A 72089-nucleotide genomic window follows, 5' to 3' on the forward strand; every position below is an offset into this window, starting at 1 on the left:
GATTGTATCCATGAATTTACAGCTCTGACAGGGAACTCAAAAACTTTGGATAGTCAAAACAGCAACTTTATTTATTAAGCATCTTAATAGTTACAAAAATGTTCTAAACCCCATTGCAGGAGTGTTTAACGGTCCATACATTAAGATGTTTGATTCCTGAGAAAAGAGACATGCTGTCAAAGCTTTTCAACTTGAACTCATCAAGACAGTCACAAGAATACCATATCTAAAGGGAACAACAATTTATACTGCACAAGAAGAGGGTGCTGATTGGTTGGCAAGTGGACCTTGATTGGTGACTATTTTTTCAGCAATACATGGTTGATTTCCAAAACTTCTGTGCTTTATCTCCAATTTAATCCTGAAAGCATGGCTAATTCCCATACGATACAAATAGGAAATGTGCATATTTTATAAATATAAATGAATGGCTCTAATGTGACCTTGTGTGATATCCTTATGGTTATAAAACAGCAGATCCTCTGGCTCAGTCTGTGCTGTGCCTTGCTAGATGTTCTAGTAATAGAATATAAACATGACTTGTTTGTGCATTTCATGCTTGCTAAATCACACACATTTATGTCAGTTAAATATCTTGCAGCTGATAGTCTCCCAGGAATATTTATTCTAACAATCTTAGGAGCTCATGTCTCCTGTCTCCCAGTTTTGCTTCTACTGGCTCTGCATCCAGGGCAGTTGTTCCTTCCTTGCATACTTCTTGCTTGTATTTCTCCTTATTTTCTTGACTATACATTTTCTTAATTTGTTTCCCATTGCTTTAAGCCTCTTCAATCCCAAGTATTCAGACTTTGTTCCCAAAATTAGTGAGGATGTAATATGTACCATGCAAGATGATTCAAAATACTACAATATTTCAGGAGGTGGGGGGAAGGTACTGAGCATAATGCAATATTTGCAATTGTTTAACATCAGAAAATGAGGTTTGGAGCTCCTAAGTTGAGGAGTAATTCCTTCCTAAGGTTTTCCACCATTAACCATTAAAATAGTTTCTAAGGGGTAATCTTTTTCTCTGGGGCTAGGGATGATCAAACTGGTTCAGCTCTGACCCAGGTACTATCAGGCCCACACACTTGAAGCACGATTTCTGGCTACTCCTCACTCTCTCAGCACAGCTCCTGGGTCTCTCCCTGCCCTTCAATGCTACCCATGTCATTGCTGCTTCTTACATGTCATTCCTGCTGTATCAAGTGATTAAACATAACTCCACTCTGCAGGAATTGTTTCCTGCAGTGTGTCATGGCATTCAGTCACTTAAAGCACATCAGCAAGCAGGCAAGAAGTGGTCATTGTATTGAAGGGACAAAAGTTGTGATGGCAGCAGGGAAGTACCAGAATGATATTGGGGCATGCAGTACCTGTATGAAACTGGAGGGTAGGGCAAGTGCCAGCATGAAATTGGGGGGATGGTGAAAGAGTGGCAGTGTGAAGTGTTAAGGTTTAGAATGAGTGTCAGTGTGAAATTGGAGGAGGGAGGATGCCAGCTTGAACTGGGGACAGAGGGTGAAGAAAAGTGCCAATGCATTAAAAGCAGATAAGGAGCTTAGGTCAGAATAACTGGATGTTGGTTACGGTGCTGATGGGTGTTGCAGTTACAGCATTTTACAGGCAGGCTATAGGTTCCATGATAAGCAGCTCAGATGCTGATGAAGCCAAAGTGTTTGGACTCCTGTCTCGTGGAAACACACAAGAACAAACTCTGGCTCTACCCCCACTGTGGGTATATCAATGAGTATTAATGAAAATACACTGAGCCATGGCAAACACCCTTTAACAATTTCCCATTCCTTTAGTAATTCTGTAATTGTCTATGAAATGCTGGAAATTGTACATGCATTTTCATTGTTCCATTGACTTCCCCAGGCTACACTTTAGTACATTCAGTTACTGTTACCAATCTCCTTCTGTCTGATAGAAACCAACCACACAGTCAATAACACTAATCTCCTCAGTCTGATATAAACTAACCTCACACTCACTGACACCAATCTCCTCTCATCTGATACAAACCAACCCCACATTCACTGACACCAATCTCCTATTTTTAATATAGGCAAATCCCAGTCACTGGGATGAATCTTCCCCTGTCTGATATAAATCCACAGTCACTCATATAAATCTCTTCCCATCTGATATAAAATTACTGTACAGGCATTGACATCAATCTGCTCCTGTCTGATATAAATCAATCCGACAGGTCCATAAAGATTAAACATGATCCTTTACTTGTATTGGACTTGCGGTCGGAAATGGGATAAAAAGAGGGGGTAAAAAGGTGATAAACAATGAATAAATGAATAAAAATGAAAATAAGTGGATTAAAAAAATGAATTTTGAAAAAAGGATAAAAAAGGTGTGAAGATGGAGGATACAGTTCATGGTCTGAAGTTGTTGAACTCAATGTTAAGTGCAGAAGGCTGTGAAGTGTCTGGTTGGAAGATGGGGTGCTGTTTCTCCAGTTTGCATTGGGCTTCACTGGAAGCAGGCCAAAGACAGACATGTGGGCATGAAAGCAGGATGGTGTGTTGATTTGCAGGCCACTGGAAGGTCTGGGTCATGTCTGCGGAAAGACCGAAGGTGTTCCACAAAGTGGAAGCAGTGAATGCAGTCGACCAAATTGAAGGAGATGCAAGGGAAGCGCTGCTTCACTCAAAAGGAGTGTTTGGGCCCTTGGACGATGAGGAGGGCGGAGGTAAAGGGGCAAGTGTTGCACCTGCTGCGATTGCATGGGAAGGCATGGTGGGAAGGTGATGAGGTGTTGGGTATGATGGAGGAGTGGACCAAGTGGTCCCGGAGGGACCAATCCCTATGGAATGCTGATGTGGGGGTGAGGGGACAATGTGTTTGGTCGTGGCATCATGCTGGAGTTGGTGGAAATAGAGGAGGATGATCCTTTGAATGCGGAGGCTGGTGGGGTAAAAAGTGAGGACAAGGGGGACCCTTTGTCTAAATGAACATGGTTCAGTCCTGGGTATGATTAACAGTAGCAGTGAGAGAAGAATCAAACCCCTGTAGTCTCATGTGAACCCGATGGTGTGTCTGCAAGTTAGAAAATCGATTAAATCCCTTCTCACACACGGAGCAGATAAATGGCCTCTCCTCAGTGTGAACTCGCTGGTGTGTCAGAAGCTCGGATGAACGAATGAATCCCTTCCTACACACAGAGCAGGTGAATGGATGCTCCCCAGTGTGAATGCGCTGGTGTGTTAACAAGTGCGATAAGTGAGTGAATCTCTTCCCACAAACAGAGCAGGTGAATGGCCTCTCCCCAGTGTGAACACGTTGGTGTGCGATCAGGTGCGGTGACTGCCTGAAGCCCTTCCCACAGTGAGTACAGCTGAAGGGTCTCTCATCAGTGTGAACTCGCTGATGTGTCTGGAGGATGGAAGACTGAGCAAATCCCTTCCCACACACGGAGCAGGTGAACGGCTTCTCCCCAGTGTGGCTGCGTCGATGATTTCTCAGCTCAGATGGGTAATTGAAGCCCTTGCCACACATGGAACAGGTGAACGGCCACTCCCCAGTATGGTGGCGTTGATGCATTTCTAGTTTAGATGGGTAATTGAATCCCTTTCCACAGTTCCCACATTTCCACGGTTTATCCATGGTGTGGGTGTTCTTGTGTCTCTCCAGGTTGGACGATTAGTTAAAGCGTGGTCCACACACAGAGAACACATGTATGGTTTCTCCCTGCTGTGAATAGTGCAATATTTTTTTCAGGTAATGTAACTGGTTAAAGCCCTTTCCACAGTTAGTGCACTGGAAAATCTCACTCGAGTGTGCGCGTTGCAATGCTTTTCCAGTCACATTGATGTTTGAAATCTTTTCCCACAGATAGAACAGGCAAACGTTTTGCCTTCCATATTCAAAAGCTGATGACATTTAGGTCCTGATGAATTTAATGATGCTGTCAGATCTTGACATAATGTTTGGTTTGACTTTCTCATCTGCAAATGCTCCTCCTCTAATATTCTGCAAAAGTCATTCACAAAAGTTATCACTGTCACGACAGAATGAAAATTCAAAGTAGACAATTATAGTTTCCATGCTTTCTTTACTTTCTTCACTTGTTCGCCCAAAGCTGGAAATTCCCATCCCACACACTCTCCCTCTTCTGGTGCTGAAATCTAACACCAATGCAGTATCTAAAACATTTTTTTCCTTTGGTCAACTTTTCTCCATCCCCTGAATTTGCTGAATTTAGATGTGTTCAGTTCTACCCTCACTGGTTCTCCTTCATCTCTTCCCCTGAAGATGCTAACTTTGACTGGGTTCTGGTCTCCACTCACTGGTTTCCCTTCCCCTCACTCTCCCTACTCGCTTGAAGATGCCTACTTTGGATGGGTACAGTTCTACAATTAACTATTTGTCTGCAAAATGAGACTCATGTTCTTAACCAACTTATGTGACGCTCAGCAGTTAGAGTCAACAGGCTATTCCACTGTCCTCACCTGATGTCTCACACGTGCACTTTCCAGCAGGGTAACTGGATCTTCCTCCCAATGGCTCAATCAGTAAAGGCACTGACAGGTTTAACTGAATAACAGGAGGGACCCAGATTTAAACCTGCCTCCTTAAGTGCAATTAGGGGTGGGAAACAAGTGCCGGCATTGCCAACAATTCCCCCCATCCCATGAAAAGTAAACCTACTCTTTTAATACCCCTGTAAAAGCTGATTACAAAAAACACCACAGTAAGTATGAATACAGGAACAGGAAGAGGCCATTCAGCCGTTTCAGACTATTGGACCATTTAATTTGATCCTGGCTAATTTGTTTAATTGCAATTTCATAGCATTTAAATGATCCCTTAATATAGTAAAATGTTTTAAGATGGTTCGCAAGATCGACATCAAATAGAAACTGACACCAAGCAGTCTTCCACCTTTCAGAATGGAATCTTTTGAAAATTTGAAGGATACTGAATTTCATGTCATGAAGAAAGAGAAAATGCCGATTGGACAGCCGTACGGAGCGCCGGATGGCTCATTTCTAAGTGTTTTTGTCGCCAAAACAATGGCGAGGAAAACAACCCAGAGTGCTCCCCGCAGTAGAATACAGCCTATCTCATTCAGAAGGACCGCAGTGCGCAGGCCCCGCCGTCGGAGTCAGCCTGTCTGCGCAGAGCATGCGCACTACTGCTCAAGGAAGCTGGGCAGTGACGAGTGCAGAGTCAGGGACTTCGAGTGCGGGTTTCAGGCCCATACCAGAAACGCCAGATTTGGCGAAAGCCCGGGGATGCAGGCGTTGTTACTATTTAACCTATTATGCACAGCTACCGTTAACCCGATTGTGCAGCACCTCCCAATCCAGTTCGCCGCTTCCTGGTTTCGTCTCCTGGTTCTACCGATCCGACTCGAAACAAAGGACCCGTCCAGAATGCCCGCGTCTTTACCTGCTGAGCATGCGCACTGTGAACCTGGGCACTGAGCGAGTTGAATAGAGTGGTTTCTAGGGCGCAGGGAATTGTGGGACCTTTAGCCGCCATTAGTGAGTGACGATCGGTAAGTACTTTATTACTACCTGAGGGAAAGTTTGCCACATAAAGCGTTTCTCGCTCCATTGATGTTACCTGATGCGCTGAGTATTTCCAGCGTTTTCTCTCTTTATTTCATAGATACTGTACTCTGCAGTCCCGAAGGCTCTGTTGCCTGCCCGATTGCAGAGTTCAGGTCATCACCTTGGGATTGGAGAGGAACTTGGAGTGGGAGGGGAAGGATCCAGTTGTCGTGGGCCACATTGGTACCAACGACAGGTAGGACTAAGAAAGAGGTTCTGCTGAGGGAGTAGTAGAGAACTAGCTGAGACTGGTTTCTCTGTGACTGGGTCAGTTTATCTTTGTCTTAGGAGCAGATTAAGCCAGCCAACTTAGTATGACTTAGAACAGAGTCCTGGAAATTGGGTGATTAAAGGAGTTGGGAGAGGAAGGGAAAAAGGTGCTCCTTTGCATTTATTTTTGTTGTTTGATAACAGGAGAGGAGCGGTGACCTTAAAGAGTGAGGGGTACAAGGTCAGAGACCAAAGTGGAACCTGGAGCCAGCACATGAGGAGTGGTGGCCTTGGTAAGTAGGGCCTGGTGAGTATTTCTTCTGTCCATCCTTTGAAGTAAAAATGGGCTTTTAGTAGGTGTTTAAATATAAGAAGTCAGATCCTTCATATATATTGGGTGGCAGAGCTGGCTCGATGTGCTGAATGACCTACACCTGCTCCTATTTTCTATGTCTCTATAAGTATCAGCAGCTAGGAGCTAAATTAAAAAGCAGAACCAGAATATTAATAATCTGTGCATTACTGCCTGAGCCCTGAGCAGATGAGTGTAGGGTAAATAAGATCAGGGCTTTCAGTGGGTTTCTCAGAGATTGGAGGGGAGAAATGGGTTTGAATTCATGGAGCACTGGCACCAGTAATGGGGAAAGAAATAGCTATATCTGAATTGTGCTGGTTCCAGTTGTCCTGGCAAGTTGTATAACTATTGCTGGTAGGGGGCTTTAAACTAAATACTGGGGGTGATGGTTCATCTGAGGGGAGGTTTGGAAATCTAAAGAGAAATGGCAATGCAGGAGTGCAGGGTACCGATGCAGGTGATGGTAACCAGAGTGTGACAGGAAGGGACAGTGTACAAATTAAAAAGTGCACTAGAAAATATGGTCAGAGTAGGGGAAAAATGGCTTTAAACTAGTAGATGAGAGGAGCTTTTAGATGAAGGGAGATAGAGAGATCCAAAGGTAAAAGTTGAAACAGTTGAATAGTACGTTGGTTTGGGCAAAGACAAGCTGAGTGGGACAATAAGGGATAGAGAGCTTAATGATATTCGTGCATCAGAGAGTAAAGTCCATGCAGGAATCTTTGTTAAAAAATGAATTCACTTTATCTGAAAGCGCAGAAGATCCACAATAATATAGATGAATTAGTGTCACAAATAGAGATAAATGGTTTAAATCTAATTGCCATTACAGAGTCATGGTTACTAGGTGACCAAGATTGGGAACTAATTATCCCATGGTATATAACATTTTGAAAAGACAGGCAGAATGGAAACAGTGAAGGGTAGACCTGATAACAAAGGATTTTACAAGGACACCAGTGAGAAAGGATCATGACTCAGAGAATCAGGAAGTGGAATCAGTATGGGTCCAGATTAGGAATAGCAGGGGCCCAGAAAACGCTGGCAGGAGTAGTTTATGGTCTGCTTGCCGTAGTTATACAATTGGATAGAGCATTAATCAATAAATTATTGGACCTTGTAACAAAGGCATTGAAATAATTGTGCAGGACCTTAATCTTCATGTTGATTGGACCAATCAAATTGGCAAAGGTGGTCTGGAAGATTAGTTTGTAGAATGCTTTTGTGACAGTTTCCTGGAGCGGCAAGTTGTGCAACCAATTATGGATAAATCTATTTTAGGCTGAGTATTGAGTAATGAGGCAGGATTGTTTATTATTGTCAAAATAAAAGATCCATTGGTAAATAGTGATCATAATACAGTTGAATTCCACATTCAATTTGAAAATGACAGACTCCAATTACAAACCAGAATCTTAAACTTAAATAAAGACTTAAACATAGGTATGGGGGAGAGCTGGCTATGGTCGATTGGGAAAATAGACTTAAAGGGATGACAGTTAATTAAAGTTGGAAACATTTAAGGAAAGAATTAACAAAATTCAACAAAAATACATTGTGTTGAAAACAACAGCTACAACAGGGAGAAAGATCCATCTGGTTAAGGACAGCATTGGATTAAAAGAAGAGACTTATTATGTTGAAAAGCATGGTAATGAGTCTGAAGATTGGGACTGATTTAGAAACTGAAAATGCCATTAGCAAGTCAATAAAAAGAGAAAAATAGTATATGAGACTAAACTAGCCAAGAATGTACAAACTGAGCTTAAAGCTGTTACAAGTATATGAAAAGGAAGAAAATAGCTAAGGTAAATGTTAGTCCCTTAGAAGCAGAGACAGGAAAAATTATCATGCAGGATAAGGAAATAGCGAGGCATTACACAAATATTTTGTACCTGTCCTCACAGGTGAAGACAAAAGTTACTTGCCAGAAATAGAGGGCTAATAAGAGTGAAGAAATTAAGATAATTAATACCAGCAGAGAATAAGTATTGAAGAAACTCAAGGGATCAAAATCCAACAAATCCCTAGGACCTGATGGCCTGCATCCTATGGGTCTAAAAGAGATAGCTGCAGAAATAGTGGTTGCACTGGCTATTTGACATTCCAAAATTCCTTAGATTCTGCAATGGTTCCAGCAATTAGCAAATGTAACACTGCTATTCAAGGAAAGAGGTGGGGGGAGAAATCAGGAAAGTTCAGACCAGTCAGCCTCACATAAGCCATTGGGAAAATGCTGGAATCTCTTATTAAGGAAGTCTTAACAAGACACAGTCCTAACAATAGACAGCACCTTCCAAACCCCTGACCACTACCATCTAGAAGGACAAGGGCAGCAGATACCTGGGAACACCACCACTGTTAACTTCCAATAGTTGTTTAGAAATGGAGACCGAAACCAAGACAGACTCCTTCTGACAGAGTTTTATTGCTTGTCATAAAACTCTCCACAGGTGGAACTAGTCTCAGCCGTTCTCCCTGTTATATAACCAAAAGGGTACTTAGTTAAACAATCTAATAATTAGCTATTGAACTTCTTTAACTGTTTCCTTCCCTAACAGATTCCCCTCTTCTTAAAAAGAAAGTAACCATTAAGTTTATTAATCACAAAATAGGTAATAACAAACATCAATGTATATTTTTTCATTCAATAAATTGACCTTATTTCCCTCCTTCAAAAAAAACACACGTATAGATAGGTTCACACAAAAGCAGTATTTTTCTTTAAAAAAAAAGTCCCTCTTTGAGGATCTCTAGTAACTTCTTGGAGCTTGCTCCTTTTTTTGGTGAAGCAGTAATAATTGGTAGCTGCTTTCAATCCGTTTGATCTTGGTAATATCCTTATTCTCGAGCATCTGTTTTAAGCTTGCACTGTCTATCAGTAATCTCTTCTCTTTGACTCACTTCGTAGAATGAACGTTTTCCCAGAATGACTTATTATCCATAAGACATTCGATAGGTACCGTTCCTGAATACCCTTTTCCATTTAAAATTTCTGCCAGTGTCTTTGATCTAAAGAATGCATAACTACCACCTCAATAATGGGGAGAGTCTCCACTACTAACGTACTTTTTACAACTCTGTACCTTTTTTGATTCCCATGCCAAAGGGCAGCATTTGCCTTTTCCTCCATGAGAAATATTATAAATCCTCCCGCACTCTAAATCCATTACATAGATTTGCCTAAGATGCATCAATGAACACAAGTTCATCACCCAAAGATGGGAATTTCAAAACATAGTGCTCCATTTTAAATTTTGTCAATGTTTTGTTTACCCGAATGATTTCTTCAACCTTGGGACTGTTCATTTTAGTGCTCCATTCCAAAACGTCAAAACTGACGTCTGGCCTTGTTTGTTTGCCTAGCCAATGGAGTTGCCCAATTAGACTTCTGAGTTCCTTTTTTTTTCTGTTTCAGAAGCTGCTGTATCTTCCTGGGAGGCCGTACCACGACTAATTGCAATGGGATTGATATTCTCTAAATGGGATTGCGAATGTAAACAGATGTGTGATCTGCTCTGCCTGTTAAGGACATAAGAAATAGGAGCAGCAATAGGCCATTTGGCCCCTCAAGCCAAATGCCTGCCATTCAGTAAGATCATGGCTGATCTGCCCCAGGCCTCGAAACCTCTTTTGTGCCTGCTCCTCTTAACCCTCAACTCCCCGATATTTCAAAAACCTGTCTACCTCCTCTTTAAATGCTTTCAGTGACCTAGCCTCCACAACTCCCTGGGGTAGAGAATTCCAGGCATTCACTACCATCTGAGAGAAGAAATTCCTTTGCATCTCAATTTTAAATGAGTGCCCCCTTATTCTGTAACTATGTCCTTGAGTTTGAGATTCCCCCTGTAGTGGAAACATCTTCTCAACATCTAGCCTGTCAAGCCCCCTTGGAATCCTGTACATTTCATATAAGATCACCCTTCATTCTTCTCAACTGTAATGAATAAAGACCAAACCTGTTAGGCCGTTCATGTTAAGTCAACTATTTCATCCCAGGAATCAGCCTAGTGAATCTCTTTTGAACTGCCAAAATATAGTTTCTTAATACAGGGACCAAAACTGTATACAGTACTCCAGATGTGGCCTCACTATACAGTTGTAACAAGACACCCCTATTTTTAAGCTCCAACCCCCTAACAATACAGACCAAAATTCCATTTGCCTTCTTAATTACTTGCTACACCTGCATGCTAACCTTTTGTGTTTCATGCACAAGACCACCCAGATCCTTCTGAGCTGCACTTTTTTGGAGTCTATCTCCATTTAAATAATAGCCTGCATTTTGATTTTTCCTACCAAAGTGCATGACCTCACAATTTCCTACATTAAACTCCATCTGCCAATTTTTGCCCACTCATTCGAACTGTCTACATCTGCTTGTAAATTCCTTATGTCCTCATCACAACATGCCCTCCCACCTATTTTTGTATCATCAGCAAATTTGGATACATTACACTCTGCCCCTCCTCCAAGTCATTAACGTAGATAGTAAATAATTGAGGCCCTAGGCACTGATGCTTGTAGCACTTCACTAGTTACGTGTTTCCAACCTGAAAAAGACCCGTTAATTCCGACTCTCTTTCTCTTGTGTGTTAACCTCAATCCATGCTAATACATTACCCCCAATACCATGAGCTCCAATGTTGTGCAATAACCTTTTATGTGGCACCTTTTTGAATGCTTTCTGGAAATCCAAATACACCATTATCAACTCTGCTTGTTATATCCTCAAAGAGCTCTTGCAAATTTGTCAAACATTATTTCCCTTTCACAAAACCATGTTGACTCTGTTTGATTGCATTAAGTTTTTCTATATGCCCTGCTATTTCTTCCTTAATCATGGACTCCAGCATTTTCCCAACAAAAAATGTTAGGCTGACTGGCCTTTAGTTTCCTGCTTTTTGTCTCCTTCCCTTCTTGAACAGGGGCGTCATATTAGCAGTTTTGCAATCTGCTGGGACCCTCCCAAAATCCAGTGAGTTCTGGAATATTTCGACCAATGCCCCCATTAATTCTGCAGCCACTTCCTTTAAAACAGGTCACCAGGCTGTGGTGACTTGCCTGCCTTTAGTCCCATTAGTTTGTCAAATACTTTGTACCTCGTGATAGAGACTGTTACAAGATCTTTCCTTCCATTAGCTCCTTGCTTATTTGATATCTTTGGAATGTATATGGTGCCCTCCACCATGAAGACTGATGTAAAGTATTGCTTTAAATTTTCTGCCATTTCCCTATTCCCCTTTATCAATTCTCCAGTCGTATCCTCCAAGGGTTCCACGGTCACTTTAGCTAGTCTCTTTTTATATACCCGTAGAAACTCTTGCTTTTTGTTTTTAAATTTCTTGCCAATTTACTTTCATGATCAATTTTTTCCCTCTTTATTAACTTTTTAGTCATCTGCTGCTGGTTCCTAAAAAAAATTCCCAATCCTCTGGTCTACCATTGTTCTTTATCACTTTGTATGCCTTAGTTTTTGGTTGGATGTGCTCCTTGACTGAATATTTTTAACCACAGGTGGTTCATCCTTTCATTGAGTCCTTCTTTTTGACCAGACCAGGGTGAATTTTTGCTGAGCATTGTGAAATATCTGCTTAAGTGTCTGCCACTGCTCATCACTGACCTTCCCATTAGTCTATTTTCTCAGCCCACTTTAGACAACTCTTTCTTCACACTTCTGTAATTGCCCTTATTTAAGTTGAGGACACTGGTTTGAGACCCGAGTTGCTCGCCCTCAAACTGAATTTGAAATTCCACCATATTGCGATCACTATCCCATAAAGGATCCTAAACTGCGAGGTCTCTTATTAATCCTACCTCATTATGCATTACTAGATCTAAAATAGCCTGTTCCCAGGTAGGTTCTGCGACGTATTGCTATAAGAAACAATCCCTGATTTCTAACCCAATGTGCTTAAATGCACCAGAAGCCTGTCTTTCAATTTTAAACTCCATCCTGAGCCCATTAATGACAACTGTTTCAAATTTGCTATGACCACTCCACAATAAATCTTCTACATGCATTATAAAGATGCCTGCAAATTTTCCTGCATGGTGCAATAATACATTACCAGGCCTGCTTCTAACTGAAGAGAGGCCAACTTTAACAAAACTGACCTCACTGAGAAATACATAACTCTGGAGGCATAATTTAAACCGTATTAGCTTTCAGAAAGCCTCTTCTGCATTTGGCTCCTCTTTTGGTGGAGGGGGAAAAACTTCTCTTTGAAGTTGGTGTCCCTGCAAAAAAGCAGAATTAATATCAATGGACTTACATCCCCAGGCATTTGTAGCTAATAGAGATAAAAAGACCTTCAGCATTGCTTTCCCTGCCGTAGGTGAATCTGCACTATCCTGGTCACCAAATTTTCCTTCAAACCCTTGGGCCACTTGCCTGGCTTTAGCTATATAAATCACGTCAGGAAGCACCTTTTCTTTACATATCCATCTTTGAGACAGAACTGGTTGTCCCCTATCTGGCACCTATGTGTACACCCCAAATTCTTTCCAACTATGTAGTTCCTGCTGTTTGGCATCCATTTTTAATTTATCATCAAATTTTTTTGAAGCTAATAAGACTTCTTGATCACATGGGCCTCTGCTCCTTGTAACATTACCAATCAATGCCATTGTTAAGCAACGCCCTCTATCCTGCCTTCTATCACGCATCGGACTTTTACTGTTTGATCTCCCTTTCCCATTTATAGATGTTCTTTCTTTATGCGATCTCTTCCTAGAGGCATGTTCACACCCAGACCCACTGTCCGAACTGACACTGCGTTTTCATGCCTTCCATTTTTGTCCTTCATGTTTCCAATCCATAGACCTAACCTCCTGTCCTTTATCTTGTCCATTTAACCAGTTTTTATATTTTCCAGTGGCCTTCCCTGCTGTACCTACAAACTTCACACTCTGCCATTGACTGGCCTTTCCTGGCAAGTACGTAACTTTAGTGCCAGCATTCAGCAATTGTCCTCTGGGACAAATTGCCTCATCTTCTTCATCCGAATTACTGTCTCCAAGTTCAGATACCCTGTCAACTTCAGCTACCTGATCCTCACAATCATACAACATATGGATAGGAGAAGTACATGGTTCCTTGTCTGTTCCTGTTTATGAACTGCAAATTTGTAGTCCATGCCAACTAACCTTGATGAGTGTATCTGAATTGTCTGGTTCCCATGTTGTAAAATTACTGTTTTACCATCTTTACCTATAATCTTTCCCAAGTCTTTCCACTCAATAAGTCCTTCTCTTTTATAGTATACCATGTCTCCCTGATTGAAAATAGTTTCCGATGGACGTACATTGTGTCTTAGAGCTCGCCAAATTCTTTCTGAAACTTCGGCTTTAAGTAACTCTCTTTTACCCACATGTAGTGCATTTAAATGCTCAGAAAAGGTAGAATTATCATAGTTCTCTCCCAGGCTGGGGGGATGATCATTCAGCACTGAAGGAATTTTTCGGTTTCTACCAAAAACCAACTGATATGGACTATAAGCCCCTAACCACCTGCAGTGAAATATTGGCATGACAGCCCGTGCTAGAGCTGATGTTAATTTACATCTTGGTCTATCTGCCAATATTTTATGAAGCATCTCATATATACCTGCGTGATTCCTTTCACACGCTCCATTAATAAAGCGGCTTTCAGCTGCAGTATTCATAACTATTATATTCATATTTTCGCACATATCCCGGAACTCATCATTAGCAATCTCCCCACTATTATCAGTAAGGAATTTCGCTGCTGGTCCCAAACCAGCCCCTGTCCATTACCTGATCCATAATTATTTTCTTCTCTTTACTCTATATGATTGTCGATGAGCTAAACCTTGTCCCCAAATCGAAGAAATGTAAACCAAAAACATGTTCTTTTCTTTATCCCACATCTTTAAATCCATCACCACAACTTCATTGAAATTCCTCGCTGAAGATAGACTCGCTATCAGCCATGATGTTGTCCTTCTGTATTTCTTACATATATCGCATCCATCGCTTATCTCCTCTATATGTATAGCGTAATCTCCATTCCTTATTCCTGCATCCCTTAGCAAAATTTTTAGTCTTTGCGAAGAAGGGTGGGCATACTGCCAATGCAATGTTAACACAATTTGCTTTTTGTCTTCCAAATTCCTATCCTCTGATGCAAATAACACTTCTTTAATATTCTTAGTAGAAAAGTTAGGTTTCATAAAAGGAATACAGTAGAGTGCAGATTGCATAAATTGTAAATCCACAGGTTTTCCAAATACAATGGTCTTGTCATTTTCCATGTCCAGCTTCGTTTATACTTTCTTCATCGATGATCTGCTCAACAGTAATGGTATTTCACTCGACACTACATTCGTGCTGATGAAATGATAGACTCCAGCTATCTCACAGGGAATCATTACCCTATTTCAAGATTTTAGGCTATTATCTCCAAATCTAAAACTTGGGGAACTCTCAAGTTCTTTTACCTTATTCTATTCCTCGCAATTTAAGGAGTCTGGATACCATTTTAACCAGTCTATTCCACAGACTGTAGATTTGCATCTGCTATCTAGCACTGTACAGTTGAAGGACTCTGCCACCAAGACATTCATCACTGAGCTGAAACCTCTTGTAACTAATACAATACCCTCTCTTTGGTTAATATCTCCATCTTCTTCTGAGTCTTCTAACTCATGTTTAACTTCGAACACCTTATTATATCGTTTAGGACAGTTCATTGCACAACGGTATTTTGAATCGCATTTAAAACACCGATTGATGACACCCTGGGATTTCTGGGGTTCATTCTTTTGTCATAAATTCCTAATTCTTTTCTCCTGCCATAATTGTCAAAGCTGTTTCTGTCCCCATTGTTTCTAGTTACAACTCTCTTTTCATACTGTTGCCTACGTCCTGTTTCTAAGCGATCTCGCCATCCCGTTAACATTGTATCCTCAATTTTCTGTGTTACCACCAAATGGCTCATTTATGCCATGAATGCTGCTGGAAAGGAATGTTTTCCAAGGAATTTTTTTAGAGCTTCTAACATCTGTTATAGCAGTGTGCGTCTTTCTGCAAACATAATTTCTGTTAGAACTAGAAGCCTGTCCATATTGGATACTTTGGCACAGTCTAGTAACTTGAATGCCAGCACCGATTGGGGAATTTCTAGATGGAACTTTTGTAATCCTGCATTTAGTCGACTGAATTCCGTTATGTAATCTTCTATGGAACTTTCTTCCAACTTTCTAAATTTGTCAAAATCGGACCATGCTTTGTAAGCACTTAATAAATCATCTTTTTGATAGATCTTATCCATAAAACCTAATAATGTTTCCAAACCTTCAGCCATGCCCAAATGCTCAGGCTCCAACTCCAAAAATACTTTGCATCTTATTTAGTTTTTGAGTGGTAACAAAAGTACCAAGACCATTCCCTGTTTTTTTTTCTTTGGCAAGGATGTAACCCATGTCCACATAGTTACTTCATTCTTCCATTACTCATAGGGTTCACTCTCAGAAAACATTGGTGGGTAATCATACCCCAAAACTCTTCATTTTGATTCAGCCATTCTCCTTTTTTATTTTGAATGACTCCAAACCACTCAGGTCTTAAAGATAACTCCAAATATGATCATTTGTCTGAAGGTTGCTTAGTTTCTAATCTTAAACTTACAAGCAGCAACCATTCTCTGCTGCCACTGTTAAGGTTCAATAGTTGTTTAGAAATGAAGACCGAAACAAAGACAGCCTCCTTCAGACAGTGACTTATTGCTCGTCATGAAACTCTCCATAGACACAACTAGTCTCAGTTGCTATCTCTCTTATACAACCAAATGGCTACTTGGTTAAACAACCTATTAGTTAGCAATTGAACTTCTTTAACTGTTTCCTTCCCTAACAACCACCTGGAAATTTGACTCCAAGTCATTCACCTTCCTTCACTGTCACTTGGTCAAAATCCTGGAACTCCTTTCCTAACAGCACTGTGGGTGTACCTACACCACATTGACTGCAGTGGTTCAAGAGGGCAGCTCATCACCACCGTCTCAAGGACAACTAGGGATGGGCAATAGATGCTAGCCCAGCAAGCGAAGCCATCATCCGGTAAATTAATAATAAACTTAGAAAAGCAGAAAATGATTAGAACAAGACAACATGATTTTATGAAAGGGAATACTGTTTGACAGATTTATTCAATTTTTTGAGGATGTACTTAGTAGGGTAGATAAAGGATAACAAGTAGATGTAGTATACCAGGATTTCCAAAAGGCATTGGATAGGGCACCACACGTTAATCGGCAGGATAAGAACTCATGAAGTTGGGGGTGAAAGATTAGAATGTGCAGAGAATTGGTTAATACACAGAAAGCACAGAGTAGGGATAAATGGAACTTTTTCAAGTCTGCAGGCTGTGACTATTGGAGTGCCACAATGATCAGCACTGAGGCCCCAGCTATTTACAGCCTATATTAATGGCTTAGACAAAGATATATAGAGTAATCTATCTAAGTTCACAGATGATACAAATCTAGGTGAGAATGAAAGCCCTGAGGAAGACACAAAGAGGCTGAAAAAAGATGTACACAGGTTAAGTGAGCGGGCAACACAATTGGCAAAGGAGTATAATGGAGGGAAATGACGGGTTATGCATTTTGGTTGTGAGAATAGAAAAGCAAACTATTTTTTAAAGGCTTGAACCTTGTAAATTTTAATGTTCATAGAGACCTGGGCGTACTTGTACAAGGAATACAAAAAGTTAGCATGCAGGTGCAGCAAGTAATTGGGAAAGTGATTGGAATGTTGGATTTTACTGCAAGGGGATTGGAGTACAAAAATAAAGAAGTCTTACTACAATTGTGCAGGACTTTGTTGAGATGATACCTAGCATACTGTGTGTAATTTTGGTCTCCATATTCAAGCAAGGACACTGAAGGTTCACTAGAATGACTTCTGTGATGAGAGGTTTGCCCTATAATGAGAGGCTGAATAAATTGGGTTTATGTTCTCTGGCATTTAGAAGAATGTGAGGTGATCTCATTGAAACTTTTGAGATTGTGAAGAGGCTTGTCAGGGTTTTCCTGGCTGGGGAACCTAGAACACATGATCACAGAATTTTTACAGCGCAGAACCAGGCTATTTGGGCCATCATGTCTGCACTGGCGCTCCAAATGATCAATTCGCCGAGTGCCATTACCCCACTTTCTCTTTGCATCCCTGCATATACTTCCTTTTCAGAAAACAATATAATTTAATTTTAAATGCTTCAATTGAACCTGCCTCCACTACATCCTCAAGTACTACATTCCAGACCTTAGCCACTAGCTGTGTGAAAAAGTTTTTTCTCACCTCATCATTGCTTCTTTTGCCAATTACTTTAAAACTGCCCACTTATTCTCAATCCTTCCACGAGTGGCAACAGTTTCTCCATATCTACTCTGTCCAGCCCCCTTATTCTTTGAATACCTCTATTAAATCTCATCTCAACCTTCTCTACTCCAATGAAAGCAGCCCAACTTCTTCAATCTATCTTCATAACTGAAGTTCCTCATCCCTGAAACCATTCTCATGAATCTTTTCTTCCCTCTCTCCAATGCCTTCATAAACTTTCCTAAAGGGCAGCGCCCAGAACTGGACGCAATATTCCAGCTGAAGCCGAACTAATGTCTTATGCATGTTCAATATAACCTCCTTGCCCTTGTACTTGATAGCCCTATTAATAGAGCCCAAGACACTGTATGCTTTCTCAACCTATCCTACCACCTTCAATGACTAATGCACATATACACCCATGTCTTTACTTTATCATATCTCTTCATGTTCTTCCTACTAAAATGAATCACTTGGGATTTCTCAGTATTGAAGTTAACCTGCTACTTTTCTACCCATGCCACCAACCTGTCTGTATCTATTTGAAACTCTACACTGCCCTGGTTCACAATGCTTCCAAGGTTTCAATATGTGCCTTGTTCGTCAAGGCCTAGGTCATTAATATATGCCAGGAAGGGCAAGACTCCCAACTCTGATCCCTGGGAAACTCCACTACTAACCTTCCTCCAGTGCAAAAGCCATCCATTAACCATTCATCTCTGTTTCCTGTCACTCAGCCCATTTTGTATTCATGTTGCTCCTGTCCATTTTATTTCATGGGCTACAACTTTGCTCACAAGCCTTGTGTGGCACTCTAACACGCCTTTTGGAAGTCCATATACATCGTATCAACAGTATTACATTTATCCACCCTCTGTTACCTCTTGAAAAAACTCCAGCAAGTTTGTTAAACACAATTTTACCTTAGGAAATCCATGCTGGCTTTCCTCAATTAACATGTATTTGTCCATATGATTAGTAATGTTGTCCTAAATTATTGTTCCTAGAAATTTTCTCAACATCTAACTTAAACTTGACTGGCCTGTGGTTGCTGGACTGCCTTTACACCTTTTTTTGAACAAGGGTGTAACATTTGCAATTTCCTACTCCCCTGGCACCACCCGAGTTGAAGGAAGACTGGAAGATTATGGCCAGTCCCATCACAATTTCCACTCTCACTTCCCTTAGTATCCTTGGATGCATTTCATCCAGCCCTGGTACCTTATCAGCTTTAAATGTGCACAGCCTATCTAATAACTCCTCCTTATCAATTCTAATTATTTTCGGTGTATCAATTACCCACTCTTTCAACATTTTCTGGATAGTATTTTCTTCCTTGATAAAGATAGATACAAAGTATCTCAGTTATGTTACCTGCCACCATGCATAAATCCTCTTGTTGGTCACTAATAAGCCCTACTTCCTCCTTTTACCACCCTTTTTACTATTTTATGCCTACGGAGGAATTTGGGATTCCCTTTAATGTTAGCTGCCAGTATATTTTCATACTCCCTCTTTGCTTCCTTTATTTCCTTCTTCACTTCCTCTCTGAACCTTCTAGGTTCAGCCTGGTTCTCCATTGTATTATCCACCTGACATCTGTCATAAGCACACTTTTTCTTCTTCTTCTGAATCTCTATCTCGTTTGTCATCCAGGGAGCTCTGGATTTGTTTGCTCTACCTTTCCCCTTCATCGGAATATACTTTGATAGTACCCAAACTACCTCTTCTTTGAAAGAAGCCATTCAGGCACCACTTTTGCTGCCAACTTTTGAATCCAATTTATTTGGCCCCTATCTATTCTTACCCCATTTAAGTAGGCTTTCCTCTAGTTAATTATTCTTATGCTAGGTTGTTCTTTGTCCTTTTCCATTGTCAATCTAAAGCTTGTGATATCATGATCACTGTTACCTACATGTTCTTCTACAGACAGGATGCAAAGCCAACCATTTAGGACTGAGATGAGAAATTTCTTCATTCCAAGGGTTGTGAATGTTTGGAATTTTCTAAACCAGAGGGTTGTGGATGTGCCATAATTAAATATATTTAAGGCTGAGATGGACAGATTTCTGGTCCCTGAGGAAATGAAGGGATATGGGGAGTGGGAAAGAAAGTGGAGTTAAGGCTTAAGATCAGCCATGGTCATATTCAATGATAGGTTTGGCTCAATGGGCTGTATGGTCTTGTCCTTTTTCTTATCTTCATAGTTCAGATTTTCAGCACACTAAATATTTATCTTTTGTAGGCTTTGCTCACAGGACCCAGTCAAGAAGCACAATTAAGAGCCACTTTCTGGCAGGCTGGATTTGGTTGTGGAAGTTGGTCCTCCTAACCTCACAATTTTTTTTTCCCTTCAGGTGCTTATCCAACTTCTTTCTGAAAGACTTTGTTGCATCAGTTTGAGCTGGAGTCGATGAAGGTGAAGCTGCTGCTTCCTTTAAGACACTCCTTAAAACCTACCTCTTTGACCAAGCTTTCCATCATCTGACACAGTATCTCCTTGTGGCTCAATGTCATTTTTTGTTTCATAATGTTCCTGTGAGGTAGCTCAAGATGTTTCTTTTTGTTAAAAGCCATATGCAAAATACTCTCCTGTTCTTGCGGAGTACTTTGGAGCACAGTCGTGCTTGATAATTTCCAATATTGGATTAATATGACAAGTTCCCCTCCAAGCCACACAACATCCTGACTTGGAAATACACTGCCATTCCTTCATTGTTGCTGGGTCAAAATCCAGGAACTCCTTCCCTAATAGCACTGTGAGTGTACTTACATCATATGGTCTGTAGCGGTTCAAGAAGTTGGATCACCACCAGCCTCTCAAGGGCAATTAAGGATGGACAATAAATATTGGCCTAGCCAGTGACACCCACATCCCATAAACAAATATAAAAAATATTGAGCCTTCTTGAACCTTTGCAGTCCATGTAATGAAGATGCTCGCATTTGCTGTTAGCTAATGAGTTACAGGATTTTCACCCAGCAAGCCCCTGATGAAGAACAGTGATTATTGTTTGTGTCAACAGCCAATTTCTATTTATGTAGTGTCTTTCATGTATTGAAAGATCCAAAGGCTTTTAATTGGAGGATTATAAAGTGAATTTTGACACCAAGCCACTGAAAGAGACATTAGGACATGTAATCAAAAGCTTGGTCAGAGCACTGCATTTTAAAAGAGAGTCTTAAAGGAGGAGAAAGAGGCAGTCATTTAAGGAGGGAAGCAACAGAGGAATTTTTATACAGCGTTAGTGTAACTTCCTGACATCTGTACACAAAAAGTCTCTAGTTATAAACCCCAAGATCCCACTTACTTTATTGACTTTATTAGCCTGTCCTGTCACCTTCAAATAACCCAAGTTTTGTCCTTCTTTTTGCACCACATTTAAATTCTACCAGCCAGCTTGTTTTGCTGTTTCTCATTCTTCCTGCTAATTACTGATACATCTTGTGGCAAGTCTAAAATACTTAATGAGTATTTTGTATCTTTTTTTAAAAAAAGAATGATGATAAATACCATTAGTAGCAAAGATGGTAGAGAAAATGGATGGGTGAATATTTATATCAGAATGCACTGCAAAGTTGATTATGTACGAGTGGATAACTCTGGCCTGGATGACTTCCATCCAGGATTGCTAAGGGAATTGCGAGTGAAGATATGGATGGGCTTGCCACAATCTTCCAATCTGGGTACTAGAAGATTTGAGAATAGTAAATGTGACTTCTGTTTTTCAAGAAAGGATGTAAGGACATCCCTAATAGCCAGAGGGTGGTCAGCTTGACATCAGTGGTGAGTAAGGTTTTAGAAACAGTAATCAGGGGAAAAAAATAATAGACACTTGGGGAAGTTTGTGTTATTAAGGACACTCTATTTGACAAATCTTATTGAATTTTTTCATGAAGTAACAGAGAGATTTGATGAAGGGAATACAGTGGATGTTGTCGAAATGGATTTTTAAGTAAGTATTTGACAAAGTATCAGATAAAAGACTGGTTGTAGGTGGATTGGTGTCAGCCTAGATGAAAAATCATTTTAAGGGCAGAAAACAGCATGTTATGTTGAATGCTTGTTTCTCAAATTGGAGGATGGTAGACAGTGGTGTTCCACAAGACCCTGTGCTCAAAATACTGCCTTTAATTAGGAGATGTGGTAGACATTGAGGATGATATTATCAACTGCAACAGGGCATATAAAGGCTAATGTATTTGACAGGCAGTTGGCCAATGGAATTTAATACAGAGATGTGTGAGGTGATGCATTTTGACTGAAGGAATAGAAAGAGGCAACATAGACTAAATGGCACAGTTGTGAAAAAGTATCCTGGGGCAGAGGTACCTGAGGGTTCATGAAGATGAATCTTTGCAGGAGGGAGGTCATATCAAGAGAGTAGTTCGCAAAGCGTATGACATTTTGGATTTCAGAAATCAAGGTATTGAGTACGAAATTATTGAAGTTCAGCTGAACATTCATAAAACTCTGATTAAACTAGAGTATTGCATCCAGTTGTGATCACACTTTAGGAGTCTAGAGGAGATGCAGAGCAATTTTACCAGGATGATCCCAGGGATGAGGGAATTTAGTTGCAAGGTTACATTGGATTTATTAAACAAAGGAGACCGAGGGGAGATTTGACAGAGTTGCATGAGATTATGACACACTTAGATAAGATAGACGAAGAAAAGCTATTCTCTAAGCAGCCAGAACTAGGGGACAGAAATGTCAGGATTTGGGTAAGAAACAGGGAGAAAACGTGAAGAGGAAATACCTAGGGTAGGCCTCAGTCCCCAAGAGCCCCATGGTACCAGGCTGGGGTTAGCAGGGTCACTGGCCACCAGCTTGGACAGGACAAGGCCATGGGAATGTACAGCCATCTTGGTAATGGAACAGAGTGGGCAGGTTTTCAGGGCCCCTCTAACCAGGAGAGAAAATTATTGACTCGTTGATTTTATGCCCACTCTGCAACTGAGGTCAGAGAACTAAACCCAAACAGAGGAGAAGGAAGGAGAAAACTGGGAGTGGAGGAAAGACATTTTGTAGATGGTGTGATGGATTTGAATTTCAGCACAGAGAGGAGGGAGAGTGTGTGGGACAGGGCTTTACAACTTTGGGGGTAAGAATATTCCTTAGAAACTAGAAATGTCTTTTCTGAATTTCTATCCTACATTTGTTTGGTGAATTTGGTTAATTCCTTTTCCAGAGTATTTGAAGGGGAGGATTTGAGACCAGGAACCTCAAACCAAGCATCACATTCATGTCTTTCAGAGCCATTTGATTCATTAGTACCTGAATATCAACAGCCTTTGGATATGAAAAGAAATATGTCTGTTCTGCCTGTGGGAAAAGATTTCAAACATCAATGTGACTGGAAAAGCACTGAGACACAGACACCCAAGTGAGCGTGTTCCAGTGCACTGACTTTATCCAGCTTTAACCAGTTAAGCCAGTTAACCAGAGCTTTTACCAGTCACACAGACTAAAAAACCACATCATTCATAACGGAGAGAAACTATACACATGTGTGTATGGAGGAGGTTTCAATTGATCTTCCAAGTTGAAGAGACACAGGGACACCCACACCATGGAGAAACCATGGAAATGTAGGGACTGTGGGAAGGGATTCAATTACCCATCTCAGCTGGAGATTCATCAACGTAGTCACACTGGGGAGAGACCATTCAGTTGCTCACAATGTCGGAAAACTTTCAGAGAATCGTCCAACCTGCTGAAACACCAGCAACTTCACACTGGGGAGAAGCCATTCACTTGTTCCATGTGTGGGAAAGGCTTCACTCAGTCCTCCCACCTGTTGACACACCAGCGAGTTCACACTGGGGAGAGGCCGTACAGCTGTTCCCACTGTATGAAGACATTCACCCGTTCATCCAACCTTCTGAAACACCAGCTAGTTCACACAGGGGAGAGGCCGTTCACCTGCTACATTTGTGGGAAGGGATTTACTCAGTCCTCTAACCTACTGACACATCAGCGGGTACACACTGGGGAGAAGCCATTCACCTGCTCTGTGTGTGGGAAGGGATTCTCTCAGTCATTCCATCTGCTGACACATCAACGAGTTCACACTAACGAGAGACCTTTCAAGTGCTCTGGCTGTGTGAAGACCTTTGCTCGTTTATCAAACCTGAAGACACATCAGCGAGTTCACACTGGGGAGAGGCCATTCACTTGCTCCCTGTGTGGGAAGGGATTCACCCAGTCTTCCAACCTACTAAAACATCAGCAAATCCACAAGTGACTGTAGGGATTGGACTTTGATGTTACTGCTGCTGTTAATTGCAATCACATACTGTCCAGAACCATGTTCATTTTGACAGCTGGACTTTGCCTCTGCTGATGTTAATATTCCCTATAATGGGACTGGCATTTAAAAAGCTAAATAAACATTTGATCAATCAGATTTGTTTATTCAATTCACAAATATATTTCACAAAAGACAAAGTCATCAGAACCCAATAACCCCATGCCAAGTTCACTGGAGAAAGTGAGTCATCTAAATCCTTGAATAAATAGAATTTACAATTCCATGTATCCTGTAGCTCTTTTTCTCAACGCCTTTCAAAATTGCTTCTTTTAGGTCTCCAGTTAATTTTCTTTTTTTTTGATTTATGATTACAAGCTTCCCAACCTTTGTGTCATATTTGGCCCAAGACAAGCTTCCAACAACATAATTGCTGACACATCAACGAGTTCACACTAATGAGAGACCTTTCAATTGCTCTGGCTGTGTGAAGACCTTTGCTCGTTTATCAAATCTGAAGACACACCAGACTTCACTAAGGCTGCCTTATTTCTTACTCCTGCCCAAAGTCCACTCTGGAGCCACTACCTCCAACCATCCTCCTAAGAGCTGGCTGAGATTCCCTCTGCCCAGTCATATTTCACCCTGAAAAGAGTTCCTAACCACAGGCCCCTAGTTCCAGCTCCCTAGCATCACCTGAAATTGCACCAGCCTCAGCTCATATGCTATGAAATTCTCCTCCATGCATTCGTGGCCTCCAGACTTCACTGTTTCATTGAATTTCTGTCTGACCTCCCATTCTCCACCCTCCATAAACTTGAATGCATCAAAAATCTGCTATCTGTGTCCTAACCTGCATTAAATCCTCTTCACCCATCCACTATGTTCATTGGCACTGACACCTGGATAAGCAACGTAACAAGTTTTAAATTCTCATGCATGTTTTTAAATCCCTCCATGGCCTCGTCCCTCCCTATCTCTGTGTTCTCCTCTAGTGCCACACCCTCCAAGATGTATGTGCTGTTCAAATTCTGGCCCTGTCTGTATTCCCAATTATAATCATTCCAGAATTGGTAGCCATGCCTTCAGCTGTATGGGCCCCAAGCTTTGGATTTTCCTCCCTAAACCTCCCTGCCTTGCTCCTTCAATTTCCTATTTAAGATGCTACTGAAAACTCAACCATCTCGATCTGGCTGTGTGAAGACCTTTGCCTATTTATGTAAAATGAAGACAGACCGACAGGTTCAAACTGAGCAGAGGCCATTCACTTGCTCACAGTGCAGGAGGGCATTCATTCAGTCATCAAGACTGCATGAGGCCTTGCCAGGAGCAGCAACAGGCACACCTTAAAATGAGCTGTTAACCTGGTGAAACTGCAACACATCACTTCTTGCATGCCAAACAGCACAAGCAGCAAGCAACAGACAGAGCTAAGCAATTTCATAGCCAATAGATCAGATCTAAGTTCTGCAGTCCTGCCACATCCAATCATAAATGGTGTTGGGTAACTTAAGCCATGAGAGGAGGGAACTCCACAAATACTACCAACCTCAGTGTAAGAACTCTGTACCATCTAGAAGATGCACTGCAGGAACATACCAAGGCTACTTAGATAGTACCTTCCAAACCCATGACTGCTGCCATCTAGAAGGACAAGGGCAACAGACACATAGGAGCAGCACCACCTGGAAGTCTTCCTCCAAGCCACTGACCATCCTGAGTTGGAAATACATCACCGTTCCTTCACTGTCATTGGAACAAAATGCTGGAGCTCCCTCCTTAACAGCACTGTGGGTGCACCTACCTCGCAGTGACTGCAGCACGTCAAGAAGGCAGATCACTGCTATCTTCTCATGGGTAATTAGGGAGGGGCAATAAATGATGGCCTAGTCAGCGATGCCCAACATCCCATGAATGAATAATAAAAAAAATTCAACTTATGAAAACACCAGCAAATCCATAAGTGACTGTATGGTTTAGAATTTACTGTTATTGCAGCTGTTAATCACATCCAGGATTGAGCTATGTTTATTTTGACTGTTGGACTTTGTCTCTGCTGATATTAATCACCCCTATAACCATTCTATATTTATTGGTGCAATTCAGTTTTCTAAGTCCCTGAGTGGACAAACTAAAGACAAATTCCAATTCCATGAATTCTGTGATTTTTTTCTCAATATTTTTCAAAGCTGCTTCTTTCAGATTTCTAGAGTTTTTTGTTCTCTTTTAGAGTTTCAAGCTGAAAAATGTAGTTTGTTTGAGAATCTCCATGCAGACCCTTTAAGTTAAACATAAATGTCAATTCAATTATATGCTGGATTACAATTATTTGGGATTGCTTTCCCTGATGATTGATTTTAACAAAACTAAGCAGTCATATTCAGACTGAGCTAAACAAACAGCTCAGTGTCAGCTTTGATTTTCATCTTTCCAGCCAGTTGTTGACGAAACTTGCAACATTTCGACTGAAATTCCATTTCTACGCAACGGGAGTGCAGGCAACACTGGACGCTGAGGGAGCAGCAGAGTGGATGCTGTGATGCTTTCCCGCTGTGTCTTCTGATGACCATGTGCGTGGGCTCAGTGGGCTTTCACTGTTCCAGTGTAAGTCTGCATTCCTGCCCCTGGAAATACAACTCATTGCCCAGTTGTTGTAGTGCATCTTGTAGATGGTACCTCCTGAGCGCTGGTGGTGGAGTGAATCAAAGCTTACGTATTCCATGGGGTGCTGATCAAATTGGTTACTTTGCCCTTGATAAGTTGAGCGTATGCTATCACTCTTCTAACTCATTTCTTGTAGATGATGGACAGGCATTAGGGAGTTAGAGAATGAGTTACCACAGAATTCAGAGCTTCTGACCTACTTTTGTAGCCATGAAATTAGTAAGGCTAGTCCAAATAAGATTCTGGATGAGCCCTTAAGACACTGCCACTTATACACTTGTTAAGCCATTAGTTTTAGCCTTGCCCAACTTTCCGGGTCCTTAGTTCCTACTGAATTGGATTGCTGAACTGAAACAACCCTATAATTCAATAAAATATGGTCAATTCGAACCAGTGAGGCTCTGTCGGACTGGATATTCTTTCAGCCGGGTTCTGTGTGGTTTAACTGGCAAATGTTACACTTTTGCAACTTGCTCTCAACGGCTTCACTCTCTAATATGCTGATTCCAACTCTGCATGTATAATTCTCACCATCAGGTTTATTTTTAGCTGAGGTCCAGGCATGTACTGTAGATCTGTCTAAAATCTATCGGGACTGTCAGATAACTTCCTACACTTATCTCTGCAAGAAGCCTGCATTCTCACAATCACAAAATCTCCTCTGGCTGCTTCAAATAAACCTGCTGGAGGAACAGATAGATATTGGACGATGTTTTCGAGATCAACAAATGAGAACTCTGCACAAATACAGTCTTGTATTTCCAGTGCATATTGTTCCCTCTGTCCTTACCTTTCAATATGTCATTCATTGATTGAATGGTGTCTCGAAATGAATGGCAGTTTCTCCTTTTAAGGCAAAACCTTGAAGCCCGTGGAAAATTAGGAAGAACGACAGTTCTGCAGAATCTTAGCAAGGTTCCTTAGGCAGCAACTGCCAAACCCAGAACCATTAACATTTGAAGGACAAGGGCAGCAGATACACAGGGATATCACCACTTGGAAGTTCCCCTCCAAGCTACTCACCATCCTGACCTGGAAAGATATTGCCCTTCCTTCACTGTTGTTGGGTCAAAATCCTGGAACTCCCTCCCTATGGCAATGCGGGTGTAACTAAACCACTCGGACTGCAGCGGTTCAAGAAGGCAGCTCAACACCACCTTCTCAAGGGCAAGTAGGGATGGACAATAAATGCTGGGCCTAGCCAGCGACTCCCACATGCCGATAATGGATAGAAAATACATTTTCATTATTTATTTCACACTTCCATCATCAGCAGGATTTTCCTATTGGATGTGGGAAGCTGGAGGATATCTGATGATGTTGTGGGGCAAATTCCGACTCAGGTTCGGAGCCACATCCTTTGAACAGCCGTATCAAGAACAAAAGAATATCACTTCATTGCACGACAAAGCCAGATGTTCGGAAAAGGTTTGTTTTCCGCCTATTCTTGGAGGAGGCGGGCAATCAAGAGAAAAAACAGCTCTTTATGTAATATAAATAAAAGCAGGAAATGCTGGAAATACTGTGGAAGACTGGGAGCATCTGCAGAGCGAGAGAAAAATGACCTTCCATCAGGAGGATTCATCATTCAGCCAGACTTTTAGTCAGCACTCGTCAGCTTCGAAGATCAAATCATCATTTTGTGATAACCTGGCCAAGCGTCCTAGTTTTACAGCTGCTCGACTGTGATTGTGTGCTACTTTCCTGCAGCCAGGGATAATACAGTCACTCACATTTGGCGCCGTTGTCGTATTGTGGTTAGTACTCTGCGTTATTGCCACTGCAATATCTGCTCAAATCCAAGACGTAGCAAAGGTTATTTTGTTTTTTTCCGACTTCTGCTAAAAAGAGCGCAGCTAAATGATTTAACAGCAAAACACAAATCTAGCCCCGTCACAGGTCTCTGTCCGGACCTCCAGAATTCTATCTGCATCTCCCCAAGACTTTTCTCACTTCCACAATCAGTGACCTCCTTGACTTCCCTCTTTCCGTTTAACTGTCACTTGACTGCGGCAAAGACATATCTGACACTCACTTTCACACCTGCACCCTTGACTTTGTTTTGCTGCCGTCCCTGTTCCTGGCAATTCCCACCAATGGGTTCTGAAAGCAATGGATAGGCGTAGATCTGTGTGACTCCGCACAGCCAAGCGCTGCTATAAACAGGATTACAATCGGAAAATCCGCGACCCGATTGCTCGCGATATTTTCTTGGGAAGTCTCCTGATACAGTCAATGCTGTCTTAAGTAAAAACAGAAAGTGTTGGGGGCGGGGGGGGGGGGGGGGGTGGGTTTGTGGGGGTGTGGTGGGGGGTTGGGGGGTGGGAGCGTTGCAGCTCTGGCAGCGCCTGTGAAGAGAAAAATAGAGTTAACGTTTCCAGTCTAAATTTTCTCAGCTCTGTCTATATTAATTTCTGATTACCAGAATCCGCAATGTTTTGCCTTTATTCTAAAGCTAATTGAAGGGCTGGGTTATGTTTGCATAAATTTTGGCGATTTTCTCTCAGCAGTGGGCAGTTGAGGTGCGTGTGCGATGGGCTGAAAACTGGGGAGATGAGTAAGATCGAAAGTATTCCAAATTCACCTTAGCTGTTGGACTGTGTGAACCAAACGAATGAAAGATAAATGAAAAAGCCACAAATGAAGACAAAGGAGCGATTTAGAGCAGGTTGGTGAGAGACGAAATACACATGGCGCATGACATTGTTTTGGGAAATTGCAGGTGGCGTTTTCTATTGTTGTTTCAACATTCGATCAGTTAAACCCTCAAACTTCATCTCGACTCAGAAATAATGGAACGTGATCGAAGTGAACCAGTAAAATTATACCTGGGAACGGGCCTTGAAACAAGAATACCCGAGCACGGAGCAGTAGCTGTGACCCATTTGACAGCACAAAGTCACAAGAGTGCCTCAGATCTCAGTCTACAGTTTGAGTACAAAAGTGAAGGCATGGAATCAACGCAGCAATTATTGAGTGTGGACTATTGGAGGTGTTGGCTTCCAGTTAAAGCGTTAAACTACCTGCAACCCTATTATCCATCAAACTACGTCACAAAAGGCGATTATCCCGTCACCGTTATGCGGTTTTTTGTGAGAGCTTGTTGTGCGCACCAGTGACTGCAAAGCGTTATTACATTCGAATCATTTTTTAAAAGATCTGCAGCATAAGCAAAGGAGGGAGAAAGTGAAGTGTTACTGCTAAGATTACCTTGGGGACTGCAGCTCCAGAACCCATTTTAAATTCTCCTGGCCAATAAATAAGGTGTATTGTTTTGTATATATGAACTGGCTTATATAATTGAATTTACCCGCGATCTTTTACCTCTGTCATGAAGGTTTCACTCTAACCTAGATTCAGATTCACATCTGGCAGGTAATAGAGGGTAAGGTTGGTCCATGCTGTGTTGGAGAAGAAAATAACATTGTTGTTGCTTCTAGTCATGCTACAGAATATTCGGTACACACTACTGCAACGATCGCTGCGACATTATTTCGATCTGAGAAGTTTGAAGCAATTTGAACAGAATGAATCCAGCTAAACAACGGTAATCGAAATTAAACACGACAGTGCACAGATAACGATATGAGAGAGGTCATGACATAAAAACGTTACTAATTCCATGGCCACCAAATCCAGCATGATGTCACCACCAACATACATCTTCGTCTCACCTCCCTGTCAGCATTCCATAGGGACTGTTCCTTCCCTGGCATCTGGTCCTCTTATATATCACCCCAAACACCACATCACAATGCCAGTTCACCTTCCCATGCAACGCAGGAGGTGTAACAGCTTTACCCCCTCCCTCTCACCGTCCAAGGCCCGAAACACTCCTTACAGCTGAAGCAGCGATTCACTTGCACTTCGTTCAATTTAGTCCACTGCATTCGCTGCTCACAATCCGGACTGCTCTGCAATAGGGACACTAAACAAAGACTGGGTGACAGCTTTGTGGAACACTTTAGCTCAGTCCACAAGCATGACACGGATATTACTGTCCCTTCAGATTAATATTTAGTAAATGCTCACATTTCTGTCCTCCGTCAACTATAATAGAGTCATGGAGTCATATAGAGTTTTTACAGCACATTAAATCTATGCCCCCTTGTTATTGACCCCTCCACTAACGGGAAAAATCTATTTCTATCTACCCGATCTATGCCCTTCACATTTTTGTACACTTTAAACCTGTTCCCCCTCATCTTTCTCTGATCTAAGGAACACAGCCACAGACGATCCACTTTCTCTTTAAAGCTGAAACACTCCAGCCCAGGCAACTTCCTCGTGAATCTCCTCTACACCCTCTGTTGAGCGATGCTCCAGTTAAGCCCAACACGAGCTGATGGAACAACACTTCTGGACTTCACACTGAGTTCAGCAAGTTCAGGTTATGAATTCTGTCCTCCATTTTGACCTTTTCTGCTATCCTTCCCCACAACTCCCCCCACCACTCCCCCCCCCCCAACTTACTCCCAACCATGTGCCAGTCTGAGTCTTGTTCTCATGTTTTTCTTTCAGAAAGCTCTGACCCTTGTTCTGCTATTTACACTTTCTGCAATCTAGATTCCAGACAGGATTGACTTTTGTACAGCTATTAACCCCTGCTTTAGAATCTGGTACTGTCATTACCATTCCCTTTGTCTTGTGACTATGATATCTTTATCACTTAACCTCTCCTGACCTATAACATATCTCTGCTTTCTGTCTGGCCCTACCCCAAGCCCCTTTCAACAGGTAAAGCCGGTTGCCTTTCTACCTCTCTTTAGCTCTGAAGCAGTTAGGTAGTCTCGAAATGTTAACTCCATTTATCTCTTGATAGTTATTTTCCCAACAAGTTCAGTTTTTATTTCAGGTTTCCAGCTTCTGCAGTATTTTACCTAAAATGCTATCCTTGCTTTGCTCTCTATAGATGCTATTTTATCTGCTGGATGATTAAGACCTTCAACCCAGATAGACCTGTTCCAATCTAAAGAAAATTTCACTTTTTGGCTGAATAATTATTTCGCTAGAAACCATTTCTCATCCTTTTATGCAGCCATGATGATAGAGTAACCACCATTTCCATTTCAAGTGAAGGTGCTGCTTGAACTTATGACCTCAATATGGTTATGCAGATAGATACGCTAGCCGATTGCACCACTAGAGCCGGGCTAGCATCATACATGCTCATTAATATGCACATGGGCTGTTGGAGGTCTCGGCTGTCATTTAGAACATTAAACTATCTCCTCGGTGGGACGCAAAAGATACCCCGCACTATTTTCAGGATGAGCAGGGAGCTTTCTTTGCTTGAAGTAGCCGAGCTTTTTCATGAGATGTATCCGCAATGGATAGAATTACACTATTCCCATGTTTTCTTCTTCTTTGGCGGGACGTTTGCATCGCTTGCTGGGCCATCAATTTTATTGACCATTGCTAATTGCTCTTGAGAAGTTGGCGGTGAGCCGCCTTCTTGAACGCTTCATTCCATATGGGTTAGGTACATCGACAGTGCTGTTAGAGAGGGGTTTCCAGGATTTTGACCCAACAGCGGTGAAGGGACTGATTTGGCAACGGACTGTTATCGAGTCTGTGGAGTTGGGTATGGTGTTGGACATTTTGCATTAGTTAGTCATCATCCCCACTGCTGACCTTATAATCGAGGGTCATTGGTGAAGCAGCTGAGGATGGTTGAATCGAGGACATGGCCTTGAGGACCTCCTGCAATGATATTGTGGGACTGCAATCATTTAACTCCAACAACTGCAACCATCTTCCTTTGTGTTAGGTATGACTCCAAGAGGAAAATTTACACGATTCGTTCCCATTGACTCCAGTTGCCAGGGCTCCTTGATGCCAAAGTGTGTCAAATGCAGCCCTGATGTTAAGGGCAGTCACTTTCACCTCACCTCTTGAGTTCAGATCTTTTGCCCATACTTGGACTAATGTTGCTATAAGATCAGCAGCTCAGGGCCATGGTAAAACCCATACTGCTTGTTTCCGATTAAATGCCGCATGATAGAAGGGTCGACGACATCTTCCATCACTCTGTTGATGATCCAGAGTACTGATGGGGCGGTAATTAGCCGGGGCTGGATTTGTCCTGCCTTTTGTGGACAGGCAGTTTTCCACATTGTCTGGTAGATGTCAGTGTTGTCGCTGTACTTGAGCAGCTTGGCTAAGGACGCCGCTAGTTATGGAGCACAGGTTCAGTACTATTGCTGGGATAAAGTCAAGGCCTCTGGCCTTTGCAGTATCCAGTGCTTTCTGTCATTTCCTGACATCATGTGGAGTGAAGGAAATTGGTCGAAGACTGGTACCTGTGTTGCCGGGCACCTCAGGAGGAGGAAAAGATTGCTCATGCACTTGGTATTTCTGACTGGAGATTGTTGTAAATTTTCAATCTTCCATTTTGCCGAAGTGGACTCAGATCCTAATGTCGCCAGAATTAATACTACTGATATTTATTCTACATCCTTACTGTGAGTCTCTGTGGCGCAATCGGCTAGCGCATTCGGCTGTTAACCGAAAGGTTGGTGGTTCGATCCCACCCAGGGACGGTGGTGTTTAACGTTTTTACAGCATTCCCTGACAGTTTCGTGGTATGTGTTTTCATTTTGAGAAAATATTCACCGAACATTGTCAACTCTGATCTCACCATACTCTGACATCTTATTAATATTTTTTTTCCAATGTAATAAGAGATAAAAGAAAAAAGATCCCTAAGTATCCCTCTCCAGCTGTGCAAATTCAAGAAAATTCCCGTCAAGCTGTACTGGTCCCTGAATATCCATGTCCGGCTGAGAACCCCTGTATACACCTGCTCACCGTTGCTATATCCTGTGTATGCCTGACCCACTCCCTTCTCAGAGCTTAAGCATGTTTAATTGGTCCATGAATGGCGCATAGCCCGTAAACGTAATTTTGAGAAGATGAGGTTGTGACAGCGCAGAACCCACTGTCGGAACAAAACAGAAATGGAATGTTATTTCCCGGAGGCGGAGAGCGGAGAGTTTCAACCCGGTTAGGTCAGGAAGACAATGGTCTGGTTTCCAAAGGTTCAGGGAAGGAAATTCGAAATTAAATCAAAAGGTGCTGGAAATACGCAGTAGATCTGGCAACATCTGTGGGGAGTCTAAGTTTGGAGTCGGATCTGACTCTTCACTGGAACCGAAATTCGAAATCTCATTTTGGAGATTAAGGGCTTTGCAATGGATACTTTCCCGTGTGACTTGTGTGGCGTGGAGTGGTGAAGTGTTTGTTAAAGTGACTGAGTGCAGAGGACACAACATTTCACCTGCTTCCTGCGCACTTTCTCTGAGCTGATTGATGTTTACATCATGCTGTGGTTACCAGCTTCAGGTGACACGCGAGGTTACTTGGCTGGCATTTGCTTCCGTGTGCAAAAGAAAATGTTTGTGGCTCGTTAATAGTGTGAACGCAATTATCCGTCATCTACAAATATGATCTAGCCGATTGAAAAATTTATAAAACACATTTGTCTGATTGGGAAACGATCCTAACGTGTGGCATTGGAAGCCAACAAAAGGTCAAACAAAGCAGGAGGGGGAAATGTGTACTATTTCTAGCTCAGCCTTTCAATCTCTAAGTCACAGAATCACATAATCACACAGTGCAGAAGAGGCCCATCGAGTCTGCACGGTTGATTGAATGGAGTTTTGAAATGAATCGTACTTTCTCCTTTTAATGCGAAACCTTTGAGTCAGTACAGAATGAGCAAGAAATACAGTTTTCGATGAGCAATACTCAGTTTCAAAGCTGGCAATAGCGTTCCATGACAACCTGTCAAAACACTGTGAGTTGGATTCAAACTCTAGTTCTTGTGGGGAGAGATCCAGTGCAAATTTTTTCAGTGAGTCGTTTTGTTTCGCACCAATATGCTCTTAATCAATCATTTTTCGTCAACAGTGGTCCTTTAATTTATTTTTAGATCCATTTCAATCTAATAGTCAAACAAATAAAATGAATTTGGAACCCTTCCGTCCTTGCACACTTTCCCACCTTCCACACACCTAACCTGCCAATTGCTTAGAGGCAGGTGACATCAATGATGTAAACACAATCCTGCTCCTCAGTATTATGACGCGGCAGATGATGTGTGCCAGGCGTTCCACGAGGGAAACTTGATCACCTTATCACAACGGTTTTGCAATTTATAATTATTTCGAGATGCGTGTCCTGAATTCAGAAGACTTTTGGGTTTTTTTAAATATAAAATTTAAATATTAATTAATAAGTGGAAGGTTTCAACACATGCATAGAACTAACAATTACCATTATAATTACTCCTAAATCCGTATTTAACCTGGCTCCCAGTTACACTCCCTTTAAGCAACAGTCCAAAAATAGATAGTTAGATTTGAAACAGATCAAACAAATTAACACAACACCCTGGACATTGCATTTCAAAGGTGGCTCGCCCCAGCTTCGGTTTCTGTAGACAGGTTTGTGCGCAAATGCTGGAGGCTCCTTGGAGGCGACTTCACTCACTTTTGTTAGGCATTAGAATGCCTTCCCCTGACACCCAGCCACATTCTCCTTTATACACGTTTCTTCGTTGAAAATGTGTAAATTCCATTGTTTACTTCGGCCTTTGAAACTGTACATTTTTTTCAATATAAAGCGCTTCATGTTGCTACTGTTTTGATTAATTTCTTTGAAATTCAAATACCCCTTCGTCTATATAAAAATGCAAATTCCCTTTGCACCTTACATGCTAAGACCCCAGCCATGTTTGCTCATTAGCATATAAAAGACACTTTTACACGTGACCTCTTTTGATAACTTCAACTCGCAGTCTGCTTTGCTGCAAAATGTAATTAACTCACACAGACAGAACAACACAAACCCTCATAAACCTATTTTACAATAAACCAGAAAAATACTTTGAAACTTATTATACTGTCATCAAAGTCAGTTAGCATTTAAAAAAAGCAAAATTCTGCGAGTTCTGCGAATTCGAAAAAAAAGCAGAAAGAGCTTGGAAAAGTTAGACTGTGAACGGGAACTCTGCTTCTGACCTCACAGCTGCTGCCTGAACTGATGCCTTTTTTTTTTATTAACGCTATCTTCGTTTACTTCAAACACTGACTGTGTCACGGGATTTGCAAGAAAATTTTGCGAACATTCGGTGCGCGGATTTTCTAATTGACATTCTGCTTACTGAGAGATTGGCTTTCAAAGCACAGATGCACCATTGGTGCGAATGGGCAAATGTACCGGCAGGAACAGCGATGCTCATTAAACAAACTCGATGCTGAAAGTGTGAAATAAATCGTTAGATGACGCAATGCCGCAGTAAATTCACAATGAAATGGCAGCAGGGAATTCAATGAGATCACTGATTGCGGAAGGGAGAAAAATCTGGGATGTAAGGGGTTTTGAATTCTGGCGCAATAAACACAAGTATGTGGGGGTGTTAGGTTTGAAAGTATGAAATGAGTCTTGCCATTAAAAATGCTTCCTAACACAAATGAATTTTCAACTGCGTTCTTCCAACTGAAATAGGAAGCCACCACTGCCGTGACTCGGATTCGAACCGAGGTTGCTGCGGCCACAACGCAGAGTACTAACCACTATACGATCACGGCGCCCCACATCGCTGGCTATGGGCCTCACTTGCAGTGGCGAAGTACTGCAGGCTCACCGCCCAGCCGCTTTAAAGCAGCGCTCTCGGTCGCTCGGCTAGGCTATAACTGAAGGGTGATTTGAACTTCCAAGCTTCCGATCTTTCTTGATCATTGCCCGCCAAATTCCAGGCATTGCATTGAATAAAACCTTTCCCCAAAAATTGGCAATTTGCGTTTGATAGACCCTTAAGTTTCTGTTCAAAGTCTGTGGGTTAGATTCAGAGAGGATTTTCCTAAAGGAAATGGACAGATGTTCTCCAGCTTCATTCATAAAAAAGAAAAATACTACACATGCTGGAAATCAGAAATAAAAGCAGAAGAATTTTCAGGTGCACAAGAGGTCCTGCAGAAGTTTTCGAAAGGGAAACTGATATAATGCTCCTGATCTATGTAAATCTCAGAGAACCCAGTTTGCTGCAGCCAGAACACAAAACTACTTTGCGAGCTATCAGCATAGGACTTGTCCCTGATCCGAAAAAAAAACACCCTCCATACCAGATTGAAGACTGCTGGGGTTGACAAAAAAGCTAACCGACTTCAACTGATTTACTAATTCCAGAGCTTTCCTTTCGTTCTGCTGTAACATCATTTTGGCAAATGGATATCAGGATCCGAGAATTTGCTGGTGTTTGTGCAAGTCTGTTCCCCATTGGTGTTATGTGCTTACTGATTTGCGGAAATAACTTTACAAAACAGTTTATTCTATTAATCACGAAATAATATATAAAACGAAAAAAAAATGTTTTGTAACCGCCTTTAATACCCGGAGAACCCTTTCGTTCCAGACTGACTGCAATGCTAAAATGATAAGCAATTCATTCTAAAGAAAGTTTAATTATTTTGGAAAGTAATTTCTTCTCAATCGTTTCTATGTTGCAGCCAGTATTTTTGAAAAGTACACAGCCTTGAACATGTATGTTTTTTTCGCGGCGTTTGGACGTCTAGCTTAACATTGGTTGTTACGCCAACATTTTCAGAGATCAAAGTGAGGATTGTTGCAGACTGCCATCCTAATCCAGTTCTTCCTCACTGAATGAAAGGAACTGTGCCCATGTCGCAATGATACAATCTGAAACTTGTATACAAAGCAGCGCAGTGCCCGACTCTGGTGGCGCATTCTGTTTGCGACTGTCACGTGAATGGCAGCACTAAATGTGTCAGTTTTAGCCTCACCGGGAGCAACTTTCTTGGCTGGGGAAACATGCTTATTGTGTCACCAGGTTTGTCAGTCGCTGTGAAAAAGTGCGAGGTGCAATTTGGAACGAAAATAATACGTAACTGAACAGGAACATTTTCTGTGGATTGGAACAAACCTATCCAGAGACAACGTCTCCAATACCAATTACAAATACTGAGCAGATGAAACAGCTTCTTTGAGGACAGAAACAAGGGTAACGTTTTAGGTAAAATGCTGTGGATGCTGCAAGTGTGAAGTATAAACTGGAAATGCCAGGAATGCTCAATAGCTCTGGCAGCATCTGTGAAGAGAGAAATAGAGTTAACTTTTGAGTCCGTATGAACCTTCTTAAGATCTGAGGAGAGGTAGAAATGCGATGGGTTTCATGCTGTTGAAATGTGGCGGGGTGTGTGCAACGATGTGGGTTGGGTTTAGGGAGAGGGACGGAGCCGGTAGAGCAAAGTAGAATTCTGAAGTAAAAACAGCAAAGTGTTGGGGAAACTTAGACTGACAAAATTAACTCTGTTTTTATTGCCACATATGCTGCCGGACTGTTTAGTTTTTTTCCCCCCAACAATTTCGCTTTTTATTTGGACACTGACTGTATGACAAGGTTCGCAAGAAAATTTCATGGGCAATTGGTTCGGACTTTTCCGATTGCAACCCTGCTTAGATCGTGTTTGGTTGTGTGGAGTCCCACAAATCTATATGTAGCCATTGCGTTCAAAGCACAGATGTATCATTACTATGAATGCGGCAGCTACCGCCAGGGGCAGCGATGGTAGCAAAATATACTCATCGGTGCAAGTGTGAAAGTGAGTGTCAAATAAAGCAGTGAAGTGGGAGTGAAATGGAAAGAGTGAAAACAAGCAGACCAGTGATTGCGGAATAGAGAACAAAATCAAGCAGACAAAGCATCACACACAGATATGCAAGGGTGCTAGATTTGGATGGATTTAGTGTGCTTTGATATCAAAAACACTTCTACATAGAAATGATTCTTCAGTTGCCTTCTTTTAGCAGAAATTGGAGAGCAAATCAACCCCTGTTGTGAATTGGTTTCGATTATATGTCGCTGCGGTTCTTACGCCAATTACTGACCACCATGGGACCACGACAACGCATGTGAGTGACTGCTTCACTGTTTTTCTGCAGGTAAGAAGTGGGCGCTCATAACCGAGCAGCGTTTAAATTTCTTCAGACAGCTCCTGCGGAGTCTCCCCCACAAAAACTGGACTATGAATCCAGCGCAACATGCTTTGATATGTTGTCATGTGTCGCCATTTCCAGCTCTGAAGCTAATGACTGCTGGTTGAAAACTCTCTTTTTTGCTCATTCCCCACTGAGTACAAGATTGAGCCATAAAATGAGAAAGTGCAATTCGTTTCAAGCCTCCATTCAATCAACGAATTAGGGATTGAATGTCAGGGGAGAAAAATACGCAGAAAATTATGTGATTACTCACTCCCTAAATCCAAAATGCCTGTCCGTCATCTACAAGACACGAGTCAGAAAAACAAATCAAGGACAAAGTAACGTATTTGATCCGCACTCCATGAAATACGTAAACTTTCATTCCCTCCACCACCATCGCTAAGTGTATACTGTCTACAAGATGCACTGCCGCAATGTGTGGGAATTCCAGGAGCAGCAAGGACATGACAAAACTTAGTCTGGAGCAGTGAAAGCTCTCTAAGCTCAGGGACAAGGTCATACAAGGCCCAGAGGGAAAGCAACACAGCGCCCACTCTGAACCTGCTTTGCTTCTTCCTTAGTGCCCATCACTGCCTGCACCGTCAGCACACGGAAATGCAAGTTGCATCACTGCCAAGCTGGAGAGAGCTGCTGTAGAATGAGATCACTATGCATGAGACTAAAGTTTCTTGTTGAAATCAAGCATTAGGTTCAACAATTCCTGGGAACTAATCGACGATATAATTAAAAAGGGCAAATGTGATCAAAATAAAGAAGTTCCTTGGAAATTCTCCAAGGGAAGGTACATTTCATCTTGAACCCCGCCCCCCCGTCCCCCACCCCCAAAAAACGAAGTCAGCTAGCAATCTGAAATAAACAGTTTTGAAAAACGTTGAGGAATGATTCACACAATTCATGGAATTGGAATCTTTCTTCACTTTGTCCACTCAAGAACTTAGAAAGCGACTTTCTCCAGTGACGTTAGTGTGATTATCGGATTTAGAAATATCAGGAGACAAAATTCAAAGTCAAAATGAATTTGATTTAATTCTGGATGTGTTTAACAACATGATTACCGTCAAAGCCCAATCTGTGTAGGCAATAGTGGATGTGCTGATGTTTGCTGGATGGCTGAGTGAAATCCCTTCGCAGTCCGGGGAAAAGTGAATGGCCGCTCCACAGTGTGAATTCGTTGGACAGTCTTCAGGATACATAAATGGGCAACGCTCTTTTACTTTGTGAACAATAAACAGCCTGACGTTTTTGTTGTTGTTTTGCCCGATAAGGTTTAAATGTATTAATTTTGGGGGAGTGTGAGATCCAGAGGCAATCGTTCCTTAATAATCGGGCCTAATTCCCGAATAACTGAAATCCAATTCAGACCTTTAAACTTTTTGGCAACTGTGAACATAAAAGGGACGGTGCTTCAAGAGAAAGAAATCGTAAAAAGAAAATAGAAAAGGTGAGCACCAGGAGGGAATTCAGCAGTGCACTGGGAGTAGCTTGGTCCCATGGACGAGAAGAATAACTAACGGGCATGAGGGGCGACATGATAGTAAAACCACTTTTTCCACGTCAAGAACAAATGGTCGAGTGAGGCTTGAATTCATAACTTCAGCAATTCACACACCTCCATGTTTTCACAAAAGTATCACACGCAAACCGACTGCTCCTCCAGAGCAGCACCGCCGAAATTGCGTCATTTGTACTCCCATTTCAAGTTGTACCATCGGGATAGGGACATGAAGTACTTTTGATTGAGTGCGGAAGAACTGGAGCTACAAGTTACTGTGCAACAGTCGCTGCCTTTGTAGGCGAACAATCTGGTGAAGTAACCGATGTTAGACGAGACTTCTCGGAGAAAAATACATTCAATATTGTGCACTTTACTAAAATATTATCTGCAGGATATGACAGGATAAAGGAATCTCCTTCGAAAATATAAAGTTTACTTTTTTATTGACGATGATTTGCTTACCATTTTAGTATTGCAATCAGTCTGGAACAAGATAAAAAGAACCGTTGAGGGTTTATGATTGGCGACTGTAAGGAACATATTTTTTAAAATCATGTAATTTTGAGTAATTCAAAGAATGAATTGCTTTACGAAGTTAATTCCCCGAAATATTCGCACAGAGCACCGATGGAGTAACGGATTGACAGGATTGACACAGGCATCTGAGCATTCTCTGATTCTGACATACGAAGGCAAATTGACATGACAGCGAGACTGGAGAAGAAGCTCTAGCATTAGTAAATGAATAACGGGTAGTTTTTTTTATCAGCAGTATTCAATCTGAGAGCCCCGTTTTTTTTGGAGGGTGTTTTCCTCTTTTTGTTCAGATCAGGGAAAATTCCTAAACTGATTCCAGGTAAATTAATGCTTTGTACCCTGGTTGCAGCAACCTCGGTTCTCAGGGAATGTCAGAGACATGAAACATTCAATCTGTTACTTTTTCGAAAACTGATGCTAGACCTTCTGCGTACCTCCAATATTTTCTATTCTAATTGCAGATTTCCAGCATGTGCAGCATTTTGCTTTTGTGTGTACGAAGCCGGAAGTTATTTGATGATTTTCTTTTGCATAATCGGACTTCGATTCAGACTCACTGTCTTTGAGCAGCAATATTGAATAACATAAAGGTCTCTCAAATGCACTCTGCAAAGCGCCTTAAAGGTATAATTTTTGAAAAAAAAATGTTTTTATTTGCTTCCTTCAATGCGAAGTCTTGAAGTTGGCAGGCAATGAACAGGAAAGCTAGACCTGTCTGCAATGCACTAGGAGAAAAACATGAAATACTGGGCACACTGAGCAGCTCTGGAAGCCTCTATGGGGAGAACAACAATGACCTTCCAGTAGAACGGCTCTTCAATGGGCCAGATTTTAAGTCGGCAGCCACCAGAGTGAAACACGTGAGATGTCCTTAGTCATTTGTCTGGCATTTGCTTCCGTGTGCAGAAACATGTTTGCGATGAAGTAATAGTGTGCATGCAATTTCATCAATATCATCTAGCCGATTGACAGTTTTGTATAACACATTCTCCTGATTGCGAATCGACCCCGAAGTGCGGCATTACAAGGGAACCGAACAACAATAAACGCAGCTGCGGTGGAGGTTGGAAGGGCGGGGGTAGGGGGGGTGGGGGAAATGTATCCTCTTCTGCCTCAGCCTTTCAATCTCTGATTCGTTGATTAAATGGAGTTTCGAAATTTATTGCACTTTCTCCTTTTAATGCGAAACCTTTGAGTCAGCAGAGAATGAGCAAGAAAGGCGGTTTTGAATGAGCAGTCATAGTTTCAAAGCTGGCTGTCGCGATATATGGCAACATGTCAAAACACTCTTTGTTGTATTCAATCTGTAGTTCTCGCGCGGAAGGTCTCGCTGGCAAATCTTTCTTGGTGCTTTTTTAGGATCCTTCAGCAAAACCTACGTTTCTTAAACAGTGTCTTTCAAGAAATTCCTCAAGTCATAGAATTTCAGCTGTTTTACGTGGCTGTGATCGTACAAGGGTTAATGTTTTGCATTGTGTTCCTCCTTCAGGGAATATCATATGCTTGAAACATAAAATCTGTTTCAGTTTTCAAACCTGATAGATAACTGATAGATAAATCTAGACACTCCGTGCAGATCCAATATGTTCTTTTTTATTTCAGATTTCCGACATCTGTAGTATTTTCTAATTGAGCGTGCGAAACTGGAGTATATCTGACAATGTTCTGGGGCAAATTGTGGCTCCGATTCGGACCTGCAGACTTTGAACAACCGTATGAACAGCACAAGTTTCTATCAAATGCACACTTCGTTGCGTGGCAAAGTCAAATGTTTTGAAAAAGTTTTTCTTCCCTGCATTCACTGCAAAGCCATGGATTCGGCAGGCAATCAAGAGGAATGCAACAAAGAGTGTTTTGACATGTTGCCATATATCGCGACGGCCAGCTTTGAAACTATGACTGCTCATTCAAAACCACCTTTCTTGCTCCTTCTCTGCTGACTCAAAGGTTTCGCATTAAAAGGAGAAAGTGCAATAAATTTCGAAACTCCATTTAATCAACGAATCAGAGATTGAAAGACTGAGGCAGAAGAGGATACATTCCCCACCTCCTCCCACCAACCACCGCCCCCCCCCCCGCCCCGCGACCACCCCCCCCCACCCCACCCCACCCCCGCCCTTCCAACCTCCACCGTTCTTGTATGTAATATAGGCTAAAAAGAGAATGTGCTGGAAATACTGAGTAAGACTGGAAGCATCTGTGGAGGGAGGAAAATGACATTTCATCAGAGTAGTTCTGATTTGTTCAGCTGTTTCGTCAGCTGTCGCCAGCTTTGAAACTGATCTTTTTGTTCTGTGACAGCCTGTCTGAGCGACCGAGAGCGCGGTTTTATAGCTGCTCTGTTGCGAGGGTATTTTGCTGCGATGCAGCTTAGCAGCAGTGCACCCACGCATAGGGAGCGCAGTGGTGAGTACTTAGCGTTGTGGCCCCAGCAATTTCAACTGGAATCCAAATCAAGGTGGCGATTGTTATTGTATTCCAACTGCCGCTGGACGAAGTTAGCTACGTAAATATGTTTCAATCGGCTAAACACATAACTTCCTTGCAAATCTAGGCCCTCACATGTCGGTGTTTGATCCTCCAGAACTGAAACCCGGCTCTCCCCCTAGATTTTTCTGCCTTCCGAAATCGCTGATCCCCTTTCCTTTCGTCACATTTCATTGCCACTTGACTGGGCATTGCCTCATCTAACACTTACTTGCACAATGACAGCTCTGCGTTTGATTTCTTTCCATCGCTGTTTCTGGCGGTACATGCCCGATTCGCACCAATGGTACATATGCCATGAAGAGATATTAATACCTTTAATGTGATTGGAAACTCTTTTTCTAAATAGAGTTCTAGTGGGTTCTGTGTCTATGTGTGTGTCAGTGTGCGTCTTAATCGGATTAAAGCCAACTAGCCTGGGTGATTTGATGTATAATGGTTTTGAGATGGCAACTGAATAAACGCAAGGTGGGTAAAAGGTAAAGTGTAAATTAGCATTTGTTAAAATAAACCATTCAGTACTGCGGGTGAAATCTTGCACTTAGCCAAGCAATATGTTTTTTTCCCGCTAACAAATAAAATTGGTCGATTGAAAGGATATTATTGTTAGAAGAGTTAAAGTTCAAAGCCTAGTGATACAATGGAAAATTTGGATTCAAAGAGAAAAATATGTATAATGGAGAAAGGCATTTTAACAACAAACAAGTGTGAGAAGCCTCCAGCATTTAAGAGCCAAATCCGCCTGCAAGGTCCCAGAGCTGAAATAATCATTTTGAATGTGATTCCCCAGGTGTCTGTTAAACCTATGAGTTTTGCTGTTGCCTTAGCGAGGGTATAACTGAGAGTCAGACTAATTACGCGATTTCTGTAGTTATTATTGTATTAGTTTTGCAGACATGTGTATGTGTTTGCAATATTTCTTTTATTAATAAATGGTCAATTTAGTTTTATATAAAACCACTTGAAACCCGGTGGTCTTATTACTGCTGAATTCGAAGCCTGCAACTCAAAACATACAAATTGCAAAATTATGTTATGACAGTTGATCTAGTTTTCCCTCAGGGATTTGAACAATTCTGCCTTTACCATTAGATGTGTCATAATACATATGTGCTTCCAAAGTAATGGATATATTTAGATCTGGATGAATCCATCAATTAAGCATTCTGTGGGAAGCATTGAAAATGGAAAGAAAAACCACGACACGGTTGCTCATGAAATTTTATTGGGAACCTCGTGATGCAGTCCACATGTGAAGAAAACACAGAAAGTCTTCAAACAAAAACCTAGTTGCGCTGGCTGCAACTGTGGAGAGAGGAACAGAGTTAACGTTTCCAGTTGAAGTTTTCTAATCACTTTCTTTTTTCCTTTCATATTTCCAGAATCTGCAGTATGTTGTATCTATTCCTAAGCAATTGGCAGTTGAGGTGTTGAGCGAAGAGCTGATGATGGGGAGGTGAGCAAGGTCGAAAGTGTTCCAAATTCAACTTGTTTGTTGGAATTTGTGATGCAACTGAATGGAGAATAAATGAAAAGACCACTATTGATGACAAGTGAACCATTTAGAACAGGTTGGTGTGAAAGGAAATGCCTTTTCAATGCAGGAGGATGACGGTGCTTTGGGAAATGACAGATTTGAAAGTGTGTGTATAGGAATGCCAAGAGTAAACTTTTGTTGAGAAGAGGTCAATATATTAAATGTGGCATTGAGGTAAGTTGCGTGCTGTCAGAAAAGCTCCTTTTATGAAAGCAGAACAGGAAAAAACAGAACCTGCTGGAAAAACTGAGCAGGCCAGGGATCAGTCATAGGTTCAGATACATAAATGGAATTTTGTATCGACCATATCGACTCCTTTAGCATTTTAAACATGTCGATCAGGTCGCTCCACAATCTTCATATAGGCGCAGAAAAAAATCGAATTTAGCCTGCCCTGGAGCGCTGCCTTTGATGCTTTAGAATGCTCAAGTTGAAATTTGGCGAGTGACAGAATTTTCAGAGTTAATTTTTACAAGTTAATTGAATTTGATGTTTTTTTTTTATCGAAAGCTTCGCCTTCACTTCAATTTAGCAATTAACTAAAAGTTAGTCTTTGTGTTGGGAGAAGTGGGGCTTTATTCCAGCTGTAAAACAAACGTTGGATAGCTCCCCTTGGCGCTGCAGCTAGATAATTGCACAACTGGCTTAAAATGTTCTTCGCAAAGTTGGTTCATGGAGCTTCAAACCAGGCCTTCTTAAGTGCTGCTAATCGGCCCTGTCGAGTAGCTTTGGGTGCTTTAGAGTGTCCTTAAGTTGTAACTTGATGAGTGAGCAAATTTGTTGAAGAGGGAAATGGGGTCCTCGTTTCTTTTTCTACTTTTCCTCAGCCTGAAGAGTCTACAGGGAAGGAGCTCACTAAATCTCGTCGAAGCCCATTAAGTAGCAGAGAGAGAGACTGAGCCAGAATTATACAGATAAAATCTAAAAGTGACCTTACAACAGTCTGGTAAGTTGATTCTATGTTAAGTGGGAACAGAGGAGACGATTCGTGAGTGATAGGTGCGTTATTTTATGATACCAAACTGTATTAATGCCTTTATATAAAGTTTAAGGCAAATCAGTGCAGCTCGGTCACGTGGACTGGGAAAGTACAGGCACAACGTGACGTTGATGCATAGATTGCTCTGTGTTTTGTCAGCTGCAGAAACGATAACGCCTGGTTGGGGTATTCGAGCACGCCTGGATCAATGAGGTGCATCCTCAAGTCACAGCAATATGAGCATAGAAAGCTTGGAGAGGTAATTACACCGCAGCCAACAATTACATGGGAAGCAAGGGAATGGGTGACAGCTAGATTACCTAAGTGGAATAGGCCGGCAGTACACGAATCCTCTGAGTCTATCTCGCTCTCCAACCGATTGTCTATTTCAATACTGCTGAGCGAGATGGCTTCTCAGAGTACTTGAACATGAGTTAACATTGTTTCTCCGCTGGTGCCTCAGTTGCACAGGATGGGAGGTGGATGAGTGGAAATCCTATATTGGTTGGGGATTCCATCCCTGGGAGAGCAAACAGACGGTCATGCGGCCGTGGACACGACTCCAGGGTATTATGTTGCCTCATTGTTGCCAATTTCAAGGATATCACAGAGTGTTTGGGGAACAACATAGGTCGTCGTCCACATTAATACCAATGGCATATGTAAGAAAAGGTATGAGCTCCTCAGAGCAGATTGTAGAGAGTTAGGAAGATAATTGAAAAGCATGGTCTCAAGAGAGGTCACCTTTGGATGACTACTAATGACACGTGTTAGTGAGTATAAGAATAGGAAGGCTCAGCAGGTCAAAACGTGACTGGAGCGATAAACAGTAGGAGGGCGGGGTTTTGCATCTTGCAGCATTGGGATCCATTCCGAGACAGGTGGGACCTCTACAAGAAGGATGGTTTACACCGGGGCTGGGATGAAATTCCTCGCGGAAAGCTTTGCTAGAACTTTAAGCTAGATTGGTAGGGCAATTGGAACCAGAGGGGAAATTCAGAGCGGAAAGGAGAGTAACTGGACTTGGGCAGAAGATAAGTATTAACTGATAATGAGCACATCCAATAGCATAGTATCAAGGCACAGAGAAAACTAGGATAGTTTTTTTTTTAGAATCTTGCTAGGCAATAGAAAGGTATCTGACGGGGTCAGAGGAAGTGGGAAAGTTAAGAAGCCTAATTCATGGTGAGTGTGCATTTATGTGAATGCATGGAGTGTGGTTGATAAATTGGTGCACTATGTGCACAGGCTGACAAATAGAGTTATGAAATTATTGCAATAATAGAGACTTGGGTCAACGAAGGGCAGGACTGGGCGTTAATTATTCCTCTGTACAAGTCTTTTTAGGAGAGAAAGGAAAGGAAGAAAGCGGAGTGTTGTTGGGAAGGAGTGCCAGTATTGGTTAAGGGTGGATTTACAGCATTGGGGAGAGAGAGAGTGAGAGGGATGATGCTCCAGAGGTATCAAGGACTTAACCTCCCTGGCTAGAGTTAAGGAAAGAAAAAGGGGCAATAACATTGATCCATTTAGTATATAGACCGCCATCTAGAGGAAGGGGAGTCGTTAACGAAATTTAAGAAGTTACAGAGTAGTGGAAGAATTATAGAGTAATTATAATGGGGGAATTTAATAATACAAAAATAGGCAGACATAGGAATAGTGCAAAATACAAGCGGGGCAAAAATGCATTCAAGATAATTCTCTGCAGCAGTATGTTTCCGGCACAAAGAGAGGAAAGGCACAGTTGGACTTGGTAATGGGGAATGAGTTGGCGCCAGTGGGTCAGATGTCTGTGATAGAGCGTTTCGGTCGGAGTGACCATTATGAAATCGGGTTTAGATTGACCAATAAAAAGGATAAGTAACAGTCCAGAGCGGGGATAACTAATTGTGGGAAAACCAACTTCAATGGGATTGTTTTGCAACTGAGTGGAGTGAATCAAATCCTGGAACAAAAGACCATGGCCGAAAAATGGGCTACCCTCAACGAAAACGCATTGCAGGGAATATCAGGATATATTCCCTTGACCTGAAAAGGTAGGTCAAGTAAATTCAGAGTGCTCTGGATGTCGAGAGAGATAGAGGTGCATAGAGATAGCAGCGACGTTAAAAAGGAAGAAGTGCGTGCATAACAGATGTCAGGTAGAAAATACAAAGGGGAATCAGGCTGAATATTGGTGGACTATTGGTGAAAAAAAAACTGTTAGGGAAAAAAAGGGGAGAGCATGAACAGAGACTAAGAGTACTTTGCATCTGCGTTTACAACGGAGGAATATGCCACCCAGGTCGATATGAGAAGCCAGGTAACTGGCACAGTAGCAGGATTTGTCATCGAGCAGAAGCAGCTGTTTGAAAGTCTATTTTTGCTTAAAATAACTAAGGCACGAGGAACGTACGGCACAAGGATCGGATGAGATGGATATAAAAGCACTGAGTGAAGTGAAAGTGGAAATTGCAGAGTACTGGTGATAATCTTCCAGACTTCTTTAGACACAAAGATGGTGCGAGAGGAATGGGGAGTTGCGAATATTGCACCCTTGTTCAACAAAGGGATGAAATGATAAAGCCGGTAACTACAGACCAGTCAGATTCAATCCAGTGGTCGGGATACTTCTGGAAACTATCGTTCGGGGCAAAATCGATAGTCACAAAGAAAAGTGCAGAATATTAAAGGAAAGCCACACAGATTCAATAAGGGAAGGCCATGTTTAGTGAACTTGCTGGAGTTTTATAAGGAGGTAACAGAGAGGGTGATAAAGGCAACACAGCTGATATGGTGTACATGGACGTTCAAAAGACATTTGATACATTGCCAAAAACAGACTTGTGAGAAAAAATTCTAGCTCATGGAATGAAAGGGAAAGCAGACATTTCGATATTAAATTGGATGAGTGACAAGAAACAGATTGAATTGATAAATGACCGAATTTCAGATTGAAGGAAGGTTTGTAGTGGAGACCCCCAGGGGTCAGTGTTGTGATCGCTGCTGTTTCTGATTTCTATCAATGGCATAGACGGTGGTGTTCAGGACATGCTTTCAAAACTTGCAGGTGATCCGAAGAGAACTGTGAACTGTGACAAGGATCGCCTTGAACTTCACAAGGGCACAAAAATGTTAATGGATGGGCAGAAATGTGGCGGATAAAAGTCAACGCAGGGAAGTGTGAGTGGGTTTATTTTGACAGTAATAATGTGGAGAGAGGGTGTAATTAAAGGGAGAGTGTCTAAAGTGGATGAAGGAACACGTGGGCCTCGGTGTATAAAGCGATTGAAGATGGCAGGGCATGTTGAGAGCAGTTTTAATAAAGTCTGAAGTATCACAAGCTTTTTAAATAGGGGCATGGAGTACAAGGATAAAGAGAGAAGATATGCTGTTTAACATGGTGGAGCAGCGATTCATCACGAGGGAAGGCAGTGCGTGGTAATCATGATGAGGATTCCTTGCACATATCTGACCTGACGCCATTCGACTTCATGTGGGCTGGGGCCTGAATGTTGAGGTCTCTCAGGGCAACTCTCTCCCGACTGTATGCCACTGTGCCACCACCTCTGCTGCTTTTGTCCTGCCGCTGGGACAGGACATACCCAGGATTGGTGACAGTGTGTCTGGGGCATTACCTGTAAGATATGATTCCGTAAGGATGACTATGTCAGGCTGTTGCTTGACTAGTCTGTGTGATATCTTTCCCAATTTTGGCACAAGTCCGCGGACGTTAGTAAGGAACACTTTGCAGTGTAGACAAGGCTGAGTTTGCCATTGTCATATCCGGTGCCCTTGTCGAGGCCTGGTGTGATGCCTTTTTTGTACCGGTTTGATACAACTGAATGGCTTGCTAGGCCATTTCAAAGGGCATTTAAAACTCAACCACATTGCTGAATTATGCGCCTATTAACTCGTGTTTTAGAATTTAACACTCTCATTACGAATCCCATTGTCTTCTGCCCATGACCTATTTGGCACTAAAGCTTTCCTGACTTTCGCCCTATCCGTGACATTCCATTTTGTACTACCTGCTCCACCACCGACCACCCTCGCCCCCCACCATCTTGCAACTGAGTAAAGCCCATTATATTTATACCTCTCATCAGCTGTGTAAAAGAGCCCTACGGACTCAAAGGCTAACTTTATATGTCTCAATTCAGATGCTACTAGATCTGCTGAGTTTTTCTCCAGAGTTTTTTGTTCTTTTTTCACATTTCTAGCAGCCAGCGTGTTTTAATTTTACTGTATCCAACACCTTTGATTCTCTCGCCATAGAAGATTCTCCATCTCCAGAACGGTTGATGCATTTTTGCTTACACTTGAAACATTTACACCGGATAGTTTCGTTCCAATCCATGCAAAATGGTCCTTTGAAGTTTTGAGACTGTTGATTTCCACAGCCACTCCGAAACCTGATAAAGAAATCGCCATTTTTCTGTGTCAAGAAAAGCTGGTCTAGGTGAGGCTTAAACTCACAACCTTGGAATATCACATGTTTTATACTGTCATATAAGTACAACGCGCTAACCGATTGCGCCACTAGAGCCCAACTGGGCAAGTATCTGCTCATTTATATACACATTTCTGGTTGTAATAGGGGCACAGTTCTTTTGAGTGAGCGCGTCAGAACTGGACTAACTTGACAGTGTGCAATGATCGTTACTTTGGCCTCAGAACAAAGTGGTGAAGTAACAGATGGTAAACTAGATGTCCTGGAAGAAAAAAGCGATATGAAAAGACGTGCGCTTTTCTAAAATAGTAACTGCAAAATGAGAACAAGCCGAAAAAACATCCAGAATAAAAAAATAAAGTTTATTTTTTGACTTTCAATTGCTCACCAAGTTAGCGCTGAAGACAGTCTGGGACAAAAAAAAAACTTACCGTGATATTCACAGCGGATGCAATGCACATTTTCCATTTCACATAGTTTTGCGTTATTAATTGCATGAACTGCTGTTTTACATTTAATTTACTGGAACAGTCAGTGCAGAAGACTGATGGACGGGCAGCTTTGCACAAAGAGCAACCGGCGCAGACACAATGAGCTCAAAGGCCTCATTCTCTGCCTTCACTTTTCTAATTCTCTGATTCTGATATCCTTTCGCCAAAATGACGTTACAGACAGCCAGGAGGCGAGTTCTGGAATGAATAAATAGGTTGAATAAACGGGTCGTGTTTGTTTCAACAAAAGCCGTCATCAATTTGATAGTTGTATGGAGGGTGTGTTTTTGTTTTTATTTAGATCAGGGACAAGTCCTAAACTGATTCCTGGCTTCCATATGGGATACTTGCCTTTATTACCGAGGCATAGATATAAGAACAGGGAGGTTATGTTGGAGCTGTATAAAACCCTAGCTTGGCCACAGCTGGAGTATTGTGTGCAGTTCTGGTCGCCACGCTAAAGGAAGGATGTAATTGCACTGGAGAGGGCGCAGAAGTAATTCACCAGGTTGTTGCCTGGGCTGGAGAGTTTCAGTTGTGAAGTAAAGAGACTGGATAGGCTACAGTTCTTTTCCTTAGAGCAGAGAAATATAAGGGGGAGAGATATACCAAATTATGAGGAGCATAGATAGGGTAGATAGGAATAATCTTTCCCCCTTAGCGGAAGTGTGAATAACCAGGGGACAAATGTTTAAGGTAAGGGGCAAACGTTTGCAGGGGACTTGTGGAGCAAAATTCACTCGGGGGCAGTTGGAATCTGGAACACGCTGCTTGAATCGATGGTAGAGAGTGGAACCCTCGCAATGTTTAAGAAGTATTTGGAGGAGATCTTGGGACGCCATAGCATACAGGGCTATGGGCCAAGAGTTGGAAAATGGGATTAGAATAGATAAGTGCTCGGTGGCCAACAAGGACTCGATGGATCGAAGGACATGTTTCTGTGCTGTATAACTCTATCTCTCTATGACTCTTTATTCTGGCTGCAGCAAAATTCGGTTCTCAGGTAATGTCATAGACCTGAGACATTCGGTCAGTTTCTCTTTCGAAAACTGCTGCTATACTTTCTGTGCAGTCCAACATTTTCTGTTTTCATTTCTGGTTTCCATCATATGCAGTGTTTTGATTTTGAATGAATGAAGATTGGGGATATCTGACGATTTAAAAGAAAATATCGATTCCAATTCGGATCAATGACCTTTCAATAGCCGCCTTGTTAACTTTAGGGTCAATCAAATGCCCAGTTCATTGCGCTGAAGACAAATATTTGGGCACTTTATTATTTGCTCCATTCACCGAAATGCCTGGAAGTGGCAGGAGAATGAAGAGGAGAGCCAGCTGCTTAAAATTAAAAACATTAAAAACAGAAAATGCTGGAACTGGTGAGAAAATCTGGAAGCATCTCTGGAGAGGCCTTTTATCAGGACGATTCCTCAAGTAAACAGATTTTTAGTTCGCAATGGCCTGTCTTAAGACTGCATTTATTTTTCTTTAACACTGGTGGAAGGGACGAGAACGCTGTTTTCTAGCTGCTGTTCCTGTGGGGCGTGTGCCCTTCCAATATCTTTCCATCAATATGGCGTCGTGATCTTCTCGTGGTTACCTCCCTGCCTCATAGTCGAAGCAATGACGACTCGAGTCTGAGTCATGGCGGATTTGCTTAAACAATGACCTCTGCGACTATGGCTAAAAGAACACAGTGAAGAATTAAATGCGTCAAGAAATATTTTAATAACAAATCACTCCATCAATCATGTATTTAATCCTTCCAAATCTAGCGGCTTCACATGTCTGTTTGCTGCTCCAGAATTCAAATCAGCCCCGACTCAGAGTTTTCTCCCTGTCACAAGCACGAATCCTCCTTGACATCTGTTTCCATGTCAGTATCACTTTGCTGTGAGATCGCCTAATCTAACACTCACTTTCAAATTTACTATGTTGAGTTTGTTTTGCGACCATCCCCGCTACTGGTTGCTCATATCCCGGTCGCACAAATGTATACCTGTGCTTCGAAACTCATTGATACATTTAGATCTATGCGGATTCACACAGGCAAACTTTATCTAAGCGATTTTGCATTATTGAAGGACCACGACCCAATGCTTCGCGACATTTTCCTGGCAATCGAGTGACAAATGTCATTGCTGGCTGAAGCAAAATACAAAATCCTGCAAAAACCTAGCCGGTCAGGCTCCATCTGGGGAGAGAACAACGGAGTTAACGTTTCGAGTCGAAGCTTTCCTAAGTAGTAAACTGAACAGTATAAGTGTGAATGTGAGTGTTAGTTGAGGCGATGTCACAGAAAAGTGGCACTGACATGCTTGGCTTTGTTCAGTCATACAGATGTATATGCATCCATTGCCTTCAATGCACGGATTTCCCATTACAGCGAGTGGGGCATATTGTACCTCCAGGAAGAGCGACGGTCGCAAAATATACTCAACGGTGTAAGTGTGAAAGTGAGTGTCACAAAATGCATTACCGCAATAAAGTGGCAATTAAATGAAAGGAGAGGAGTCAAGGAGATCAGCGATTGCGGAAGAGAGAAAAACCTGGGCGAAGAAGCAGGATTGAATTCTGGACCATAAAACACAAACACGTGAGGGTTCTAGATATGAAAGCGTGAAATGTGTTTTGCTATTTTTTTTCTCTCTTAAATGGCTCTTCAATTGCGTCCTTTTAGCCAATATTGGAGAGAGCGAAACAGCCGCTACCGTGATTCAAATTCCAACACGTTGCTTCCGTCACAATGCAGAGAACTGATGACCATCGGAACCCGGTGTCGCACATGAGCTGCTGCACTGCTGTCCCGCTGCAGGCAAGTAGCACAACCTTATAAGTGAACATATTTAAATTTCTTTTAACAATGTTCCTGCAGCCTATTCCCGATAGGTACTGGAGTTTGTATCCAAAAGGGACTGCTCTAATATGCTGCCATATATCGCTCGTGCCAGCTTTGAAACTAATGACTGCTTGTTGAAAACTATATTTCATACTGATTCTCCGCTGACGCCAATGTCGTGCCAGAAATGGAGAAAGTAAAATTAATTTCAAAACCATTCAATCAGCGAATTAAGACTGAAAGACAGAGACGGAACAACATACAAACATGGCTGTATCTGTACAGTTATCTCATTTGTTGAGCTCTGGAACATCATCCGATAACTACCAGGTTTGTCTACAAGGCTGATCTGACACCGTCACGGGAGCAGGATGCGCGATCGAGAGAGAAGACAGGCTGCCTGCAGAAATATGAATACATGAATTTTTCTGACAGCCCCGATAGATCAAGTATGTGTCTAAAGTATATGCCTGAAATTCAGAGTGAAAGGAACCTGACGGCGAGAATTGCTCATATAGAGTCAAAATCAGCATGTTAGAGAGTGAGGCTGGAGAAACCAAGCTCAAAAACTTCAACATTTATCAGTTAAATCACACAGAACTCGTCTGAAATAGCATCTACCCGGCATTTGTAGAGCCTCAATGGTTTGAATTGATCATATTTAATTCAATTGAAGGCCTACATGCAGTTCAACCATCTAGTTCAGGGGGAACTAAGGTTCTGGAATGTTAGGAAATACTAAAATTATTGGCTCAACTGAAACTGCTTATTTGACACCTCTTTAGGGCTCATTCAGATGCTTATTTAGACTAGACTTGCAAATTTGATGCCTACAAAAGTTGATGAAGCTGAAAATGTATTGGTAACGCATTCCTTACTCCACATGCGCAGCCATCATGTCAATGGAGCAGAGAGTGGGCAGGTCTTCAGGGTCTCAGTAGCCAGGTGAGAATATTATTGACTCTTTGGTTTTATGCTCACTCTGCAACAGAGGTCAGAGAACTAAACCCAGGCAGGGCAGAGGGAGGGAGAAAACTGGGAGTGGAGGAAATAAATTTTGCAAATCTTGTTATGGATTTAAATTTCAGCACAGCGAGGATGGACAATGTGTGGGACCCGGATTTACAGCTTTGGGGGAACAAGAGAGGAAAAATTCCCCTTAGAAACTAGAATCACTTGTTCTGAATTTCTGTCCCGCATTGGTGCATGGACTTTTGTAAACTTATTTTACAGGATATTTGAAGGGTAGGATTTGAGAGCGGCAACCTCAAACCGAGCATCATGTCCAAACGTATCAGAGTTGCTTGATTCATCAGCACCGGAATATCAACAACTTTTGAATGTAAAAGAAAATATCTTCCTTTTTTTCTGCCTGTGCGGAACGCTTTCAAACATCAATTTGATTGGAAAAACACTGAGACACAGACACCCAAGGGAGAATGTTCCATTGCACTGACTTAAACCGGTTAAGCCAGTTAACCAGAGCTTTTAGCAGTTACACAGTCTAAAAAAAACAAGACATTCGTAACAGTGTGAAACTGTACACGTGTTATGAATGTGGACGAGGCTTCAATTAATCTTCCGAATTGAAAGGTGACAGGGAGACCCGCAATATGGAGACACCATGGAAGATGTTGGGACTGTGGGAACGTATTCAATTACCCATCTCAGCTGGAGATTCATCAACGTAGCCATACTGGGGACAGACTCATCAGCTGCTCACAATGTGGGAAAACTTTCAGAGAATCAACCAACCTGCTGAAACTCCAGCAACTTCACACTGGAGAGGAGCCGCTTGCCCGTTCCGTGTGTGGGAAAGGCTTCACTCAGTCCTCACCTGCTGACACACCAGTGAGTTCACACTGGGGAGGGGCCGTACAGTTGCTCAAGCTGTATGAAGACATCCACCCGTTCGTCCAGCATTCTGAAACACCAGAGATTTCACACTGGGGAGAGGCCGTTCATCTGCTACACTTGTCGAATGGACTTACTCAGTCTTCTAACCTACTGACACATCAATGGGTTCACACCGAGGAGAAGCTATTCACCTTCTCTGTGTGTGGGAAGGGATTCTCTCAGTCCTTACATCTGCTGACACATCAGTGAGTTCGCACCAATGAGAGGCCTTTCAAGTTCTCTAGCAATGTGAAGAACTTTCATCGTTTCCCTAACCTGAAGAGACACCAGCGAGATCACGATGGGGAGAGGCCATTCACTTGCTCCCTGCGTGGAAGGGATTCATCCAGTCTTCCAATCGACTAAAACACCAGCAAATCCACAATGAACTACAATTATTGGGCGTTGATGTTACTGCTACTATTAATTAAAATCAGCTACAGGCCAGATCCATGTTCATTTTAAAAGTTGGACTTTGCCTCTGCTGATGTTAATAATCCTGATAACTGGGCTGACATTTAATAATCTAAATAAATACTTGATCAATCGGTTTTGTTTACTGAATTCACAAAAAATATTTCACAAAAGACAGAACGATCAGAACCCAATCATCCAATTCTATGTTCACTGGAGAAAGTCAGTCATCTAAATTATTGAGTGGGCAGAATAAAGAAGGATTTCAATTCCAAGTATTCTGTAGCTCTTTTTCTCAATATCTTTCAAAACTGCGCCCTTTAGGTATCTAGTTGATTCCACCCCCCCACCCCCAACCCCCCCCCCACCCATCCCCTACCCCCACGCCACCTCGATTTAATCACGCTGCCAAACCTGTGTATTATATTTGGCCCAAAAAAGCTTCCAACCACAGAACTGCGCCATTTTCGCTACTTTCTCCCAAGTCCGGCCTCTAGCCACCAACTCCGCCGATCTCCCAGGAAATTGGCTGAGATTTCCTCAGTCTTGTTGTCCTTTTGCATCCTGAGAAGAGTTTTTCACCGCACGCCGCTAATTCCATCCCAGTGAAATTGCTCAGCCTCAGCCCATCTGTTGCTGAAATTCTCATCCACGCATTTGTAACCTCCAGTCATGAACGTTTCATTGAATTTCTGGCTGAGTTCCCATTTTTCACCCTCCTGAAATTTTAATGCATAAAAAATCTGCTGCCTGTGTCCAATCTCACACTAAGTCCTCTTCACCCATCACCCCAAGTTCGTTGACATGCACAGACGCCCAGGTGAGCAACTTATCAAGTTTTAAACTCATGTGCGTTTACAAATCCCTCCATGGCCTCGCCCCTCCCTATCTCTGTATTCTCCTCCAATGGCGCATCCTCCGAGATGTTCCTGCTGTAATTCTGGTTCTGTCTATTTTCTCAATTATAATCGTTCCAGCATCGGTACCCATGACTTCAGCTGCCAGGTCCCCAAGCCTTGGATTTTCCTCCTTAAACCTCCCCGCCTTACTGCCTCTATTTCCTATTTAACACACTACTGAAACCCCAGTTGTCTTGCTCTGGCCTTGTGACGACCGTTGTCTATTTACCTAACATGAAGACAGACCAACAAGTTCAAACTGGGGAGTGGCCATTCACTTGCTCCCGGTGTAAGAAAACATTCATTCAGCGTCAAGACTGCACGAGGCCACGCCAGGAGCAGCAACAGGCACATCCTAAAATGACGTGTCAACAGAGTAAAGCTACAATATTTGAACACTTGTGCGCCAAACAGCATAAGCAGCAAGTGATAGACAGAGCTAAGCCATTCCAAAATCAACAGATCAGATCTAACTTCTGCAGTCCTCCCACAAATTACTCAGGAGAGGAAGAACCTCCAGAAATATCCTCATCCTCAATGGAAGAACTGTGTACCATCTACAAGGTGAATGGCAGGAACTCACCAAGGCTACTTAGATAGTACCTTTCAATCCCACGACTGCTGTCAACTGGAAGGTCAAGGGAAGAAGGCACATGGGAGCAGCACCACTTGGAAGGTTCCCTCCATGCCAATGACCATGCTGAGTTAGAAATATATCACCGTTCCTTCACTGTCGTGTCAACGTTTTGGAAGTCCCTCCATAACAGCACTGTGGGTGTACCTAAACCACAGCGACTGCAGCGATTCAAGGAGGCAGATCACTGCCAACGTCTCACAGGTAATAAGGGAGGGACAATAAATGATGGCCTATCCAGCGATGTGGAACATCCCATGAATGAATAATAATTTAAAAAAAAATTAATGAAACACCAGCAAATCCAAAATGACTACATGGATTAGAATTTGCTGTTCGTGCTGTTGCTAATCACATCCAGGATTGAACTGTGTTCATTTTGACTGTTGGATTTTGTCACTGCTGATTTTTATAACACCCATAACCACCCTATGTTTACTGGAGAAATTCAATTATCTAAGTTCTTGAGTGAACAAACTAATGAAAGATCCCAATTCCGTGAATTCTGTCATTTTTTCACAATATTTTTCAAAATTGCTTCTTTCATATTTCTAGCTTTTTGGGTTCTCTTTTAGAGTTTCAAACTGAAAAAAAAATATTTTCCGGGAGAATGTCCAAGGAGGCTGTTTAATTTGGACATAAATCTCAACTCCATTATCTACTGGATTACAGTTACATGGAATTGCAACACCTAACGCTTGAATTTAACAAAACCCATCATTCAGATGCTGCCTGACCTAAACACAGAGTTCAGTGGCAGTCTGGATTTTTCTCTTCCCAGCCTGCTATTGATGAAACTTGCAACATTTGAACTGAAATTGAATTTCTGTGCAATGGGGGTGCAGGCAATCCTGGACCTGAGGGATCAGAAAACCAAGTCTAGAGTGGGCGCTAGGTTGCTTTCCTCCTGGGTCTTCTGATTGCTATGTGCATAGGCTCAATCAGCGTTCACTGTTCCAGTGGATGTCTGCACATAGTCTTGCTGCCCATGGAAATACCAATCATTGCCCAGTTGTTGCCCTGCACCCTGTGGACTCGTGTCTTGTTGATGATGGACAGGCATTGGGGAATCAGGATGTGAATTACCACAGAATTCTGAGATTCTGACCAGCTTTGGTAGATATAAAGTTAGCAAGGCTAGTCCAAATAAGTTTCTGGAATGTCCCTTAAGATGCTGCCACTTAAACACTTGTCGAGCCATTAGTTTTAGCCTTATCCGACTTTCCTGGCCCTTCGCTCCTACTGAATTGGATTGCTGAACTGAATCAACCCATATAATACAATAAAATATTGTCAGTTTGAACCGGCGGGTCTCCATCTCTGTCGGAACGGATATTCTTTCACACGGGTTCTTTGTGGTTTAACTGACAAATGTTGCACGTTTTCAACTTGATCTCAATTGCTTCACTCTCTAACATGTTGATTATGACTCTGAATGCACAATTCTCACCATTAGATTAATTTTAGTTGAGGTATCAGCATATACTATAGAAAATCTTTAATCTATCAGGACTGTCAGAGAACTTCCTGCACTTATCTCTGCAACAAGTCTGCACCCTCTCAATCAGACAATGTGCACCTGTGGCGGTTTCAGATAAACCTGCTGGAGGAAGCAATAGATATCGGACGATATTTTCGCGCTCAAAAAATAAGAACTCTTCAGAAGTGCAGCCTTGTTTGTCCAGTGCATATTGTTCTCTCTATCCCTTCCCAACAGTATATTATTCATTGATTGAACAGCATTTCGAAATGAATTGCGCTTTCTTCTTGTAAGGCAAAACTTTGAAGCCAGTGGAAAATAAGGAAGAAAGACAGTTATCAATTAGCAGTGACCAGTTCCAAAGCCGGCAATAGAGATGTATGGCAGCATGCAAAGCAGTCACTGTTGGATTCAAACTCCAGTTCTTAACGGGAAGAGTCCAGAGGAACTTCGCTCTGGAAATTTCTGTCCAATCCTAATTGCGTTTTTGGCAGCAAAAATACAACTTTCTGAAGCATTATAATGGACGACATTCCTATGGTCTCTGCAGGGATTCATCTGTTGTTTGACATTTTGATCATATAATGGTTAATACTTTGCATGGTGGCTGCAGCAACTCGGTTCTGAGGGAATGTCATAGACATGAAAGATTCAATATAATTCTCTTTCGAAAACTGCTGTCAGACCTCCAACATCCTGGAGATTACCATTGACCAGAAACTGAACTGGAGGAGCTACATAGATACGATGGTCACTAGAGTAGGTCAGGGGCTAGGAATCCTGCAGCGAATAAGTCACCTGCTGACTCCCAAAAGCCTGTCCGCCATCTGCAAGGCACAGGTCAGGAGTGTGATGGAATAATCTCCACTTGTCTGGATCATTCCATCGGCACTCAATAATCTAGATACCATCCAGGTCTTGACTGCTATCCCTTCCACAAACATTTACTCACTCCATCACTGAAGCATAGGGCCAGCAGTGTGTGGCATCTACAGGATGCACTGCAGAAACTCAGCAAGACTCCTTCGGCAGCACCTTCTAAACCCGGGACCACTATCATCTAGAAGGGCAAGGGTAGCAGATGCATATGAAAACCGCCATCTGGAAGTTCCCCTCCAAGCCATTCACCACCCTGATTTGGAAATATATCGCCGTTCCTTCAGTGTCGCTGGGTCAAACTCCTGGAACTCCCTCCCTTGCAGCATTCTGGTGCGTACCTAAATCACGTGGATTGCAGCAGTTCAAGAAGGCAAGCTCACCACCACCTTCTCAAGGGCATTTAGGGATGGGCAATAAATGCTGGCCTAGCCAACGACGCCCACATCCTGTAAATGAATAAAGGAAACATTTTCTATTTTTATTTCAGATTTCCAGCATCAGCAAGATTTTCTGATTGTGTGTGGGAAGCTGGAGGACATCTGACGTTGCTTTGGGGCAAATTCGGACTCCCGTTCGGAGCCACAGCCTTTGAACCGCCATATTAAGAACAAAAGAATCTATTAAATGAACACCTCATTGCACGACAAAGCCAAATGTTCGGAAACAAAATCCTTCACTTCTTGGAGGAGGCTGACAAATACGAAAAAAGCCAACTCTTTAATGTCATATAAAATAGGAACAGCAAATGCTGGAAACACTGAGGAAGACTGGAAGCATCTGCTGAGCGAAAGAAAAATGACCTTCCATTAGAAGTATTCATCTTTCAACCTGTCTTTTAGTCAGCACTCGCCAGCTTCGAAGCTCAAATCATTCTTCTGTATAGCTTGACCAAGCCATGTAGTTTAAAGGCTGCTCGACTGTGATTGTGTGCTGCTTTCCTGCAGCCAAGGATAATACAGCCACTCACGTTTGGCGCCGCGGTCGTATAGTGGTTGGCACTGTGCATTGTGGCCATTACAATATCGGCTCAAGTCCAAGACATGGCACAGGTTCTTTTGTTCTTTCCGACTTCCGCTGAAATAAACGCAGCTGATGAATCAATTGTGTGAAGAAATTTTAACGCCGAAACACATTTAACTCTTCCAAATCTAGCCCCGACACATTTCTGTTCGGTGTTCCAGAATTCAATCCACACCTTCTGCAAGACTTTTCTCACTTCCATAATCAGTGACATCCTAGACTTCCCTCCTTCCGTTTAATTGTCATTTGACTGCGGCATTGCCATATCCGACACTCACTTTCACACTTGCACCGTTGAGTTTGTTTTGCGATCATCGCTGTTCATGGCCGCATATGCCCCATTCGCACCAGTGACATGTGTGCTTTGAAAGCAATGGATACATGTATATCTGTGTTACTCCACACAGTCAAACACTGCTATAAGCAGGATTGCAATCGGAAAAGCCGCGACCCAATTGCTCGCGACATTTTCTTGGGAATCTCGTGATACAGTCCATACTGCCTGAAGTAAGAACAGAAAGTGTTGGAGAAAATATGTTGCAATTCTGGCAGTGTCTGTGAGGAAAGAAATAGAGTCAACGTTTACAGTCCAAGTCTTCTCATCACTTTCTGTTTTAAGTTCCGGTTTCCTGAATCCGCGGTATTTTGCCTTTATTTTAATGCTAACTGAAGGGCTGGGTTATGTTTGCAGAATGGTTGTCGACTTCCTCTAAGCAGTGGGCAGCAGAGGTGCGTGTGCGACGGGCTGGATTCTGGGGGTGTGGGGTGTGGTGGTGAGCAAGATCGAAAATATTCCAAATTCACCTTGGCGGTTGGAATGTGCGATCCAAATGAATGAAAGATAAGTGAAAAGGCCACGAGTGACGAAAAAGCAACGATTTAGAGCAGGTTGGTGAGAGAAGAAATGCCCTCTGAATACATTTGGCGCATGACACTGTTTTGGGAAACTGTTGACGGCATTTTCTACTGTTGTTTCAATATTCAATCAGTTCAACCCTCAAGCTTCATCTCGACTCAAAACTAATGGAATGAGATCAAAGTGAATCAATAAATTCATACCTGGAACCGGGCCCTGAAAGAAGAATACGCGAGCACAGAGCAGTAACTGTGAACCATTTGACAGCACAATGTCACAAGGGTGGCTCAGGACTCACTCCACAGCTTGAGTACAAAAATGAAGGCAGGGAATTAACGCAGTAATTATTGACTGCTGGGCTGTTGGAGGTGTCGGCTTCTAGTTAAAGCGTTAAACTATATGCTCGGCTGAATGTGATAGATACCCCAATTCTCTTTTCAATAGGAGCAAGAGAGTTTTCTCTGTCACCATTATCCCTCAAAAAATGTCACAAAAGATTATCCAGTCATTGTTACGCGTTGTTTGTGAGAGCTTGCTGTGCGCTGCAGTGACTGCACTTCAATAGTATTTTATTGGCTTTAATGTCAGTGTTCACGACCGCCGGACGCCTCAAAGAGTTATTATATTCATGTCTTGCTTTAAGAACTGCATCGTAAGCGAAGAGAGAGATAAATCGAAGAGACCGCTGCTCCAGAATACATTTTAAATTCTCCTGGCCAATAAATAAGATGCGACGCTTGCTTTGTATATATTAACTCTTTATATAGTTGAATTCACCAGCGATCTTTAACCTCTATCCAGAGTGTTTCACTCTTACCTGGATTTAATATCAAATCTGGCGGGTAGTAGAGAGTAAGGTTCGACTATGCTGTGTTGGAGAAAACAAAACAACATTCCTGCTGCTTCTAGTTATTATTCTACAAGATATTCGGTACACACTACTGCAATGATTGCTGCAACATTTCTTCCATCTGAGAATTTTGTGGCAATTTGAAAACTATGAATCCAGCTAAACAATTGTAACGGAGATTAAACGCAACAGTGCACAGTTAACAATATGAGAAAGGGTCATGACATTACTCCCCGCATGGCCGCCAAATCCAGCATGATGCAAACACCAAAACACATCTTCGCCTCACCTCCTTGTCAGCGTTCCGAAGGGACGGTTCCTTCCCTGACCTCTTATACTCTCCTTTATCACTCCCAACACATCAGTGCCTTCCAAGGCCACCTTCACATGCAATGCAGGAAGCGGAACACGTTTACATCCTCCCTCCTCATCCACCAAGGCCCCAAACACTTCTTCCAGGTGAAGCAGCAATTCACTTGCACTGCGTTCAATTTAGTCTACTATATTCACTGCTCACAATCCGGACTGCTCTGCAACGGGGAGACTAAACACAGACTGGGTAACAGCTTTGTGGAACACTTTAGTTCAGTCCACAAGTATGACCCTGATCTTACTGTCCCTTCACATTATTATTCAGCATCCTGCTCTCATGCTCACGTTTCTGTCCTCGGTCTGCTATAATAGAGTCATCCAGTGATAGATTTTTAACAGCACGGAAAGAAGCCCTTCGGCCCATCGTGTTCACGCAGGTTATCAAGCCCCTACCTGCACTAATCCCATTTTTCAGAACTTGGCCAGTAGCCTTGTATGTTATGACGTTTCAAGTGTTCATCTAAATACATCTTAAATGTTGCGAGGCCTCCTGTGTCTACCTGCCTTTCAGGCAGTGAGTGCAAAATACCTCCGCCTTTTGTGTGGAACTCTTCCTCTTCAAATCTCCTTTAAACTTCCTGCACCTTTCCTTAAATCTATGTCCACTGGTATTTGACCACTCCCCCACCCAATAAGGGGGAAAAATATTTATATCTACCCTATCAATGCCCTTCATAATTTTCTGCACCTTAATTAATTACCTCCACAACCTTCTCTGCTTTAAGAAAACAACCCCAGCCTATGTAGTCTCTCCTCAAAGCTGAAACGCTCCCGCCCAGGCAACATCCTCGTGAATCCCCTCTGCACCCTCTCTACAGCAATGTTCCAGTAAAGCACAGTGCGAAGAGCACATTATCTTTTAATTACGTTTTGGCTTCACATTGGGTTCAACAAATTCGGATTATGGGTTCTGTCCTCCACTTTGATCTTTTTTCACTCCTTCCCCATCCCACCAGCAGCACCCCACAACGCCGCCCCCACCCCCCCCCCCCCCCCCCCCCCCCCCCCCCCCCGCAACCCCCAACCAAGTGCCAGTCTGCATCTTGTTCTCATGTTTGTCTTTCAGAAAGTTTTGTCCCTTTTCAGGCCACTTACACTTTCTACTATCTTACTTTCAGAAGAGTTGACTTTTGTACTGCTATTTACCCCTGCTTTATAATGTGGTACTGTCATTACCAGTCCCTCTGTCATCTGTCCATGACATCTTTGTCACCTAACCTCTCTTGACCTACAACCTATCCCTGGCCTTCTATTTTGCTCTACTCCCAGCCCATTTGAACAGCGTAAAAGCCATTACAATTCTTTAGCCCTGAAGGAGACTCATTTAATCTAGAAACGTTGACTCCATTTATCTCTTCACAGAGTTTTCTCCCAACATATTCTGTTTTCATTTCAGATTTCCAGCTTCTGCGGTATTTAACCTAAAATGTTGTCTTTTTTCTTTGCTCTCCATGCATGCTGTTTTACCTGCTGGGCACTTGAGGCCTTCAATCCCAATAGATATGCTCCAATCCACAGGAAATTGCTCCTTTTGGTTAAGCAGTTACTTCACTGAAAACCGCACGTCATTCTTCTGCACAGCTATGCTTAGACATCATGACAGAATAAGCACCTTTCCAAAGTTAAGTGAAGGTGCTGTTTGAACTTACAGCCTCGGCATTTTACATGCTTCAATATTATCATTTGGATAGATACGCTAACCGATTGCACTACTAGAGTCCGGCTAGCAGGGTGCCTGCTCGTTTGTGTACACATCGACTGTTGGAGGTGTCAGCTGCCATTTAGAACATTGAACTTTCTGCTTGGCGGAATGCAAAAGATGCTCCACACTACTTTCAGGCGAGCAGGGTGCTTTCTCTGCTGGAAGTAGGTGAGCTTGTTCAGGGTCACATAGATGCATCCGCATTGGATAGAATAAGACTATTTCCATGTCTTTTTTTCCTCTTTGGTGGGGCATTTGCATTGCTGGCTCGGCCAGCATATTTATTGCCCATCGCTAATTGCTCTTGAGAAATTTACGCTGAGCTGCCTTCTTGAACCGCTTCAGTCCATGTGGTGGAGGTATGCCTCCAGTATTGTTAGAGAAGGAGTTGCAGGAGTTCGACACAGCCGCAGTGAAAGGACTGTGATATGGCCACGGAATGATTTTGTGTCTGTGGAGTTTCGAATGGCGCTGAACATTAATTATCAAGCCCACTGCTGATCTTATGTTAGAGCGAGGGTCATTGATGAAGCAGCTGTGGGTGGTTGGGTCGAGGACGTGATCCTGAGGAACTCCTGTGGTGATGTTGTGGGATTGAGATCAGTTACCTCCAACAGCTACAACCATATTGCTTTGTGCTAGTGGAAAATGTCCCACTGCCCCCTATCCCCCACCCACGCGATTCCCAATTCCAGTTACAAGGGCTCCTTGATTCTGCATTCGGTCAAATGTGGTTTGATGTGAAGGGCAGTTACCTCCACCTCACCTCTTGAGTTAGCTCTTTTTCCCATATATGGACGAAGGCTGTTATAAGGTCAGTAGATGAGTGGCCCTGGCAGAACACAAACTGCTTGTTTTTGATTAAGTGCCAGTTGATAGCGCTGTCGATGACACCTTCCATTAATTTGCTGGTGATGGAGAGTACACTGCTGGGGCGGTTAATGGCCATGGTTGGATTTGTCCTGCCAGTTGTGGAAAAGGACATACCTGGGCAATTTTCCACATAGCCTCGTAGATGCTAATGTTGCAGCTGTACTGGAGCAGCTTGGCAAAGGACGCATCTGGTTCTGGAGCACAAGTCTTCTGTACTATTGCCGGGATATTGTCAAGGCCTCTGGCCTTTGCGGTATCCAGTGGCTTCTGCCATTTCTTGATATCATTTGGAGTGAATGGAATTGGCTGAAGACTGGCATCTTTGTTGCTGGGCACCTCAGGAGGAGGCAAAGATGGGCCACACACTTGGTCATTTTGCTGAAGGTGGTTGCAAATCTATCAACCTTGTGTTTTGCCTAAATTAGCTGAGTTCTTACTGTCTCCACATTTAATACTACTCACATTGCTTTCGGTATTTTTGAGTCTCTGTGACACAATTGGTTAGTGCGTTAACCGCCGGATTGCAGGTTCTATCCCACCCAGGGACGAAATTCTTTACTGTTTTCCCTCATTACAGTGTTCCCTGACATACAGTTTCACTTCATGTTTTTCCACTTTGAGAAAATATTCACCGAATATTGTCAGCTCTGAGCTTAGCTCTGAAGAAGTCATTAGGACTCGAAACGTTAACTCTTTCTTCCCCTCCACAGATGCTGTTCGACGTGCTGAGTTTTTCCAGCATTTTCTGTTTCTGTTTCAGATTTTCGTGAGGGAGTTCCAAGATTATGACCCAGCCACAGTGAAGTAATGGCAATATCCTGCTAAGTCAGGGTACTGAGTGTCTTGGAGGGGAATTTCCAGGTGCTGGTTTTCCCATTTGTCTGCTGCCCTTGTCCTTCTAGATGTTAGCGCTCTTGCTATTGGACGATTCTGCCTATGGAACATTGATGATTGTCTGCAGTCCATCTTGTAGATGGTACACACTGCTACCACGGCTCGCCGGTGGTGGAGAGAATGAATGTTTGTGCAAGGGGTGGAGATCACGCGGGATGCTTTGTCCTGGATGGTGTCAAGCTTCTTAACATTGAGTTCAACAGATTCAGACCATGATATCTGTCCTCAATTCTGCTCTCTTTTTTCAAGCTACCACCGCAACCTTCCCCACCGCCACACCCCTCGGCCCCACCAAGTGCTAGTCTGCATCTTGCTATCATGTTTTACTTTCAGAAAGCCCTGACTCTTGTTCTGCTGTTAACATTCTACTACATTGCTTTTAGACAGCCCCGACCTTCAGTCTGCTATGAACACCTCCTTTAGACTATAATACCCTCATTAGCTCTCCCCTTGCCTTTTGCCCATTACACCTTTGTCACTTAAACTCTCCTGACCTTCATCCTATCCGTGACCTTCTATTTTGCACCGCCTGCTCCTCCACCCACCGGGGCGGACCCGACCCCACCAACACCTTTCAACAGCGTAAAATCCGTTATATTTCTACCCATCTGCAGCTTCGAAAAATAGTCCTCCGGACACAACCGTTAACTTAATTTCTATCAACCCACGTTTTGCCAGACTGGCGCAGCTCTTTTCCAGGATTTTCTGTTCTTATTTCGCATTACCAGCGCGTGTTTCAAATCCTGGGTCTGGATAGACTTGATCCAATCAAAAAAGGTGGTTCTTTTCAATCGAGTCTTACTTTAGTTCCAAAAAGCTCCTCATTCTTCCACAACTACTTTGAAACCTGGTGTCACAAAAGCCACTATTTGTTTTCATGTGAGGATTATCTGCTTTAGGTGAGGTTTGAACTCACAACCGTGATGGTTCACATGCTGTATACTGCTATGGGAATTACCACGCGCTAAGCGATAACACTAGAGCCCAGCTTCAAAAACAGATGCTCATTTGTCTACATATTTTAGGTTTAACAAGGCACAGTTCTTCTGAGTGCACCAGAACTGGACTGACTTGACAGTGTGAACCGATCATTACTTATGTCTGAGAACAAGTTGGTGAAGTAACAGCTGTTAAGCTAGATATCCCGAAAAAAATATATTCAAAAGAAACGTGGTATTCTGAAGTAGTAGCTGCAACATAAGAACAGGCAAAAAAATGAACAACTCCAAAAGTAAAAAAAAAAAGTTTATTTATTGACGACTCATTGCGTACCATGTAGCATTGCAGTCAGTCTGGGAAAAAAAAAGCTTACCAAGATTCTCAAAGCCTTTGCAAAGCATACTTTCTAATCCACAAAGCTTCGCATTATTAACAGAATGAACTACTCTGTAAAATTAATTCACCGGAACAGTCAGCAGCCTGGAGGGGCAACCTGACATAAATAGCAGCCGGCGCACACACAGTGGGCTGAATGGCCTCTTTCTGTGCCTTAACTTTTATAATGTTCTAATTCTGATATCCATTCACCAAAATAACGTTACAGCCAGCTGGGAGGAGAGCTCTAGAATTATTATATCGGCTAAGTAAACAGGTATTAGTTTCTTCAAACAAATCAGTTCTCAATGTGAGAGGCGTATAGAAGGTATGTTTTTGGTTTCTTTTTCTTCAGATCGGGGGCACGTCCAACACTGATTCCTGGTAAATTAATGCTTTGCGTTGCGCCTGCAGGAACCTCGGCTCTCTGGGAATGTAATTGACCTGAAACATTCAATCTTTTTCTCTTTCAACAATTGCTGCTAGACCTTCTGTGCAGCTCCAGCATTTCCGGTATGTTTACTTTTGATTTCCAACATGTGCAGTATTTTGCTTTTGAATGGATGAAACTGGAAGGTATCCGATGTTTTCTTTTTGAAAAATCCGATTCAGATCCACGGCCATTAAACAGCCGTACTAATTAATAACTTAATGACCTATGAAGTGCAGATGCAATTGCGAAAAATGACAATTAATTGAAAAAAAGTTTTTTTATTGGCTCAATTTAATGTAAACTTTGACGTTGAAAGGTAATGAAAAGAAAGCGAAGTGCTCTTGTGACAAAAGTTGAAAAAAATCCCAGAAAATGCTAGAAAAACTGAGCGAGCCTGTAAGCATCTGAGGAGAGGAAGGAAAAAAAAAAGCTTTCATCAGAATGGTGCATCAATGAGCCAGATTTTGAGTCAACAGTTTTAAAGCAGAAATAATTCCTCTGTGATTGCCTACTCCGCTGCATTCAAGTTGCAGTGGCCGTGGGGGCTTGTGGCTGCCCTTAAGCCCTGATGTGGAGCTGTTGTCGGATAATGATGCATTGTTAGGACAGCAGCAAACTCAGTTTAAGCATTTTGCTACCCGTGGCTCCTGCTGAAAGAACGCAGTGAAGAATCAGTTGCCTGAGGAAATTTATTTCATGGCAAAGCTCTCACTCACTCACTCACATGTTTAACCATTTCAAATCCAATCCCTTCACATGTCTGTGTTAGCTGTTTCAGGATTCAAAATTCATTTCCTCTGTAAGATTTTTCACTCGTTCACTATCGCTAATCTTCCTGCACTTGCCTCCGTCCATTTCAGTGTCACTGTTTTGCAACATCGCCTTAGGTAACACTGGCATACACACTTCCACCGTTAAGTTTGCTACAATGGAGAATCTCAGACCCAGGTGTTGCCAGACCGACTGGCTTTTGCCCGCACTTTCTAATTTTTGCTTCAGATAACAGTGATTGTATCACTTGGTTTCCAGGAAAATGTTGGGAGTCTTCGGCTCGTGGCGCTTTGGAAACCAAACCTGCTTAGACAATGCTTACCTATGTGGGTCACAAAGATCTAAATGTATCGATGAGTTTCAAAGTACAGGTGTGCATTGGTGCGAAAGGGGCGTGTACATCCAGCAACAGAGATGGTGGCAAAACAAACTCAACATTGTAACTGTGAGAGCATGTGTTAGATTAGGCGATGTCACAGAAAAGTGACATGGATATGGAAAGAGAGGAGGTGGGTTTGAATTCTGGAAAAGCAAACACAGACATGCGAAGGCACTGGGTTTGGATGGAATTAAATATGCGAATGTGTGTGAGTCGTTTGTCTTCAAAAGTATTTCTTGGAGGAATTGATTCTTCACTGTGTTCTTTTAGCAGGAATCACGGAGAGCAAAATTGCTTAGGCAACTTTTGTTGTCGCTCCGATTCGAACTTATTCTGCAGTGGTCGGATGGCTCAGCACTAACCATAATATGATCACGGCGCCATATTGGTAAAAGATTGCATGAAGGCCAGCTACACACCCCCACAGACAATGCAATTTGAAAGCAACGATCTCGATCCTTCGTCCAGGGTACCACAAAAGAATAATTTTAGCTATAAAACAAATGACTGTTGACGAAAAAATCTGGCTCACTGGTTAGCCTTTCCGATGAAAGGTAAATATTTCTTTCTACACAGATGCTTCAAGCCTTGCTCAGTATTTCAAGCATTTTCTGTATTTATTGTATGTGAAAGAAGCAGCTGGCCTTTCTTTTCCTTGCCAGCCGACTTGCAGGCATTGCACTGAAAGGAGTGAGTAAAAATATCGTCCAAACATTTGTCTTTTGGCGCAATTAAGTGTGCATTTGATGAACACTTAATTTATTAATACTTCTCCTAAAAGGCCATGGGTGGGATTGATGGCGAGATTTTGCCCACACTCTCATCAGATACCCTCCAGCTTCATATGCACGAAAAGCGAAATACTGCGCATGCGGGATATCAGGAATCGAAACAGAAAATGTTGGAGACGCACAGAAGGTCGAGCAGCAGTTTTCGAAATAGGAACAGATTGAATGTTTAAGGTCTATGACATTGCCTGCGAGCTGAGGTTGCTGCAGTCCAAATGCAAATCATCAATTTACCAGGGATCAGTTTAGGACTGGCCCCTGAACGGAACAAAAAAAGAACACACACCCCCTTCACCCCATTGCACTCTCGGGTTGAGGACTGCTTTGGTTGAAAAAAAAGCCTAACCATTCATTTAATCGATTTACCAATGTCAGAGCTCTCCTCCCGGCTCGTTGTAACGTTAATTTTGCAAATGGATATCAGAATCCTAGAATTAGAAAAGTTACTGAACAAGAAGCGGCCACTCATCCCATCGTGTCTGCGCTGATTACAGGTTGTACCAGGACTGCTGCTGCATCCTGGTTATGTGCTGACTGCTCCGGGGAATTAATTTTAAAAACAGTTTATTCTATTTACAACGAAAAACTATGTAAAATTGAAAAAAAAAGAAGTGCATTGCAATCGCTATAAATAAACCGGCCAGTTTTTTGTTCCAGCCTGACTGCAATGCTAATATGGTGAGCAGCTCATCGTAAAAATAAACATTTTTCTTATATCTGGAAGTTGTTTTTTATTCTTTGTTATTATACTGTGGCGACTGTTTTAGAACATTGCGCCACATTAAATATGCACTTTTCGCGAAAACAAGTTTAACATGCGCTACTTCATTAACTTGAACTTAGACCAAGTTAATGATTGTAAGTTTCTTACTTACACATCGAGTCAAAAGAACTTTGCCGCTGTTATAACCTGAAATATGTATACAAATGATGGGACAGTGTTTCGGCCGGTCTCTAGTAGAGCAATAGGTTATTAATCGTGCTTCCTTTATGGCAACGGAAAACTTGCAACGTGCTCAGACGCCTCCCCCCAAAAAGTTTGTCTTAAAACAAAGAAAGTGGTGTTTCTGTCATCAGTTTGAGGAGTGGCTGCGGAAAATGGCAAGGAGCAGTTTGGAACAAAAAAGAAAACTTAAAAAAGAACAATCTTCTGTAGATTGCAACGGATCTATCCGGAGTCAAGTTTTCAAGTGTCAACACATGCTGCTAATGCTCAGCAGATGGGGGAGCTTCTGTGGTGAGAGAAACAATAGTAGCGTTTTAGGCAACATATTGCGGATACTAGAAATATGAATTGAATGCCGAAAAAGCCTTAACAAACTCAGCAGTCTGGCTGCATCTGTGAAGGAAGGAATACAGTGAACGTTCGAGTCAGGGCTGAAGAGAGGCAGAAATGTAATGGGTATAACGCTTTTGCAAACGGGCAGAGGGTGGCGTGCTGGGGCAGGTGGAGCAAAAAACGGTCGCGGAGAGGTTGAAGGTCAGGAGAGGTTACATGACAAATATATCATGGACATAACACAACGGGAGTGGTAATGACAGCACGAAATTCCAAAGTAGATGCTAATTCCGGCTTAAATGTCGGTGCTGTCTGAAATCAAGATCTCTGAACGTGTTAACAGCAGAACAAGAGTCAGCGCTTTCTGAAACTAAAACATGATAGCAAGATAAAGACTGGCACTTCGTGGTGGTTTCTTGGGTGCGCGAGGAGGGGGGCAGATGGCCGGGGGTTCAAAATGAAGGGCCGTTTTCATGGCTTGAATTTTTAAAAACTCAGTGTTAAATCCAGAACGCTGTGAAGAACCTAAATGGAGGACGGGGATTTGTTTATTCAGCTTGCCTTGGGCTTTACTGGAACATTGTAACCGGCCGAGGACAAAAATGTGAACATGAGAAGATGGTAAATTGACCTGGCACGCATCAAGGGGCTCGTGATCATGCTTGCGGACATGAGTGACAGTGTTGCGCAAAGCAGTCGCCAAGTCTGCGTTTAGTCTCTTCAATGTAGAGGAGGCCGGACTGTTAGCAGCGAATGCAGTAGGCTAAATTCAAAGGAGTGCAAGTGAATCGCTGCATCACCTTTTTGCCTCCTTGGATGGTGAGGACGGAGGAGCTAAATTGGCAGCTGTTACACTCCATGCGATTGCATATGTCGGTCCCTGGGGTGGTGATGAGGTGTTGGGATGATAGAGGAGCGGACCAGGATGTCAGGATGGGAACTGTCCCTATGCAATGCTGACAGCTAGGTGGCGGAAAATGTAGTTGGGGGATTACATCATGCCGGATGCGGAAATGTGGAGGTAACGTTTTACGTGATAATCTTTCTCGTTTCGCGTGTTTAATTTCGGGAATGATTGTTTAACAGGTTGCATTGTGCTCAAATTGCTGCAAAATTCTCAGATCGAAAATA

At 42.4% G+C, this 72089-nt stretch overlaps 2 protein-coding genes, 1 long non-coding RNA gene and 2 other non-coding genes across 6 annotated transcripts; 3 read left to right on the forward strand and 2 right to left on the reverse strand.

The window, feature by feature from the left end:
• Window positions 1-2658: 2658 nt before the first annotated feature.
• Window positions 2659-5422, reverse strand: LOC121291074 (gastrula zinc finger protein XlCGF7.1-like). Of its 2 annotated transcripts, none has more exons than XM_041212107.1 (2): window positions 5319-5422; window positions 2659-3990 (listed from the first exon to the last, which is right to left on the reverse strand). In XM_041212107.1, exon 2 carries the CDS (start codon window positions 3622-3624, stop codon window positions 2980-2982), a length of 645 nt encoding a protein of 214 aa, XP_041068041.1. In that variant the 5' UTR covers window positions 3625-3990; window positions 5319-5422; the 3' UTR covers window positions 2659-2979. The 2 variants fall into 2 exon arrangements, with proteins under 2 accessions (XP_041068041.1, XP_041068040.1); XM_041212106.1 differs by having other exon boundaries at window positions 5297-5390.
• LOC121291075 lies at window positions 5387-22698 on the forward strand. The gene is made up of 4 exons (XR_005945953.1): window positions 5387-5521; window positions 5991-6079; window positions 19844-19905; window positions 22682-22698. It is a non-coding gene; the product is annotated as an uncharacterized LOC121291075 (long non-coding RNA).
• Window positions 22699-23029: 331 nt separating this feature from the next.
• LOC121291259 (zinc finger protein 239-like) lies at window positions 23030-23899 on the forward strand (the record flags this gene model as incomplete). The annotated part of the gene is made up of 1 exon (XM_041212332.1): window positions 23030-23899. A coding segment is annotated over one exon (708 nt), but the record flags the coding sequence as incomplete, so codon positions are not given.
• An 8973-nt stretch (window positions 23900-32872) lies between these two features.
• trnan-guu lies at window positions 32873-32946 on the forward strand. Its single transcript has one exon. It is a non-coding gene; the product is annotated as a tRNA-Asn (tRNA).
• A 2979-nt stretch (window positions 32947-35925) lies between these two features.
• Window positions 35926-35997, reverse strand: trnah-gug. The gene has a single exon. It is a non-coding gene; the product is annotated as a tRNA-His (tRNA).
• Window positions 35998-72089: the final 36092 nt, after the last annotated feature.

This window comes from Carcharodon carcharias, chromosome 19, assembly GCF_017639515.1.
Source record: "Carcharodon carcharias isolate sCarCar2 chromosome 19, sCarCar2.pri, whole genome shotgun sequence".
Classification (NCBI taxonomy): domain Eukaryota; kingdom Metazoa; phylum Chordata; class Chondrichthyes; order Lamniformes; family Lamnidae; genus Carcharodon; species Carcharodon carcharias.

Excerpts from the sequence above, each read along its gene's own strand:
- LOC121291074 (XM_041212107.1), bottom strand. The coding sequence starts at position 3,624 with ATGGATAAACCGTGGAAATGTGGGAACTGTGGAAAGGGATTCAATTAC.